Source organism: Carlito syrichta, unplaced genomic scaffold (genome assembly GCF_000164805.1).
Source record: "Carlito syrichta isolate Samal-C Ts95f unplaced genomic scaffold, Tarsius_syrichta-2.0.1 Scaffold313994, whole genome shotgun sequence".
Lineage (NCBI taxonomy): Eukaryota > Metazoa > Chordata > Mammalia > Primates > Tarsiidae > Carlito > Carlito syrichta.
In genome coordinates, this window is record NW_007258090.1 from 829,032 (window position 1) to 901,120 (window position 72,089).

Consider the following 72,089-nt stretch of genomic DNA (forward strand, 5'->3'; position numbering starts at 1 on the left):
AAGATTATTTCTAGTTTGTATTTTAAGAGAAAGATTTATATAGGTGAAGTAATGAACAGTTTATTGGTAACTTTTTTTGGATAGTCTAAAAGAAAAAGAAACGAACATTTTAGGATTCCAAAAATAAATTTGAAAAGCTAGAAAATACAAATTCTGTTGTGTGTTAAAGAATATACTTGCTTGGTTGGGAAAAGTGTTCTGCTGTAAGCAGAGTTAGAGCTTTGAAGAGTAAAGTGAGTATTTGGGTAATTACCCTACAGTGAAAAGAAAATTTTATTTCAGACAAAGTATATATTAAAATGCTTTGACTCAGTAGAATGAATTACAAGAGGTAGAGAGATAGAACTTGACAAGACTATTTGGTAAAATCCAAATGAAGAAAGGAATTTTTAAAACTGAATGTGTCTGAAGCAGGTAGTAGAGACCATTTTAACAATGCTGATTCTTCCAACTAGCAGTGTTTTGTAGTTTTCATTGTAAAAAATCTACACTACTCTCGTTAGGAAGATTCTAAGGTATTTTCTTTGTGTGTGTGTGTTTGGGGGTGCTGTTGTGAATGGTCCTGTGGTTTTTATTTTGTTCTCTGCCTGTTTTCTGTTGGTGCATAAGAAAGCAACTGTCTTTTGCACATTTACTTTGTTCCCTGAGACTTTGCTAAAGTCTTTTATCAGTGCAAGGACGTTTTTGACAGATATTCTTGGGTTTTCAAGGTATAGGATCATATTGTCAGCAAAGAGGGATAACTTAATTTCCTCTAATTTGGATACGCTTGATTTTCTTATCTTATATGATTGTCCTTGCTAGGACTTGCAGCACTATGTTGAACAGGAGGAGGTGAAAGTGGGCAGTCTTTTCTTGTTTCAGGGAAAACGCTTCTAATTTCTGTCCATTTAGCAATATGTTTGCTGTGAGTTTATTATAGATGGTTCTTATTATTTTGAGGTATATTCCATCTATGCCTAGGTGTTCAAGAGTTTTTTCTGCATCTGACTATAATCATGTGATTTTCATTTTTACTTCCATTAATGTATTTAATTACTTTTACGATCTTGCAGGCAATGAACCAGCCCTGCATCCAGGGAATGAAGCCTACTTGCTCATGGTGGATTTTTTTTTAGTTGTGTTGTTAGTTCCAGTTTGCAATGATCTAGTTGAGAACTTTTGCATCTATGTTTTTCAGGGATAGTAGTCTGTAGTTCCATTTCTTTGTTGGATCTTTACCCAGTTTGAGTATCAATGTGATGTTTGCTTCATTAAAATTTTGAGGAGAGTTCTATCTTTCTCGATTGTCTGGAATGCTTTCAATAGCATTGGTGTCAGCTCTTCCTTAAATATTTTGTAGAATTCCACTGGAAAGCCTTCTTGTCTAGTGCTTTTTTTTTGGTAGATAGTTTTCTTAGGATGGAGTCAATTTCCTGGGTTGTTATTGGTCTATTTGGGGTCTCAACTTCTTGTTTCAACCTTGGGAGACTATGTGATGTCAGAATGTTCTCCATTTCATTTAGGTGTTCAGATTTCTTTCCATACAGGTATGCATAGTAATCTCTCATGATCATTTATATTAGAGTCAGTTGTAACTTGATCTTTTGCATTGCTGATTGATTTTATTTGCTTTCTTCTCCCTTTTCTTGGTCAGTCTCACTAGGAGTCCATCAATCTTTTGTCTCATTGATTTTTTTCAATATTTTTGTCTTCTATGCCCGGTATTTTGACTTTTACTTTGGTATCTGTATTCTTCAGCTGAAGTTAGTATCTTGGTTGTCTTGTTTTTCCAGCTCCCTTAGGTGATTTGTTAAGCTGTTAACTTGTGATCTTTCTATTTTCTTGTTGGGTGTTCCCCACTTAGAACTGTTTTCATTGCATCCCACAGGTTTTTTAAAGATATTTCTTCATTTTTATTTGTTTCCAGGAATCCTTTATTGTCTATTTTATTTATGTGTTAACCCAGAAGTTGTTCTGCATCATGCAGCTTAGTGCTCATATCTTTGTGTGTTTGGGGAGAATTTTGTTGGTATTAATATTTGTTTTTATTTCACAATGGTTTGAGAGGGTGCATGACAGTAGTTTGATCTTATGAACTTTGCTTATGCATGATTTATGACTGAGGATGTGATTGATCTTGGAGTACATTCCAAGCAGTGATAAGTAGAATGTATATTCTGTAGTTGTTGGGTGGAATGTTCTCTTGGTATTGCTATAGCCAGATTGCAAGAAAGGAGAATCACCAGCACACCAAGTTCAAATTACGAGTCCTTTATTAGCACATGGTCAAGAGTAGGCTCACACCAAGAAGCTCTTGACACTGAGCAAAATTAGCAAGAAGCTTATAAAGGCAAAAACCCCAAGTGGGCTACATAGCAGGGGGGTGAGGGAACAAGGGACTAAAAACAAAAGGAAACAAAATATAAGAATAAAAAATGGAAATGTGGCAGGGCGAATTTTGCAAAGAACAATCTCTTGGTGCAACATCTGATTTCAGCTAACAAAGCATACAATTACATGGAACTTGTAGCTAGGGAGTTTCAAATGGCCAGCAAGAATGATCAGTGTGAATGACTCAAGGGAACAAAGCTGTGGGCCTGTGGTAACAGGAGCATGGCAACAATCACACATATACATTGAGGGGGTCATTTTAGGTCAGGCAGGCAAGCTAAGATGGAGGATTTTAACAAAATAGAGTTACTTATGTCAAGTAAGCTCTTGCAATTATTTATATATTTCATTAGCTATTTCGGTATCTATTAAGTCCATTTGGTTAAGTGGCAAGTTGAGGTTTCAGATCGCCTTTTTGGTTTTTTGCCTCAATGATCTGTCAAGGATTGTTAATGGGGTATTTAAGTTCCCAGTTATGATAGTGTTAGAGCCAATAACTTTTTAGTTTTTTAGTGGCTGTTTTATAAAAGCTGGTGCTCCTGTGTTGTGTGCATATATATTTAGGATGACTATTTCTTGTTGATGGATTGAACCTTTTATCATCATCATGTAGTGTACCTCTGTATCTTTTAAAATTTTTGGTAGTTTAAAGATTGTTAAGATCACAACTCCCACCTTTTTGTTCTATTTCACTCAAAATTTGTTTTCCATCCTCTAACTTCAAGTCTGTGAGAGACCTTTATATTGAGATGTATTTCCAGGAGGCAGCAAATTGTTGAGTTATGTCTTTTTATTCAGTTTGTCATTCTACATCTTTTCAGTGGTGCATTTAGTCCATTCACATTCAGGCTGATTATTGAGATGTGAGAGTTTATCCCTGTCATGAGTCTCTTATAAAGCTTTGTTGTTGCTGTTACTGATTGTTTGCTTGTTTGTTGATTTTCTTTTGATTTTTGGGTTGATATATGTGTGTGTCTTCAATTTTGCAGTTACTATGCATGCTCTGTTGATTCCCTGTTTTCTTGCATTCTCGGACAGAGTGTGGTCATTCTTTTTTCTTTCTTTATTATTTGGTTTGTACTGTCTTAAGCATCTCTTGAACAGCTGGTGTGGAGGCAGCATAAACTCTTAGAGATTGAATGTCTAGGAAGGATTTCAATTCTCCATCTCTGATGAAGCTTAGCTTAGCAGGGTAGGAAAGTCTTGGATGAAATTATTTATCCTTGAGAACATTAATGACTGGATTCCAGTCTCTTCTAGCATGTAGTGTTTTTGTAGATAAGTTTGCTGCTATTCTTATTGGTCTTCCCTGGTAGGTAGTCTGACCTTTCTCTCTGCCTTTACGTATTCTTTTCTAGCTACTTTGTGTCAGTGAACTGCTACATGTCTAGGAGTTGGTCTTCTCATTTGAGTCATGCAGGGGTTCTATGAATCTATTGTGTTTAGATGGTCATGTCTCTGACGAGATGAGGCAAATTTTATTGGGTAACCTCATAAAATGTTTGTCCTGAGGTGGTATCTGTCTTGCTTTCTACCTCTGGAATGCTGATCAGGCATAAACTTGGCCTCTTAATATAATCACACATCTCTTAGAGGCTTTGTTCTGCTTTGTCAAGCTTCTTATCTATGTTTTTAACCATTGGGGTTAGTCCCATATTTCAGTCTTCAAGCTCTGAGATTCTTTCTTCTACTTGGTTAATTCTGCTTTCCATGCATGTCAGCTCTTTTTATTTATTTATTTAATTTACTGAGTTCTTTATTGCCATGATCTCAGTGATCAATTCTTTCATTTTTTCTTTTTGCCTTTCTTCATTTCTGTTTTTCCTTTATGTTAATACTTTGATAACTAGATTTGTGACTTGAGACCAGTAATTCTGGAGACTCTTCATTGTTTGAGTTCCAAAGTTTGTATTCTAAGCTATTGTCTTCTCAGGAATCTGAGGAGTACATGTGTTTCCACTGATTCTTCTTCATTTGTGATGAGTTCTTCTTTTTTCTTTAATTCCATTGTTCAATGATAGGAGAAATAGCTCACTTCTGTTTACCCAATCCCCTATTCTTCCTTAGGTAGATCCTATAGATTTGTTCAATTATGAAGCTGGGCTGGGGACAGGGGGTTGTATTGTCCTTTTGCAGTTTTGAGATTTGATTAAAGTGTAATGGGTGGAGCTGTGGTTCAGAAGCTACCTGCAGATGACAGTATCCACTGACTGGTGTGCGGACCCCCTGGAACCCACTTCCCACTACATTCATTCTGAGTTACTGCATGTATACTTCTGAAACAAAAATGAGGTAAGAGAAAGGAAAAACCAGTGAAAGGAAGAAGGGAGATCAAAGCAAGATGAAGAGAAAGGAGAAGAAAGAAGACGGGCAAGCAAATGAACAGATAAACAAACAAACAAAAAAACCAAAAAAATTGAAGATACACTGTTCCTCAAATATACCTATATGGAACAAAAAGGGAGAAAAAGAGGCAAATCAAATTAGAAGACACACACAGAAAGATATGTATGGAGAGCACAGGTAAACAAATAAATAGATAGATAAATAAATGGCTGTTTCTGGACTTCAAATTTCTCTTTTTGCTTGTTTTCTTTTTTAATGGCATGTCTCCAGCACCACCACTTTTAGCTCTCCATGGTATGGAATAGGCTTTGGTCTCTAGACCCTTCCCTCTTCTCTCAGCACAGACTGATCAGGATGTTCTCCATGTGGGTCACATGCCCCAAAGACTGCCTGTGGAAGGTAGGACAACCAGGTCTGAACTCACCCCAACTTATCTGCTGCTAGGTCTCCCACTCTGATTACATGCATCTATGTTTGATCCAGTGTGAGTATTATGCATTCATATTATCTTCTCTAGGCAAATTATGGTCAATCCCAGAGGGGTACAGAGATTGTCCCTCAGTTGCAGGACAGGATACTTACAATTAGATGAGCTACAGCAGGTTTCTGTCCAGTTCCAGGACAAAGAAAATGACATTGGCCTGCGTTTTATCCTCTGGCAGGGTTCGCCTCCAGATTTTCTCCCCACACTTTCTCTATGGTCCCCACTGTCAGTGCCTGGCCTATTGCTGCAGGTGGCCGTGTGTAGGCCAATTGCCAGGTGCCTAGAGGCAATTGATCTCTGCTACCTTTTCCAGGGAGATGCCCTGAGAGCGACAGATATTCCTGTGTGCCCGAATTTAAAGCAATGTTAAATTGCAGTTGCTTCTCTAAGGGAGCCCTGGGTGCTTTATCTCTCAGTCACACATTCACTCACTCACTTACACACACATGCACATGGATTCATTCTTATGTACACTCACCCATGCATAGATTCACATACTCCAACCGGTTTCATTGCCATCTTGCAGCCATCTGTGCTAGCAAATTTTTAAAAATCTCTTTCTTTTTAGCTCTCTGGATCTTTCTGTATATATATGTATATTATTGGTGACCTCTGAAAAATACAGGCATATTCAATTAAAATGAGCAGTTTCAACATATCTGTCAAATGCTAAGCCTGTGACTATGACTTCAGGAAAGTCAATGGATTACTTTAAGACTTATTTTTCTCATCTCAAAATAGAAATAATGTTGACACACACCTCACTGTATTGTTGTAAATGGTAAGTACAATCATACACATATAAATATTGGCATATAAAAAGCAGTTGGCAAATTTGAGAATTTCCTATCCTGTTTAGTTCTTGCATAAAAAATTAGCACAGCTCCCTGATGCCTTACAGGGTTTCTCACATTGGCTGTTGGTGCATTTTATGTAATACCATGAAACACTTGAATGTTTAATTTCATCCTCCCAACTAGGGATAATGTTAGTATGTATGCATAAAAAAAGTATATGATCCCACAAAACAAAACAATGATGATAACCAAAAAACTCTCTTAAATATAATGGATTACTTACAGTTTTTCATTAGTATTCATTTGCAACTTGTTCATTCATTTTTCATCTGCTAGCACAGAAAAGTAGTAGCAGGTGCCATGATTAAAAATTTATTATGAGAGGAAAAAGCTAAAAGTGAGAAAATTTTCTCCATTCATTAAATTTGTTTCTGCCAGTTGGAAGAAAGAATGAAATTTACTGCACTTTAGCAGTAGACACCTCTGTGTAGCTCATGCTGAGAGACAACTTAAGAACCATTGCCCCGCTCCATAAAACACCCTTTCATCGAAGAAGCCTTTCCTGATAGACAAGCCTGTTCTTAATATATTTAACTTTCTCTGCATAACACTTATTAGGCCTGTAATAACACAACTATGTTTTCAATTATTATTTTGATGTTTCTCTTCCTCACTAGAATATGAACTCCACACTCTTGTTCAACTTTTGTTCAGAGAGTTTCACGTTGTGGCTGAATATTCTACAAGTATTTCACAATTAAATGAATCCAGTGTAGTCTTCTTTACTTGACTTCCAAATCACTGTCAATTTTATCTAATGACACATGCTTCCCTAGACATGACACTCTTGCTCCATCTCCATGAACTCCCTCAGAAAATTCCCTCTACACACTAATACTTCTCTGATACACCAATTATAACTCCATGCTCACTTGAACTTTCAGTGAGACAACAATAGTCCTCTACTTCTTAATACTGAATCAGTAGATGCCCCTTTCAGATCTTTTACCTTACTTGGTCCTTTCTTCTTGTGGACAAAACTCCTGAACTCCAACACATGGTCAGTTTAGACTTCTTCCTACAAATTATAGTCAGACTTCTCTGACATCCTAAGTCCAGCAGAAAGAGAACTGTGTTTGGAGTTCTAAGTTGAATATTGATTTCACTTTGTGATCTTGGAGAAGTCTCATACGTTCTCTGAATCTCAGTTTCCTTAACAGTTAGTTTGCAATAATAACAGATAACTGTATTAGTCAGAGTTCTCCAGAGATACAGAACCAGCAGGATGTGCAGATGTGTGTGTGTGTGTGTGTGTGTGTGTGTGTGTGTGTGTGTGTATTATATAAACAGAGGCTTATTTTAAGGAATTGACTTGTGATTATGGGGACTTCTAGCTCACAATTCACAAGGTAGACATGCAAGATGAAGACCCAGGGAAGAGCTGATGTTTCAGCTCCAGTCAAAAGGCAGGCTAAAAGCAGAGTTCTGCCTTCCTTAAGGGATATCATCTTTTTCTCTCAAGACCTTCAACTGATTTGATGAGACCCACCCACATGATGGAATGTCATCTGTTTTATTCAAAGTCTACTTATTTAAATATTAATCTCATCTAAAACAAATATCCATAGCAACATCTAGACTGGTGTTTGATCAAATATCTGAGCCCCATACCCTTGCCAAGTTGACATGTGAAACTAACAAACATGATGACTCATTAGATAATAGTAAAAACTAAGTTATATGATCTAAGAAAAAGCATATAGTACATGATCAGTGTTTAATACATGATATACCCTCATTTATTTCTACATACTAGTTAGGCCACTGGCTTTGTTAGCATTGGTTACCGCCAGACAGGAGAGAGGGAGAAAAATTTTAGTGGACTTTGAACAAAATTGAAAAACCTTTGCTTGATCTATTATAACCATATAAACATAAACTTGTACTTTTTTTGGACAAGACTTATTTTCTATAACAAATACTCCCATAAAATCTTCCATTGATATCTTAGTTTGTCCAGTGTTTTTCTATATTTATATCTTATGTACTGCAAATATTATAGGCACTTAGCCATGTAATAGTCTAAAGCCACAACACAACACCATTTCTTTCATATTAGATGGCTAAAGTGAATATGTCAAAAAGTCTACTCTATATTTTCACTAAAAATTGCTATAAGCACATATGTAAGTTGAGTCAGAATTACGAGCACAAATGGTGATCCCATTTTTTTAAATACATGAAAGTTGATAATTTCAATTAAGGAAAGTAGACCTGATATACTTTTTCCAGACCTGAAAATGAATGGTTGCTAAAATCTAGCAACACTGCAGGTGAATTGACTTTTATTTTGCCAATTGTCACTTAGCCATGCTAATACTCCACTGGGTGTAAGTCCATGTCCTATAGTAGATTTTTGTGAAAGAGTAAATGTGTATGTAGTGTAAGCTCTTAGTAGAGCTCTCAGTTATTCACCTTTCCTGGGATTTGGCTATTTAGCTCTTGGAAGAATTTATGGGGGTTTTTTGTAAGTAAAAAAATGTTTTTCAAGTTTCCACTGTAGAATGTTGTAGCCTTATATATGATGGTGTCTATTCATGTACTGAACAATACATCAACTATTGCAAATTCACTGGTGTCGAAGTCACTATTGGTTCACTTAAAGTGCACACACACATACACATCATACAAATCAGCACACTCCTTTCTGACTTAGTTTCCTAAGGTTTTGAAGATGTATTCTTCAAAAACAAGCCCTAGCCCCTCATATTAAGATTACTTGTGAGGTCTCCTATATTTATCTAAAAAGAAAAACAAAGTCAATAACTCCTGAAAATAAATGCTTTGCTTTCTTAACTATTCAGTGAAGATTTCTGAATGATTCTTCTTAAATCTACTAAATACTGTATCTGATGGAAATTCCTACAGTGGGATTCTTCTGGTGGGAAACTTAAGATAGACCCCCAAGGAGTTTATATCTTTCTTGGGAAGACAGCACTTGAAAAAAGCAAAAACTTCTTCCCACTCTGAATAAGAACATAAGGGTTTGCAAATAGGCACTATTATTTACTAATGTGTGATCTCTCTGAAACAACTTGTTAAGGTAAAATGGCTAAATTAATATGTACTTGATAGAAACTTGGTGAAAATCAAATCAATCACATAGATAAAGATTCTCTAAATGAGAAATACCTTTGGACAAATAGGGCTTTATAATTGTGATAATCATTGTGTCTGTTATCTATTGCCATAGTCACCCAGGGGAAAACATAACTACAAAACCATATGGGCTTAAGATAATATGCATTTACTTAGTTCCTAAGTCTGAGGTAAGTCGGGCTATTTTTCTGCTCTCAGCTGGGCTCACTCATGAAACTGCAGTCAACCATACATTCCTCAAGCAGCTCCACTGATAGAGGTTGGTCTTGCTGAGCAATATTCTCAAGTCTCAGTGGGAAGACCAGTCTCTCCTCCATAATGTCTCTCATCCACCAGCTTTTCAAGACATTGAGCAGAAGCATGCAAGATCTCTTGAGGCTAGGTGCAGATGCCGCACAGTGTGGTCTCTACTGCATTGTCTTGGTCAAAGCAATGACAAGCCTAGCTCAGATTTAAGAAGTGAGAAGGAAAAACCACTTTTTGATGGCAAGACTTGCAAAGTCACATTGCATGGGGCATACATACTTTCAGGGGATTGTAGAATTGTGGCTGCTTTTGCAATCAATCTGCTACAATCTTAAGTATGATATGTACATGATAAAATCACAGATTAAAATAAATTCAAACTGGAGAGTAGATATAGAGTATATTTTTTTCATGGTTAAGAGATGAAGAAGTTGAAAGTGAATACTGTAGCAGGAAAGAAGACGATATTTTGGAGAAGATAAATAGTCTCAAATCTGCTATGACTCATAAGAGAACCTAGAGAAATTTAAGGAATGAGAACAAAGATGATTAGTAAAGGGTCAAAACGTTTACGGATTTGTTACTTCAGCTGACATTTGTAAGTCTTTTCATTCCCATGTTGAGCATATGGATGGGTGATGAATATTTAGAAATCTATATTTCTAGGTATAACAGTCTAAAACCCTTAGTAAATTTCAGTATTTCAATTTGATACCTCTTTACTCCATAAGTGCCTGCAGATCTATTTCATAGAACAAAACAAATTCTCCTTATAGTGTTATATTAGTCAATCTATGTCAATAGCAAATAACCCCACTGATCTTAATGTGGAAGTATAATAGAAGTTTGTTAAAACTCACATTAAGTCCAGAGCAGACCAGATGCCACTCCTCTATCTTGCAGCAGTGTCTCCTGGCCTCCACTATGTTGAAGCAGAAGACAGAAGTAAAAAAGGCATGTGATGAAGGGAAATAAAAATAAATGGTGTGTGTATTCAGGAGCAGTGGTGTGAGCCTATATTCCCAACTACTTGGGAGGCTGAGTTGGGGGGAATCTCTTGAGCCCAGGAGTTCAAGTCCAGCCTGGGCAACATAAAGAATCATCATCCCTTTAAAAAAGTGAAATAAAATAAAATTAAGAATGTGGCAGGCCATTTCCTTTCATTTATATTATATTTTCCTTTCTTATTTTTTGTGTCTATGTTCTTGAAAGACATGGGACATAGGGGTAACCCATCTTGGTTGCTCTGCCATGTTAAAAGTGTGTATTGAAGAGAGAGGATTCCTTGGCATAACTCTCCCATCTGTGGAAACACTCCTTCCCAGTGACTGGACTTTGGAGTGCAATGGATAGAAGGGAAACAAGCTGGGGGAAAAAGCAAGCTCCATTTCTACTGATCTCCTTTTCTTCCTCCATCCAGTCCCAGAAAGGGAACCTTTCTATCCCAGGTCTCATGCTAGCAACATGGGAATAAGGATGAAACTATTATCAATCAAGGCATTTCTATATACAAAGAAACATATTTTGGTTTCAGCATCACCTCATTATTTCAAATTCAGCTGCTCCCAATATCTACAGTCAGTCCTGCCTTCGGCAGGTGTGAGTGACCAAGGGACTGAACAATAGGACAGATGAAGCCTAAAACTGCCCCCTCCTCTATGTCTTTCCATCTGACTTGCTGTGATTCTGGCAAATAACACATGGGTGTACAGCAAGCCCTTTTTTCATCCAACCAAAGGAGCTACCACATTTCTGAACTTGAAGTCACACAACAAACATCTACTAAATTCATTAGCATATTTGGTCCTTGAGGTGACACTCTGAAGGATGTTCCAAATCGCCACTGCACAGAAGCGATACCTGAGCCAGTGGATGCACGAGTGTGAGGATGTTTCTGATAGAACATGTACACGAAGTTCTAAATACTTTGAAAACAATGAAGGTAGAAATTGGAATTGATTATTTCCTCCAAACTTCACATATCCTCACACACATTGCACATGGCATAACACGACCTTTAGGCGACGGGAGGCCCCTACTGAGTTCATTGCCATTTGCCTGAATTCAGGTTCTAATTCACCATTCAGTCCAGAAGACAACAATTTGCTATAATGCTACCTCCTCCAGGACATCCTCCCCACTCGATTACTGCCAGTCAGTGACGGAGTCCAAAATTAGCGTGCAAGCCAAGTGACTCATGCCTGCGGTATTCATGACAATAAGAATTGATGTGTGCAAGGCAAGAACAAGATTTATGGATCTCCTTACTCATATGATTTACTGAAAGCCGGCTTTTATTACCTAAGAGCCAGCTACAGACATGTGCTGGGTGCACTCAGATAAATGCCTGGAGTGCAGCTCTGTGGGCGACTGCCAGGAACAAGGAAGAGGAAAAGGGAAAAAAATAGAGAAATGATTTTACAGATGAGACACTTGTCGAAATTGCAGGGGCTACAGTGCTCCAGGAACAGCTGGCGGTGATGAGCTGAAAAAAAGGCACCATTTGCAGGCAGTGGACAGCTGCATGCCCTGCCACGCTAACTACTGAGTGGGCAAGACTGATTTATGGACGGGCCAATAATGGCAAAGAAATAAAGATTGATTTGCTCTAGAGCACATTTGGAGAGTTGTGGGGCAATGGAGAGAAAGGGGGAGGGAGACCATGGATCTTGACAAAAGTCTCATCTGAAGGTGCACACAGGACTGAAGGGAAAATAAGAGAATGATGAATGATCCATTATCGTGCAAATCTCCATCACTTGGGTGTGGATATACTGCCAGAAACCCTGGGATGTTCACACTTCCAACAAGCACAGGTATAGCTGTGTTAATCCTGCCTTCCCACCCTGGTCTCCTCAGTTCTTGTTTGCTGACTTTCTTCTCTGTGCCTAGTCCTGTATCTCCTGGGAGATAGGAAAAAAATGTATAATGTGCCTGGAGAAATAAGAAATGTAAAGCTAACAAGCAGTTAAGTGAACCTAAGGTACAAGGCACCTTGTAACCCCTCCCCCTCAGCAGTTAATACCTACTCACCCTTGAATTCTACTCAATCAGCAAGCACCTTCTTGGATAAACAATGAAAGACCCTTACGTCTCATCCCATCTAATATACTTTCATAACAATGTATCCTTAAAGAAATGATACAATTGCTATTTCACATGGATTGTTGGGCTGTTCGTTTACAATCTGTCCCCAACACACACATACATATGATAAACTCTTGTAGAGCGAGGGATTTGAATCAATAGTTCCTGCACATGGTAGATGCTTACTAAATATCTTTTGAGAGACCTGCTCTATTCATTCATCCACTGAACATCATTTACTAAATAGCTGCCATGTGCTGGGTGCTAAAATAATAACACATTTGATGGTGACATGTGCATCCTAGAGAAATAGACCAAGGGAGATAGAAGTGTAGACTGGCTATTTCAGCTGGAAGAACCAGGGAACCCATGGTGTTGTAGCTGAGACTGTGTAATAAGAAGAGGCAGGCATTCAAATATTGGAAAGGAATGCTTCTGGTAATGGGAAGTGGTAATCAAAACACTGGAAATAGGAGCAATATTTATCTGTTTGAGAGAAGGGAAAGATACAGCACAACAAAGGCTGAGTTCATCCACTCATTCATTTGTTTGTTCATTCATTTCTGCATATACTCATGCACCCATTCACACTTTCAATTAGTAACAGAAACCATGCTAGGTTCTCAGAGCTCAGATGCACACAGAATCAAGCCATTCTCAAGTTGCTGGCAGCTTCATGCAGTGACTCACACAATTCAGAGAGAGCAGAGACACTAGTAGGATTGAGATGTTGTGACTAGGTTTGACTAGAAAAAGGAGCAACCAGATTTGCCAAAGGACATTTCTATAGGAGAGAGTTTTTCAAGGTGAGGTCTGCAGACCCCTTGGCATCCCTGAGACACGTCTGGGATCTAGGCAGTCAAAACTACTCTCACAATACCTAAATATGTTACATGCCCTTTCATAGTACTAACATTTGCACTGATAGTTTCAAAACAATGGTGGCTGAAACTGCTGGCAAATATAAGACTAATGAAGACATTTTCAACAAAATGTACTTGCCATTGAAAAATAGTAGCTGTCAAAACAGAAGCCAATTCTATTTAAGAATGCACTTGATTAATCAGTAAAATTATTAATTATTTTAAGTTTCAACCTTGATTTTATAATTTCTAAATATTCCCTGTGGTGAAACAGAAAGTACTCATGAAGAACTTCTGTTGCATATTGAGATCCAATGGTTTCTACAAGGAAATCATTTGTGTGATTGAATGGCAAGCTGAACAAGCTAGTTTTTCATGGAACATTACATTTACTTGAAAAAACCTTGGACACGGCAATCTTTGATCACTCAGACTTACGTGGCAGACATAGTCCTAGAAAATGAACAGCAGCCTCCTGTCACTCCAAGAAATCTGATTAGTAATTTTGATTGCCAATTACAAAATTCAAGCTTTTAAGAGAAAATTAGAATTTTGGGAAATTAAAATGTGCCACTGTGATCCAGACAGCTTCCCAATAAATTGACTTTTTTTTTTAATGAGATCAATGGTGATATAGTCAATGCAATTTTGTAATGTATAATGCAATGTGTTAGCATTTGAAAGAACTGTGTAATTCAAATGAGTCAATAGTTTTCAAAAGGCCAACACACAATGTTACAAAACTAGGCACAGGGAAGAGGCACATTCAAAGTGCAAAGTGCAAGACAGACTGATGGATTTTAATGTGCAGTAGTATGAACATTTTTATGAAATTAACATTCCAACAATCGCCTGAATATTTTGGGGGGTATTTTTGGTTTTTTTAAGCAGAGAGAGAGATTTATTAGGCTGAAGAGGTAGTGCACCCCAGAGCAGGATAAAGTGTAAGAGTGCCTCTAAAGCCCCGAAAGTATTTTTAAAACACTCTCCCCCTTTCCAGCTACCTATCTGCATGAGGCCAAATCTTCATATGCACTAATCAAAGCAGCATATTGGAGCAGATTGAGTACAAAAGTGAGTATGAGAATCCTTCTCTCTTCTTTGAAGCAAGACATTAGAAACTTATGTTCATAAAAATGTCATATACTAGCATGTCATAAATGTATTGTGGTTATTTTCAAGTAAATTAATAAATATTTTTTTAAATATCTCTTTAAATTTCTTGCATGGCAAATATTGATAAGTATAACCTGTACAAACAAAATATAAAGAATTTCTGAGACCAAAATGTTTGAGAACCACTGCTGTAGGGAACAGTGAGAGGAAATACTGGAAATGAGTATGCTAAGACTATTTGAAATTTCTAATTGTTTGGATTGTAGGTGAATTTGATTATAAAAGTCACTCCCAGTGCTATTAATGTATATTTACAAATTATATTTTTAAAGATATCTAAAAGTTATTGTGATGTATACATAATATTAAAAAAGTTTTACCAGCATATATGCCATTTTTTATTTTACTAAAAAGAATCTTGCATTTGTTGATGACTTGCTACATGCAACACCCTATCCTAAGTGATTTGTATGGAGTAATGTGTTTAATTCTGAAATCAACTCTATAAGGTCCATATTATGATCCTCGTTTTTTTGATGAGTAGTTTAAAGTAAAAAGAGTTAAGTAATTTTTCCCAAGGAAACTCCCAGTAATTGGTAGAAGGCAAATTGAGGAAGTAGATTCCAGAACCTAAGCACACAGTGATAACAGTTACTGTTTGCAAAATGTAATGGACATATTTAGCACCTTCTTTAGTTTATATGCTTTTGAGGAAATACAATTCTTACATGCAGGCTGAAATTTGGGGTTACAGGCAAAGCAGTCAGTCAGCTGATGCTGGAAGGATGATTTACTATCAGTACCGAGACCACCTTGAGTGCTAGTATCCCAGTGTGTATCTGCTCTATAGAAGTTCCCTCTTTTTTTGTTAAAACATTAAATCCATATATTTGTTACATATGACCTATTAAATATATTACTATACATGAACATAATTCTCTAAGTAACATCAGAAATTTCTTTTAATCTCATTATGCTTTAGTCTTCTGACTAATGAACAGCTAAAGTATTTAACAGTCATAGAGTCATGCATCTGCAGAAGGGAAAAGAGATGAGCTTGCCAGGTCCTCAGATCTGGTGTCTACCTTTTAGAATCACTCTAGTGTTTGAACTGGGCCAATTACCCCTGCTCCTCCTGCCCTCTCCATCCCAGCACCTCCCATATGGCTTTGATTTGGAGGCACTCAATTTATCAAAACAGTTTGTTATGTTAAAAAAAAAACTATTTGATGTCAAAGAAGCCATATGACCCTTTTTATGTGTACTTTTCCTGGAATAAGAAATCAATTTTCTCATTTTAAACAAAGTTGAGACCTAAAGAGACTTGAATCAGTGCAACTTTTATAAGCCCATGAGAAAAAATGCAGTTGGCAAAACACATTCCCCCCTTCACAGCCTTGCGAGTTGTTGGGAGTGGAGGGGGTTGCCTCCTAAGAGCTCTCCTCAATAGTGGGCCTTATTTCTCAGCCTGCTTTGAGCTCCCTTGAGAACCTGATTTAACAGACTGAGCTCCACATCCTAAGGGTTTGCCTCAGCAAAGTCCTAATTAAAAACCCGAGAATATGAATTCTGACAAGTATACCTGGTGATTCTGATGCAAGTCTTTAGACCATGATATAACAACAATGATGACCCCCAACCCCGTTTAGTAGTCTTTTTTCTGATAATAATGTTCACTTAATGGTCCAACCATTCCTCTCCTCCCACCTCACTCTTTAAATGTGAATTTGGCACAGGAAACTATGCTCTGCAGACCCACGTTCTTACTGAATACCCAATACATGACAGTGCCTCCTCAGGATAGAGCTTCAACGGGGGTTCCTTCTAAACTTCAGACTTGGTTTCTGGAGTGCTTGGTTCCCACATGGGATCTTTTTTGCGTGAATTTTGTGAGTTTTTCTTCCCGTAAGGTTTGTTGCAGACATGTGGTGTAAGAAATGACTTCAGTTCCATCACTGAGCTGTAACTGCTGAGAGGTAGGTGACTCTGGTAATCTTCATCCCTTCTTGTCAAACAGGCAAGAAGCCTATGCATTAATGGCATGCTTCAGGTCATCCAAATGGGTTCTGCAATGTAAGCATACACCGATCATGGAGAACCAGTAAGAAGAAAAAGGCCATGGGGAGAGGTCACCAATGTCTCTTTTTCGAATGAACATTCTATTGGCGGCCTGAGACACAAATCTACTGCAGCCACTAAGTGAAAGGAAAACCTATGTACACTGAAGGCTGAGCAAGAGAATGGTGGAGAAAGACAACCAAGCCCCTGGGGTTGATCCATCCACTGGAGTTATCTCACCTCTCAACCTCCAGTTACTTGAGACAGCAATTTTACTTTCTGTTTCAGCAAACTAACTTCCCCCGCAGGGTTAATTTTGCTGTTGGTGTTGTAAGCATCTAACTGAAACAAATAACAATAGATAAACAAAACTTAGTTTCTCTTTTGTGAGGTCCTCTTCCTGGAGATGGCAATGCAAAAACGCTTATAAGCACCTATGATGGCCTGGACTCTATGATTAGCACTGTCTCTATGTAATAAAATAATCTTTCTGAAGTGTGAGCTTTATTCTTCCTTTTAAATCCTTCATTCCTGCTGTGGGATTCCTCCCCAAAATTCGTATGTTGAAAACTCTAAGACCTAATGTGATGGCTTTAGAAGGTGGGGCTATAGGTGGTGATTAGGTCATGAGGGTGGAGCCTCATGAAGTAGTGACCTTATAAGAAGAGAGAGGAGAGGCCATGCATCCTCTCTTTCTGTCTTATGTCATATGAGTATACAACAATAAGGCCATCATCTGCCAACCAGGAAGGAAGTCTTCATTAATAACCTGGACACTTTGGCACCCTGATTTTGGGCTTTGAGCCTCCCACATTGGAAGAAATTAATGGCTATTTTTTAAGCTACCCAGTCTATGATATTCCGTTAAAGCAGCCTAAATAGATTAAGACAATACCCTTAACATTTTTAAATGTACACTTGACTTATTCATAAATCTTGGTTCACAGAACAATATCACTGCCTCACAAAAATCTTTCCTTTTTTTTCTTTTTCATTAGTATTTATTTTTAACTTTATCATCATTCCCACTTTCACCCCACCATGTGCACCACAGACTCCTAGTCTTGAGTTCTGTATGTCTTCCAGTTCAAATGGCCACTGCGTCACATTGAGGGATTCCTGTTTCCAACATCTGCTCGCAGAGAGCATTGGCTGAATTTTGCCAACCTACCAGGAATAAAAAAATTCTTTCAATTTGTACAATTTGGATTTTCATGGTTGTAAGTGACCTCAAGTAGATCTTGGGGTACTTTTCAGCTGTTTGTTGTCCTTCTCTGCACATTCTTATTCATACATTTTGTTGGATTTTTAGGACTTGGTTTAGTGACTTGAAAAAGTTCCTTTGACACTTGAGAAGTAGTTTTCTGTTTGTTTAGGTAATATAAATATGTTCTTTCCCAGTTAACTTTGCTTAATTTTATTGAACAAAATCATTATTTTTAATGTTGTCACAGCTACACATTCCCCTCAAACTTTATTTCAACTATGGTATAAGAAATTCTTTTTTACCCTGCAATCAGAAAAATAGTCTACTTGATTTTCTATTTGTTTTATAATTTTACCTTTAATTTAAGCACTTAATCTATTTGAAGTTTATTTAATAAAAAATGTGAAGGAGAAATCCAACTCTATTTTTCTTCATATGGCAAATTAATGTTTTAATACCAATTTACTAAATAATGATTGCTTTGCCAGTTAAGAGTGACACCACATATACAACAATCCAGTTCTGGGTATATTGTATTCTGTTGATCTCTTATTGCACAAAACACACTGTTGTTTATTCATCCCCTTGTTTATTTGTCTTGAACTGGAGCTTTTATATGTCTTAATAATTAATAGGATGATTCCCCTATCTTTCTTTTCTTTTTCAAACTACTTGTTTCATTTACATTTTAGAATCAGCTCATCAAATTTCTTTATATCATCCTGGGATTTTGAAAGAAACTGCATTGAATTTAGATATTAATTTGGGAATTATTTTTTAATGGTATATAATCTTATACTTGAAATAACATTTCTGTGCTCCTTTTCATCTTTTAAAAATATATATGCATATATATTTTAATATTATTTTGTTAATTATTTATAAATCCTTAGATTTGTATATTTGTTATTGTGTATATATATATATATACAAATATATATATTTGTATATGAGTTAGTATTTGATATTATATTTCCTGGTCAATTATTGCCAGTAAAGAGGTGTGCATTTAGATTGTTGTATACTCATTGTATATCAGGCAAAATTGCTAAGCACACTTATACTTTCTAACAATATTTGCATTCATTGTGTTAAGTTTCCTATACAAATAATTTTGTAATCTGTAAACAGTAATTTGTTTTTTATCTTCCTATTTTTTTATTCTCATTAATTTTTTGTCTTATTATTTGGCTAAATTTTCCACTATAGCAGTCCTCTCTTGCCTGTGGTTTTGCTTTCCACAGTTTCAATTAGCTGTGGCACAGTACAATAAAATATTTGAGAGACGGTGTGACAGAAAAAGATCACATTCTTATAGCATTTATTACAGTATATTGTTATAATTTTTTGTTTAATTTATTATTAGTTGTTGTCAATCTATTAGTATGCTTAATTTATAAATTTATATACTTTAACATGTGTGTGTATATGTGTGTGTGTGTGTGTGTGTGTGTGTGTGTGTGTAAAAGAACACACAGTAAGTATAGAGTTTGAGAATATTTGCAGTCTGCCTTCCATTAGAGGTCTTGAAATGCATTCCCCACAGATAAGGGGAGACCAGTAAACTTTTTTGAACAGCAACAAACATTCTTGATTTGTTTCTAAAAGAAACGTCAGAAATCCCACCCTAAATATGAAGTTGCTTGAAAATTTGCAGCAGAAACTGATTTGCTAGATTTCACATCTCAGCTTCCAATGGAACTCTGGGTAAAGTGGCTCATGTGATCAGGGCTAGACCAGTAAAGAGACCTGGGTCTGTGGAGAACATTTCAAGTGGAAGCAAAGAAATTTAGTCTCTGCAAAATCCCCTCAAGAAACCACAATCCCTTCCTACTTCCCCAATCTACATCAAGTCTTAGTAGCAGGGATGGGACAGGGAAGTTTGTGTCACTAATAGTAAGGTAGATGTGTGTTCCTAACCTTAGTAAAACCAGGGTTGAGCAAGAACCTAGCGTTATTTACTCCCAGCAGTGTGAGAGCAGAATAAATGTCCACATGGTGTGTTTAGTTTGACCAGATGATCCTGAGAACTTAAAAAAACAGCAAAATAAGCTTGTTGTTGAACTACAAATGCACCAATACCCAAGGTCCCCCCAGTCTATAAAGGTGTAAGGAGTAAAAAATGTTTGTTTGTTTGTTTTTTAATGGAACTAGCATGAATATGATGAAGAGGGGTTGATACACTTAAAGACATTCTTGTGGTGGAAAAGAAAAAAACACAACAGAACGCAGTTACTTACAAACAGTGCTCAGATAAAAATAAGGATATTTCAACTAGATTCTAATATAGAAGATAGTAGACAAAGGAACAAAAATTCTCATACCCTCATCTTGAGAAACTTCTCAACACCCTTGGAAATTAGATGCAACGCTAATAAGATTAAATTTTCAATACTTTGCTGAAAGTAAGCGTATAATGAAAATTAAACTACAGAAAAATAAATTTACATTCCCTCACACTTGATTTTGTAGACCAAGGTTGTCAATTTGCATTTGTATTCATTCTTCAAAGCAGCCTCTAAGAGAGGTTCAGCTATAATCATCATCATTTTGCAGAGAGAAAACCAAAGTTTAGAGAGATTAGGTGATTTTTTTAAGATTACACAGGTAAGTGTGGCAGAGCAAAGGTGTGAATGCAGGCTGTCTAACTCTAAAGGCCACCCCAATTTAGCCAATACTCTGAAACTTCTCCTCTACCAGGTATTCAAGTCATCACTTCCCTATGAATTTGCTCCCCAAACATTTAGTTATGTGCTATTCTTCACTTCTTTCTGAGTCCTGTGTTCATCCTCAAGTTTCCATAAACCTTTATTGGGGACTATTGCAACAACTTTGTAATATATATGTAGAGTGTGCGGGTATGTATATTCTGTTAAGTGTGTGTGTGTGTGTGTGTGTGTGTGTGTGTGTGTGTTCTTGAACTGTAATTGAAACTTGGTCAGTAGAATGCTAGATAGAATTTAAGTTATTCTTTGCTTAGTTTTTAAATTGCTAAATAATATGGTTCAACTTTCAGACTCCTTCAAGAATTAACCAAGAGCATGGCAAATTCAAATATTCCCTGTGGGAGTTAGAAAACAAGTATTAAAAACTCTGATACACATGCCCCAGGACTGCCTAATGAGCAGGTGAGGTAGATTCACCCACTGTGAATATTGGTAAGATACTTTTTCATCATCTTGGTTGTATCCAAAAAAAGAACAAATACTCCTCTGGGTTTGGGTGAAATAGATAAGGGCCTTATAAAATCACATACCCCAAATCCAAAGAAATCCTGATAGAACCACACTCTCCTGGAGAAATACAGCTTATAACAAAAAATGTTGCTTATACTACACATGTGAATGGTGAGTATGTGAAAAAGATAAAACAAACAGAAACTAAATTTTAATTCTGCTCCATTAAAATTCAATTTTTCTCATATTAGTTTTCACTTTTCTTTTTTTTTTTCCTGCCCTCCTTTATCTTGTCTTAACCTTAGCTGCATAATAAAATTATCTGGGGAGTTTTTAAAAATACCAGCCAGGCTCGATGACTCATCCTGTAATCCCGCGCCTTCGGGAGGCTGAGGTGAGTGGATCACCTCAGCCCGCAGGTTCGAGACCCGCCTGGGCAGCGAGACCTCATCTCTACAATAAATTAAAAAATCAGCCAGGCGTGGTAGCGCATGCCTGTAATTCCGGCTACTCGGAAGGCTGAGGCGGAAGGATCACCGGAGCCCAGCAGGTCGAGGCTGCGGTGGTTGGGAGCGTCCACTGCACCACTGCACTCTAGTCTGGACTGAGTGAGACTCCAACACAAAAAAAAAAATGCAGGGCCGTACTACAAATCAAACACACCCTGACCTCTGGTGTGGACGCTGGGCAACATTTCTGAAGGCTCCTCATGGTTCTAATGCACACTTGAGATGGCGAACCCTTGAGACAGCTCAAGATTCAAGAAGAAGAGGCTGGGTGAGACAATGACAGGCGCCTCCATGAGGAAAGCATGGTGAGGAAAGTGCAATGGTTGGGAAGAAAATCTCCACTTGCATTAATTTTATTTGCTGACACCTCAACCTGTTCAGAAAACTGAAAGCAACCAAGTCTACAGACTCCTATCCATAGATCTATAAAGTAGACTGCACTTAGTAGAATTATGTTATTTTCTTTTTGTTTTTATATCCGTTTATGACATTTTATGTATTTCTGACATTCTAAGAATTAGAAATATTTTAAGGAATTTGTGACTTTTAGAATAATTGGTTGTTAAAGACTCTGCCTGTAATCCCAGCACTTTGGGAGGCCAAGGCGAGTGGTTTGCCTGAGCCTGCAGGTTTGAGACCAGCCCGAACAGTTTGGCGAGACCTCTTCTCTATAATAAATCAGAAAAAATTAATCAGGCATGATAGCATGTGCCTGTAGTTCCGACTACTTGAAAGACTGAGGCAGAAGGATCCCCAGAGCCCCGCAGTTCGACGCTGGGGTGGTCGGGAGTATGCCACTGCACTCCAGCCTGGACGGTGGAGTGAGACTCCAACTCCAAAAAAAAAAATCATACTTTTTCTAAAATAATTTTTATTAGTATAAAGAAGGAAACCCCCAAATTTTTTCCTCAGCATAAAACAAGGAGGCCTCTAAACATAAGCAATTTTATTTTTTTTGAAAAATAACTACTAATAGTTTTCATTAATTGTACTTGCAGTAGAAAAATAAGATACATTTTTATTTGTTTTAGTGATTTTATAATTTTATACTAATTTATCTTATCCCCAGGTTCATATCTTGAGTCGTAATGTGTCTAGAAATAAAAAACTAAACACTGAAATATTACTAACTATATTAATGTTTAATATCAACAAATGTATTAGTATCATTTTCATATGTAGATATATGTGCAAAATATTATATAGAGCATTATATTTTATGTAAGTTATCAATATTATATTATACTGGGTTTCAATCCATTTTTCCATCTTTATTCATGAGTAAACAATTTTGTGAAACACCTTTCCATGGAACTGGAACAGATTTGCTCTATCTTCCTTCGAAGGAACACTATAGAGAAGTAAGCTAATATATAGCATATCAGCCTTATATGTGCTAGTCATTTTAAATAAAATATCTAATTTAGTATTCATTATAGCCCTATAAAGTGTTGTTATTCCCATTCATAGATGATAACAGTGAAGCTCAGAAGAAACAAATGCCTTCTCCTAAGGCCACATCTAGGAAGGACTTGAGACAGGACCAAAACCACATTGGAGGGTGCTGCCAGAGATAGGTTCTCATAATTACAGCAATTGGTCACTGGAATGACAGAACGTGGTGAGGTCTTGTCCCAGAGGAAATATTTCAACTGAGGTTTAACATGTGTGCTTATTCTTGGGAAATATCTTCCTTCCTTTTCTGACTGATAAACATTCTCTCATCCTTCAAAATCCAGCTCAAAATCACCTCCTCTGAGAATGTATTCTGGCCCCCTTTGTCTTGTATTAAACAGCATTCTGTCCTCATCTTCTTTACACTCTGTATTGTATTACATTTCAGTTGTCAACACTTTTGGTGCTCCTATTTGACAGCACTCTATTTTTCTATTCCTATTATGGTGTTCTGCACACAGTAAGAACTTGTATTAGTCAGGGTTCTCCAGAAAAACAGAGCCAATGGAAGATATGGATATATACATATATATGGTATTAACATACAAATAATATTTAATTATAAATATTAAGATTCATTATAAAGAGTTGACTTATGGGATTATGAAGGTTGGCAAGTCCCAGGTTTCTAAGGTGAGTCAGCAAGATGGAGGCCCAGGAGAGTGGATGGTGTAGCTCAGGTCTGAAGACAGGCAGCCTCAATATCCCGAAAGAGCCAATGTTTCAATTTGTAACTGAAGCCAGAAAAAAGCTAATATCCCCCACTTAAAGGCAATCAGGAAGGAAGAATCTGGATATAGTCAGCAGTTTTGTTCTATTCAAGCCTTCAAATGATTGGATGAAACCATCCACATTAAGGATGGCCATCTGCTGTAGTCAGTCTACTGATTTAAATGTTACTCTCATCCAAAAACACTCTGCCAGGAACACCCAGATTAATGTTTGACTAAATATCTGAGCACCCTGTGACCCAGTCAAGTTGACATATAAAATTAGCCATCACAGGACCTAACTAACATTAATAAAAACACATATTCAAGAATCAGTTTATTATTCACAGTTTTCCAGAGACAGTAGAGAGGAAGAGAGTGAGTGTATGTGTGTATCAATAAATATGTGTATGTGTATATATACACGTGTGTGTGTGTGTGTGTGTGTGTGTGTGTGTGTGTGTGTGTGTGTGGAGAGAGAGAGAGAGAGAGAGAGATTTACTTTAAGTGACTGGTTCACGTGTTTGTGGGGCTAACTAGTCTGAAACTTATAGGACAGATTCACAGATTGAAAATTATCTCAAGATCTGATGTTGCAGTCTTGAGTCCAAAGGCAGTCTAGAGGCAGAATTTTCTTTTCCTTGGAGGATTTCAGTCTTTTTTCTTAAAGCCTGCAGCTGATTGGGTGAGGCCTACCCATATTATGTAAGGTAATCTTCTTTACTCAGAGTCTACTAATTTAACTGTTAATAAGACCTAAAAAATATCTTCAAAGCAATAATTAGACTGGTGTTCGAGCAAACAACTGAGATTATAGTCCAGGCAACATGATTTACAAAATCAGCTGTCATGATCAGTAAAACATGTTGACCTAAATTGGTAACATGCAGATTCTGTAGTTTCAAAGTTTTAAGTAATATAAAATCCAGAGCTGCCTCATGTAACTATATACATAATAAACAAAAAACAACCTTTCAATAAAAGGATATATTTTTATACCAAAAAGTCTGCAAAAAGACAGATTACCAGAATAAAAGATATTTGAAATATGAATTTCAAAAACACACAAGTGTTTTGAGCCAGTGCCAGCTTATAGGCCACAATTTAGTAAATTTCCATTCTGAGATTCTATGATTCTTTGCATAGGGACTCATCAAAATGTATATTTTCCCATTATCCTTCTCTCTATCATTGTACTCTTTTTTCTCTTCTCCCCACCCTTTCTCCTATCTATGACTTTGGTGGCTTCTACAATTCTTTCACCAAAACCATATCTCTTGCTTTTGTCTACAAACAACAGTGAAACCAACTCAAATGGGCTTGTCGTATACGAAATTGCATTCTATGAAATCTAGATGGAAATGGATCTATATTAACTTGATCCAGTAACTGTCTCAAGATTCTCTTTACTGAGTCCATCAAAGTGTACCTGCCTTCTCCTTGGACTTGTAGCAAGATGGGTGAAGAAAACACCAGGAGAAGTTAAGAAAAGGTCACTTCCAGGACATCTTAACAATATAAGGAGAATCTCCCCAGAAGCAAACAGAAAAATTCTAATTGGTGCCATTGACCCAAATTGAATCTCATGTTGTTTCTCTTACTAATGAAGGAAGTAGAATTATTCTTAAATCAATAATGTACACTTTTGGAACTGAGGAAGTTTCTCATCTTTACTTGGGATGTATGAGATATTGGAAAAATGAATGACTACTAAAGACAAATCAAGATTTTGTTTGAAAGGGAGAAGAAGGAAGTATAACTGTTGCATATCAGTCGCCAACAATCTCTACTAGGTCCCAATAGCTATCCAACAACATTTACACAGGCAGCACTTTCCATGCATTCCCCTTCGAAAAAAGGCTCTTACGTATACAAATAAAAAGTTCTAGATTACTTCCAAAAAGAAGACAACACAGAGTCTTATCTAGTTATTACACCTAGTTCCAAGTTTAGGGCATTCCTGTGATCTTTCTTCTTCAACATGTTCAAATGCCTGGAGTGCCCTGATTATTAATAAATTATGTCTCACTGAGATATTCTACAAGTGTAGTAAAAAAAGAACACAAGAACTATAAAAACAAACCCAAACCTCCTACTTGGAAAAGAGATGAGTGAGAATTGGCCCACTGTACCTACTAGTCCAACTATCATATGCAATTGGGTGATTCTGGCAAGGACTTCTCACTGTGATAACAATCTGCCTTGTTGGTTGAACCTGGTAAGAGAGCTTTCTGTCATCTTCCAGGTAAAATCTTTCCTTCCCATTGCTTTTGTGGCATATGTCTGATGGCAATAGAAGGTGTTCCTTTTGGGAACTTTATCCAATGTTGTAGTTCTGCAGGCCTGAAAGTTGTCTCAGAGTTCAACCATCATATGCTCTTCATAACTTACAACTGGTTTCAAAGCAGCAAATTTCTTTTCGAGATCTGGTAGCCTTCAAGAATATGTCTTTTTGTCAAGTCCATGACGTAGTACATGACCTAAGAAAGAGTCACATCAAATGTTTGAGGTTGAACATTTGAAGCTGAGCATTTAACAACAATACTTTGTGCACTGCCCTTCTCTTGAGTGCTTTGAGTAATATTTGCTCTCTCTCTTTTTTTTTTTTAGGCTTTCGCCTCTAGTCATTTTGAAAACTGTCAGTTCCAGGAGTGGAAAAATATGCTCCTTGCTCTCAGTCAATATCTCAGGTGCATCTTGACAAGGAGGATCAGCTTTTTAAAAAATGGAGAACCCTAAATTGGCAAGGAATGGGGGAGAGAATTGGGATAACAGGGGAGGTGACAGAAATGCCTATTGATACTAACTTAACCTTGTGATGCTTACTATTATTTTTTAAATGTTTCAATACTTCTAAATGCCAGCTTTAAAATTTTGAGTTGTCATTTGCAACCAAAGATGGTCATATTTTGGAAAATCATAGGGTTTTATTTCCTCCTCTCTAAGGTTATTGCTTTACACAGGATTTTATTGGTGACTGCATGAGGTAGTCAACATACATTAAAATCCAGATTTTTTTCCCCACAAAAGCCATTACATAAAAATGACTCAAGTTTCCATGGTCATTACAGAGTATTGCTTTGATATAAGAAATATTGCCAAAAGCCCATTTCAGAGAAATAGATTCCTCACTTCCTCTACCTCTTTCACTTAGAATCTTTCTGCATTTCAGGGCCTGTTATCTGCAGCTACTCATTTTCAGGTATCAAATTTAGTAGGTTGCAAAAAACAGAAAAAAGAATATGGATACTTCTTTTATCAAACTCCTGGTGAGAGAGCAATGCTCTAGAAAATATATTATGAAAACACTACTTAAGAAAAAAGGAGCATATAGCACATTCTTAGACGTGATTTGAGGTTATAGCAGAGAACTCTGCATATTCTTAATGAAGACAGTTATGTACCCATACCATTCATTAACACAAAGATTTCCTCTTATAACCACTACAGTAGGCAAATGATAAAAATAAAGGAAATGATTGTTTTCTTTTTTAATGGTCATTTTTTGTTTGTTCTTTTTTTAAATTTGAGATTCAAGATAATATATGCATGTTTGTTACATGGACACTGTGTAGTGGGAGGGAAGGGGTTGGGTCTCATGTGGCCCATTCCCTAGATAGTGAACATTGTGCCCCACAGGTAGTTTCTAAACCCTAGTCCTCCTCCCCACCTCTCCCTTATTGGTGTCCCCAGTGTCTGTTATTTTCATCTTTGTGGCCACTTAGCTTCCATATATGAGTGAGAACATAAGGTGTTTGGTTTTCTATTTCTGAGTCAGTTCACTTAGGATGATGATCTCAAGTTCCATCTATTTTGCTGTAAAAGACATGATTTCATTCTCTTTTATGGCTGCATAGTATTCCATGGTGTATATATACCACTTTTTCTTTATCCAGTCAACTGTTGGTGGGCACTTAGGTTGGTTCCATGATTTTGCTATTGTGAATAATGCTGCAATGAACTCATGAGTACAGGTGTCTTTTTTTGTACATTTTTTTCTTTTCCTTTGGATAGATCTCTACTAGTAGGATTGCTAGGTCAAATGGTAATTCACGTTTTAGTTATTTGAAAAAATCTCCATACTGTCTTCTATAGAGATTGAACTAGTTTACAATCCCACCAACAGTAGATGAGTATTCTCTTTTCTCTTCAGATCCACCCACATCTGTTGCTGTTTGACTTTCTGATAATAGCCATTCTGACTGGTGTGAGGTGATATCTCACTGAGGTTTTAACTTGCATTTCTTTGATGATTAGTAATGTTGAACACTTTTTCATATGTTCATTGACTCCCTATTGCCTTCTTTTGAGAGGCGGCTATTTATGTATTTTGTCCACTTTTCAATGGGGTTATTTATTTTTTGTGTGTTGAATTGTTTGAGTTCCTGAGTATCATGTTCTCACTCATATAGTCGACCTTGAACATCCAACATAATACTATAAGAAAATGACTGACAGTGGTGGGAAACTATGCGGGGGGAGGGAGATGGGATTAACGGTAGTAAATATCTGTCTGGGGACGGGGAAACACCTCTTATCAACAAGGGTGCCTGAACGAAGCATATTTGTATACCTAACCCTTAACTGTACCCCACAATATCATAATAAAAAATATTGATTTAAAAAAAAAAGAGTTCCTTGTCGATTCTGGATATTACCCCTTTTTCTGAGGCATAATTTGCAAATATTTTGTCTCACTTAGTAGGTTTTCTGTTCACTCTGTTGATTATTTCTATTGCTGTGCAAGAAGTTTTTAGTTTAATTAAGTCCCATTTGTCTATTTTTTCTTGCAATTGCTTTTTGGTCTTTGTCATAAATTCTTTGCCTAGGCCAATGTCCAGAAGAATGCTTCCTAAGTGGTTTTCTTCTAGGATTTTCACATTTTTTGGTCTTACATTTATGTCTTTGGTCTATCTTGAATTAATTTTTGTACATGGTGAGATATAGGGGTTCAGTTTCATTCTTCTGCATATAGCTAGGAAAAAATGGTTATTTTGAGAAATGGTTGTTTTCTATCATAAATATCTATAGTTAGTAGGTACAAAAATTAAAAATTAAAAGGGCACAAACACTAAGAAGTAGTCACATATTTACTTTTAAAACCCTGTGTAAATTAATCTCTTTCTGTGATGATTTAGTGACTAATTGAGCACTTTAACGTTCATTTAAAAATTAGATGTGCTGCATTAAAAATATCCCAAAGTAACCCTTTCTAATCTTATCAACTGTTATAAGTCTTCCAGCACAGCATGGATACACTTTTAGATAATTTTAAATCCATAAATATTCCCAAAATATGGAAACCTGAGACTGCTCTTGGTAGAATTCATGAATTTCCCCTGGAAATTTATCTCACAGATTCAGTTTTGAGACTTTTTACCCCTTTGATTTGATTTTTTTCTTGAGCTCTATCATGAGTTCTGAGTGAATATATTTATCTCAGTTTGTCTAAAAAGGCACTCTTGGATCTGGAGTTTGAACTTGGTGACAGATTGAAAATTGAAACTGGCTTTTAAAAGTGACATTTTGGTTAAAAGTCATTTCCACTAAGAAAAACAGCTTTTAGAAAGTGTATATTAAATAACATTCTAGAAGTAGGCCCTAACTGGCTGTCACTAAATCTTGCCCTGGCAATGTATCTGAAATTCTGTGACCTGGTTGAGAGCAAAGTGTCTTCTTATAGTACAGAGGAAAGGTTTTGCTCCAAAATTTCTTTCCCTGGGATGACAGAAAAGCAAATCACATAACCAAAGTCGAAATTTCAATTTGAAATATAGACTCTTCCTGTGAAGATTTTCTCTGTTGACCATAATCTTTCAGCATAAGATGTGAAAATAGACTCCACATAGTGTCACAAGGATAAGCCCACCAAAGATGGATCACCAACTGATTAATTTCAATAAACTCAAGTCTGAAAAGAAGCAGTTGTACTACAGGAAAAAACTATTTTTCAGAACCAATGCCCTTAAAAACTCGGCCTTACCTTTGTAGAATATCCTTAGGTAGGTGAAACATTCTCACAACTTTATTTTAAGATACATATCTTTAGTTTTGATAACTTTGAAATTACCTCACATGTAATTTATAGACATTTAGTAAATTAGAATGAGCAAGTCATTTGATAAAACACCTCTTTGATGCAGACTCCTGGAAAGACTTCGACACACATGAGAAACTATACCCGGATGTCTATTAAGTCAGAATACATGTTTAATTTATTAGGCAGATATGGGGAAGGAGATGTCAAATCAGAAACGAGAAAAAAAAAAGGTGAACAGAATTGGTAAAAAGAGAGAATTTAGTAAGAGATGAAGAAAATGGAGATGGAAAGGAGAAGTCAAAAGAATAAAAACCAAAAAGTTTTGATTAGACTGTAGATTTCTGAATAGCATCAGCTAGTGCCTGGTGCTTTGAGAAGTTAATTATCTGACTAAATACTGTTCACAGCCTTTGAATGGCTCTCCATTTCTCTAACTTTTAGAGACTTTTTGTGACTAGAATAACCAGAGCAGCTCACAGGAAGAAAATTGTTTTCTGCACTGTACCATCAGCAGCCAGAAACGTGTGCACCTAGGGATCTGGCTCACAGGTCAGAAGTTCAACACCTCTAGCCTTGCTCTGCTTTGGGAAAGGTCCTCGTGGTAGGTGTGAAGGCAACATTCCGCAATATACAACCTCGAGGACCACCAAGAACCACATATATTGAAAAGAGTTTGAAAAGTGACTGCCTATCTGAAAAAGAGGTATGGCTTTTCTCTAGTTCATGCATTTGTTTTTAATGTTTAACAAGCTGACAGGAGCGATTACTCAAAGACTCATGGCCGACTTACTGGTTACTCCAACACAAACAAATCGTCACCAGACTGTCAGGATCTCGACAGTGTTCACTCTACTAAAAACGCTTAATGCATTTCCTGCAACTGCAGTGACACATGTGAAGTGAGTTACCCTTTCAAATCCTTTACTCCTCCTCCAAAACAACCCCAAGTATTCGCTGTGCTTTTATTAAAAAGTGGAAGGCAAGATTTTCCTCAAAGGTGGTGTGTGGGAAACAAACGAGCAAACAAAATCAGGGTGAGTTCAGAATGCCTCATAACCAGGTCACCATCTGCTTTCATCCTTAATCAGATAATTGATCTCCCCTGAACCATTTATGCTCCCAGCTAAGTTTTCTACAGAGATGCCCATGCCCTTAAGCATCAGGCATTTAGAAAAAGTAAATCCAATTGCTGTCCAAGTTAGGAAACATTCTGGAACACATCACTGGATCAAACTGTGGCTCCTCCTGGGAGGAACACATTTTTTGGAGTGTTGACTGAAATATAAGGCTGGTGCAAGACTTCGATTACTTATCAGAGACCTTTCATTAAAATTCTGAGTGTGTCTTCTTGCAGGATTTGATGCTGAGACAAAAGAGAAAATTAGATTGTTGTGGTTTTTCTATTCATGAACGTCTCTGAAGGGACGTGTGTACCTTGTCATTTCTGACCAGAATGTGAGAGCTTGCCTTGCTCTGCTCTCTCAGACTACTGCCTTCCCATGTCACAAGGCCCCCCTGAGACTCCAACTAGAGTCACCAAGCCCCTGTGCGTGGGACACAGCGTTCTGCCTTCACAGCTGTTGCCATATGCTCGAATTGCCAGACAGTTTAGGACAGATTAGAGAAAGTCACTTTTGACTAGCTTATTAGGAGAGGCAGTCATCATTAGCATACTAAACTACGTAGGCCTAAACCTGTTCAGTCCCCAGCGAGACTCCAAGACTAGTTCTCTCTCCTCTAATTAATGAATAGTATTAGTAATTAAGAGAGCTTCACATGACAGAACTGCTGTACCTCTCCAAGACAATTTTGGCGTTGTTCAAAGGTAATAAAGAGTAAACATGAAGCTGAGATAAACTCAGCTAGACAAGAATCAAATGCCCTACAAATCACCACGATTTTTCATTTCTACAATTCTGAAAATTCAGCCCACTAAAGGGACCAAATAGCCTGTTGTCTGCAAGGGTTGATTAATAATTCTGCACTTTTGACTCAGCTGAATGTTTTCTTTGCATTTGTCCAAGTATCTAAAGAAGATAAGAATTAAATGACAGCCTAAAAGGTATTAAATAAACATATACACAAACATACTGTGTCATATCTGCCTTCTATTCCTTCAGATTGGCAAATGTCACACTGATGTAGGCAACAGGAGATGTGGTTCGCATCTAAAAAAAAAAATCCTGAAGTCATTTTTGTCTGTTAAATTATTTTGTTAAATTAGTGCCTGTGACTTCAGTGAAGGAGACAAAAAATGTAAAATGTTAACCAGGCTACCAGTCAGGTGGGCGTGCTTTGTCTTTGATTTGTCATTCAATTAAGGGTCAGGAGATTAAATTTCATCTCTCACAGTTAAGGTCAGACACCTCCCCCTTGTGGTTCAATGTAACTGGCTCAATTCTGTTACAACCTGTGTTCAGGTGTCCACCAGCTTTCACAGGTAGGCCATGGACAGAGAGTTTTATGACATCTGTGTCATTACCACCAATCTTTCCCTGTCCTTAAGTGAGAACAAGCCACGACAAACATAAGACCTTGATGCTGGTAAAAAGTAATTCAGATTGGAAAAAAATATAAAGACTTACCTTAGGAAACCAGCAAATTAGGAAACAATGTAATTGCAACAAACATTAAAGATGAAGATAGTCAAAATACTTAAAGACACATTTAAAATAAAAATCTCAAACTATTAATAAATGAAATACATTAATAGACAAGTCACAAAAGCAAAAATATATATGACAGGTAGCACATAAAGCATATTCAATAACACCCCTGATAAAACAATGAGACTTAAAATAGTATTTAATTTTTACATTAGCAAAGATTTTTAATACACACAATGATGAATGGGATGTGATAGAAAAAAATGAACATCTTCTTTGGCATTTGACATTTGGCACAAACTTTCTGAAGGCAACTTGATTCAATGATTCCATGTCTCCAAGTCGACTCCCAATCAAATACTCAAAAATTTAATCAAGGATTTTTAAACAAAAATATTCTCCTCAACATTATGAAGAATCACAAAGACTTTCATACCAATATCGGAGACAAAATTAAATAAATTATGAAGTGGCATACATTAGAATATTGTGCAGCATTAAAATGCATTGTACAAAGTATTTTAAATGACATGAGTGAGGACATTTTGTAAGTTTTAGAAAAACAAAGTAGAATACAAGGTTTTACATATGAAAAAAATCCTACTATTTAGAAGTACATCAGCAAAATATGGGAAGAAAACATACAAATATGGTAATGATGGTCACTTCATTGTCTTTTTCTTTGTACTTTGTACTAATTTTCTTCAATGAAAAGTTACAGAAAAAGAAGAAGACAAGTTCTCTTGCTCCTTTAAAGATCTGTGGTAGATATAATTTTTACAATTAAAAAAGTCTGAAGGTGGATCCTTCACTAGAGTGATTTGTTTGTTTGTTTTTCAGATTTGGCATTATATAAACTTTATGAGACCAGGTCTCTTAGCTTCCATATCTCCAGAAACTCGAGTCTTTCTTTACCATCTTTTCCTCCTTCAACCCATCATACAAACCACCCATTCTCTTCAGACTCTAAGGAGAAAAATAAACTTAATTCATATCTGAATAAGAAGAAAAAAGCTCTGAAAATTACCATTCTCGGTGATCTTGTCTTCACAATGTTTTCCACAACTATTTAACTGAATTCTAAGAACTGCTTCTATCATAGACAAAATTGAAGGGAGAAATGCCAGCGCTGTGATTAGGAAGGAATTATCAAGGAAAATGAAATATACGCATCGCCCCAATATTATTCCTTCTTGATCTTAGATATGGTAATATTATTCTATAAGTATGAATGCTAGCTGAGCAGTGTACACTACAGTTAGAATGATAGTTCCTTCCATGTAGACTTCTGTTTGCCATGCAATTCAATTCTCATCTTTCTGTCGGCTTAATGTCTACGTAATTCTCATTATGTCCTCCCAAATCTCTCTATAAAATATAAAGCTCTTCTCAATACACTCAAACCATATAGATGCTCTTTGACCTTAACTCCTCCTACTACCATGTGGACTTGGTTCCTACTCAGGTCCTTTCACAGGTATGGATCTGGGATCTCCCTTTCTCATTAGTCTAGCACTCTTCATCGTTCTATCATGTAGATCCTTTCATCCTTGGAACATGTGTAACCCTTTTTCTTACTCTGCGTGCTTAACGGTGTGCAGCTTATGCTGTAGTGGTAAATTGTTGCCACATGGCATGCATGAAAATATCTGTATTCTGTCCTCATATCTGACTGATGTTTTCTCTGAGTATCCCATATGAATGGAAGATAAATTTTTCAGAGAATTGTGACAGTATACTAATGCCTCTTCTGCTAGTATCCAAAGGCTTTGTAAGTCAAAATTTTATTTCCTCTCAGGTAACTTTTAAAGTCATTGTTTTAAGTGTCTGAGATGTCATGATATTATATGGCTTGGTATAATCTTTTTCTTTCATTGTGCTGGACACTGGGTGAGCTCTTTCCATTTCAAAGTTCTTATCTTTGTTACTGAGAAATGTTCTTCAAAGATTTCATTACAGATCTCTCATTTTTCTTTGATTTGTCTGTGAACACTATTGTTTGGATGGTACATCTTATAGACTGAGCCCCTAATTTTCTTAACTTTCTATTATCTAACTCTTGGTTTTATCCTCAATTTTCTGGGAAATTTCCTCAAATTTGCCTTTCATTTTTGCTACTGAATTACTAAATTTTTATTTCAATGAACTGTTCTTGATTCTTCCCTTAATGTCTCAGCTTTATTTGAACAGAGTTAGCAGTCATCTTGAGAGTATTAAAACCAAGTCACTCTTCCCCAAAAGTCCTTTTATTGTTGATCTAGGAGTAACTCAGGCTTTGACTCATCTTCTCTGTGTTATTTCCCGCAAGTTCCTGTCTCAAACAAGGAGGAAAGTTTGACAACTACCTATTACGTAAACCCCTTTTCTGAGGTATCTGCCTGCTGACTTACACGTTCAACTGGCCCTTGTTCCCAAAGCCCAAATGAGTCCAGGGAGGATGGAGCTCATCTCTTGTTGCTGGACCTCACATTTGGATTGAAAGAGTCACTCACATATATAATTTATTTAATGAGAGTCATGCCAAATGCCTTGCGTAAGCATATCTTATTTAAACTCTTTGGGAAAAGGGAATTAGATTCAGTATGGGCTGCAAAATTAGGAATTAGGGATTAGGAGTGATTTCTAGAAATAGAAAACTTGCTTGTTTGTCCCTGCCCTGTAGTAGTAGGGATTGAGGTGAAGGGAGCTTTAACAGTAAAGAGAATAAAACAATCCTCCCCCCAAATATAAAGTCTCTTAGTATCAGGGAACATTCGGCAGATTCATGGTCCAATCAGGAAGGAACATCAAAATATGCCCTCTCCCCACTGAATTTCAAGTCACTGCTTCTCAGACACTGTGGTTCTAGGCAGATAACCTGACCTGATGATCATAGAAAATAGATTAAACATAACTCCTCAAGCCATTTAGCTTTATTTTTCAGACTATTTGGCCTCTCCTTTTCTATCTTCTTCTTGATTTAGATGATTGTCAGGATTCCTCAAAGTGTAGATAATAGCAGTAATAATAAAGTCTAGCAATTTGAGCACTTACAGTATACCAGGTACTCTGAGGTACTGTACTTATAGAATTTCAGTTAATTCAGGAAATAATCTATTTGAGATAGGTAATATTATATCTATTTTATAAATTACAACCTGAAGCTCTGAGAGCTCAAATAACTTATTCATAGTCACATACACCCTTTTGTTTTTTATGTATTTCACATTCCCTTTGTTTCCACTTACAAATTCTCAGCTCTGTCTGTAATTGTAAGATAGCAAAATAGAAGACTAATGGGAAACAATGCACCCCAAATAGCTAAGAAATCTTAAGAAAACAGGAAGAACACATTTTTCAAAAATACCATTTTTAATTTCTACACTTCAGACTCTATTTCACTGGGTCTGAACCTTGTTTAATGTGGTTCTTGCTGGAGTAAAAAGCAGAGAATTGGCATTGCAGATTAGTCAAGATGATAGCTCCCTATAGACATGAAAGCCTCCTTTATTGGAAGAAATAAAAGGAAAACGACCCAAAATCACAACCCTAGAATTATAACCTTATTCAAAGCTATAAAGCAGTACCAGTTATCTGTTAAATTCACGCATACTTAAAAATTCCATAATGACCGTGTTGTGAATGCTAACTTCAAAAAATGATCAGACTTGTGTATAATGAACATTTTTTTCCTATAAAGGGGAAGCTAAATGGCACTTTTTTGTAGTAGATTGGAGATTTATTTCTATCAGAATTTTCCAGAATCTTCTGGATTTAATACAATGTATCCTACTGTCAGAAGTATAATTTTAGATGAAAATATATACATATATGGTTACTGTGGCTTTAAAAATCAAAGACCTTTTTTTATCTGTGAGCACAAAACATTGCTATGAAAAAAATGGACCACTATTATCACCTTCATTTTGATGTAAAAGAGACAGACAGAAAGAAGATAAATAGCACATTTAGGTCACTTGCCAGGAGCAAAAGAAGGGAATGAACCCAGACTTTTTCACTGACCTCTCAATGTTTTCTTCACCAGAGTACACCTTGTACACAAATGGAACATTGCTATAATAAAGTAAGATATTGATTTGGAGTTGTGGAATTGATATTATTGCCTTATCCTCACACTGAACATAAAAATGATCAAAACCATACTTAGGGCTGCTTCTTTGACTCTGTCCTTCCTTCTACTTCTTAGCCTTCGGGGAAGCATAAGCAGACACCAGCGTCAAAAGAACTAAAGAAAGCATGGATAGATGTCATCACTGAACAAGTTTTAAAACATCTAAACCATGAAGATATTTAAATTCAATTTTTCATGTAATAAAATAATTTGATTATAAGTGTGCACATCATAGAATTAAAATGTGATATGAAATGTTATTGCTTTTATTTCTGTGTTAAAACATTAATATGGGAAAGGCAAATCCACAGAAACCTAGAGAAGAAAAAGGTCAGAACTCTCCTGGCTTAAAGTGGGAAGAAACAGAGACTAATAAATGTGTTCCCTGAGGTCCCAGTACCACTCATTTAAAGAGGAGGGCAACCCATAGCAGAAGGAAGCTGGGCACATTTTCTTTTTATTCTGATTACCTAGCAATCTGCAATTAGTATGAAGAATGTGGATATATTCAGTATCCAAATGTAGTCAAGAATCTAAAAGTTAAAAATGAATACGTTTGTCATTTGAAAATTTTAATAGCTGATAAATTATGTAGTTGTCTTTCATGTTACATTTGGGAAAATGAGCATTAGAAGGCAGGTAGTTAACCCTGCCTGTTTAAATATCTTAGACCTATCATTCTCTTTCTTATAATGTGATTATATGTTTCACAGAATTTTTTTTCAATTACGCAACCACAAATGTGTGAAATCTATACTTGGAACTTAACCATTGACAAGAACCTGAAAAGGCTATTGAGTTGAGAATCTGCTAAACTAAAATCACCTTACAATTTGGACGAGTATAAGATAATGAATGGGACTCCATGAAACAAAAGACAGTATTTGAAATCAGGACTGTGTAAGGAAAATGGAGAACTATCATGGACAACATAAATTCTAAGTCTCTTCCATTTTTACACTATATGCCCTTACCTACATTAAAATTCAAAACAGAAGCTGTTTTCATGTAAAGGATACTTCTGAGCTAAGTATGACGTGTCAGAATTACTGGTAATTGGAATCACAGGCTTTCTGTGCACAAGACAGAAGAATATAAAAACATGCAAATTTCCTCTCTAATTCTTCAGCTCTGATAACATCCCTGCCAGAGAAAATATATAGTTGTACCAGGACTGCTTTTCCTAGAGAGTGTGTGATTAAATATTCACATGGTATTTGTCCAAGCCTGCTGGTGTTTTCCACCATATCAAAAGCATATATGTTGTCTCCTCTTTCACTCTCTCGGTCTCTCTCTCTCTCTATCTATATATATATGTATATATATATATGTATACATATATAATGTATACATATATATATACATATATATATATATATATATATATATATACACATATATATATATATATCTCCCCACTCTGTCTCTCTCTTCTTCTTTCTTAAGCAGATGATGCTTTATATGTTCAAGCAAGAGTCTGATACTCAAGGGCATTCTCAGCATTACTTTCCAGGGAGCATAAGACCCAAAATAGTCTCTTGAGTAGTTTTCTATCTGACAGGGAGAAAGGGAGAGGGAAAGGGGAAAGTGTGTATGTGGAGGGGGGAGAGCACCTTTAGGGGAACCAGAAACACCATCTAATGCCACTGTCTGTAAAGCACAGCAACACTTAGCCAACAGCTCCAGGCCAATTTCGGGTAAAGGTTCAAGCTCCTGCCTCCCACTGTTCCACGGGCAGCTGCTGAAACAGTCCTACATCGCCAGGCTCCTTCAATGGGAAGATTGTTTATTTCAGTCCATTGTTTTGTGTGGACACTTATTAACCCGGCTGAATTTAGAGCAGGGAATTGCGCTCAATGTCTATTGATTAGCAGTCAGCAGTGCAGTAATCCTCCTGCTCTGATCAATGCAGGCAGCAGAGCAGGCCTCCTCACCCAACAGTGCCTTTTTTCCTGGCCATTGATATGCATGTCGGAATGTGAGAGAAGCTGCAGGGAAGGTGAGCTGCCCTGTTAAGTGTTCCTAGTTATGGGAAATTCCCAGTGAGGGCCCACTGCTTTCTTGGTTAACCTTCTGCCAATTCTGAACAATGTTCAGCAACTTTTAACAAATAAGAACCATTGTAAGAGACAAAAGTAAAGTACACCCGTCATCATTTCTGAATTACAAATCACAATAGCCCTATGGCCAGGTAGAAATTGATACCACCAACTGCCAAGATCTTAAATCTTTCCAGTATCCATGATATAATAAAGCAGTTGACAATTTGGTTTATTTGTTGAACTGAATTTCATACTTTACTATTTTAAATATTAGGGTAGTCACCTTTGTCTTGATTGTGCTATGTATGTATTTTTCCTGAACAAAAACAGCTGATATGTAACCATTTCCTTTATTTTATTTACAGTGATCTATTTTTTCTTTTAATCATTCCTAAAACAATTACATTTATTGGTATATTTAAGGAACCCATCTGGGAACTCATGTTTCTTAAAGAAATATTAAACAAGAATTTTCCAAATAAAGTCAAGTTAGTCCTTGCAAAATTGTGGTGCTTAAATGTGTTAAAATACAACCAAATATAGAAGTGTAATATCTCTGTGTAATTGCTGAGGATCCGTTACTGATGCAATCTAGTTTCTTGGAGGCAAAGATTAGCATTTTTACTCATTTGCATTGTCCACCAGTCACTTTCCTATATAAAAAGGTCTGTCAATCCTGTAATCCCAGCACTGTGGGAGGCCAAGGTGAGGGAATTGCCAGAGCCCACGGGTTTGAGAACAGCCTGGGCAACTTGGCGAGACCTCATCTCTACAATAAATCAAAATATTAGCAGAGTGTTGTAGGTAGCACGCGCCTGTAGTTCTGGCTATTTGGAGGACTGAGAAGGAAGGGTTGGCCGTGAGCGTGCCACTGCACCATCTCCTCTCCATACATAGGTGTGCTTATACTAGAAGCTTTAAAATGGGGGAAAAAATGAGTGTTGCTGACTCCCACATTCAGAACCGGGCAATGCTCTTTCAGAGGACCCTGCAGTTGCAACTGCTGTGGGAAAAAATGGCCTGAGGCATCCTTTCCCCTACTGCACTCAGGAGTCCCTCCCTCCCCCATAACTAACTCCACCACCAAGCACATTCTGCCTCTTAGGACCTATGGGCTTCTGAAATAACACGGTCTATGCATTTCTTTCAAAATCTTAGCTACATAATGTGAACTCAACTGTGCTAATAATACACATAAACACACACCACATAAACACACAGGCACTGACCACACACACATACATACAAGCTACACACACATACAGCACGTAATAGTAATATGCGCACGACACACACATAAAGAATCACTTGCTAGGGCAGAATATCTTTAAAATATTTTTATAGGCCAGGTGTGGTGCTTCAAGCCTGTCATTCCAGCACTTTGGGAAGCCAAGGCAAGAGAATTGCTCAGGGGTTCAAGATCAGCCTGGGCAACATGGTAAGCCCTTGTCTCTACAATAAATAAAAAAATAAGCCAGGTGTGGTAGTGTGCGCCTGCAGTTTCAGCTACTTAGAAGGCTGAGGCGGAAGAATCGCCTAAGTCCAGCAGGTCGAGGCTGCGGTGGCTGTGAGCATGCCACTGCACTTCAGCCTGGGTGACAGAGTGAGACACCAACTCAAAGGGAAAAAAAAAATATATATATATATATAAAAAATATATATAATATATTATATATATTTTATAACATAAAATTGTCAAAACACATCAAAATAATATAAACTTTGTTTTTAAATATTGTTTCACATAAATGTCAACTTTTACTGTGTGTATGTGTATTCTTTTAATGGTATAATCAGATACAGTTATAATTAAAAGAAAAGTTCCACTCACAAAGGTGCTGGGCAGACTTTCTACAAGGGTTTAGGAATCTCAGTTCTTTCCAGTCAATTAGGAGAATATATACACTTCAAAATGAAAATGAAATCTTAAAAAATTAGATTAGTTTATTTCCATTAAAAAGCAAATATTTTTATTTAACAAAAGTAAACTATTTGTTCTACATTTATGTGTATGTACACCATATATATGCATTAATTTGCATAAGAGCAGGTGTTGTTAAGAAAATGCTTGAAATTTTTACACATTAATGTCATAGCTTTTTAAGTGTAGGTCACGTGTCTTTCAGGGGGTGAAGGGGTACAGGGGTGGGGAAGCAAAATTTGGTGCAAACTTACTATACTTCTGATATTGAATCAGTTCCAAATACAATTTGTCAGTTCTAGGTTGATTCTGACCAGAACCAGAGCCCTCACTGTTTCTTAAACAACCAGAAATCAACCTGCTTTTTCTGGGGTCCAAATAGAAATATTATACCTTCAGATAAGATCTTACAGCTGCTGGTATCGGAACAAAAGCCATTCCACAACTAGGCTTTGAACTTCCTGACTTTTTTCCTTCACTTCCGTTCTCCTTTCCTCCCTCTCTTCCCTCCAGCCACCTCCTTCTCTCCCTTCCTTCCCTCCTTCTTTCCTCCCTCTATCCTTCCCTGCCTCCCTCTCTCTTTTGCTCTCTCCCTCCATCCCTGACTTCCTTTCTTACTCCCTTCACTGCTAATAAGTTTAGATTGAATAAATTATGTCATTAATTTATTCATTCATCTCACAAGTATATAAATTATCACTCACTTGGAGCAAAATACCATGCTGTGTCACAGGAATACAAAGATAATGCAGCAATGGTCCTTGCTTTCAATAAATGCATAGGATCAAGGCAGATGTGGACAAACAATGGGAGACAACCTCTGCTCCAGAAACAGATTGTTTTCTAACATCTTCTTCCTGTGTACACTAAAGTTATGTTTTAGTAATACTAGGTAATCATCACTATTTTCCGGATTTGTTTTAAAACAATTAAAAATAAAGAAAAAAATAATTTTAAATACAGCATTCAAGTTTAATGACGTATACACCTGATCAAAAAACTAGCTTGCAGCCGGGTTCGGTGGCTCAGCCTGTAATCCCGCGCCTTTGGGAGGCTGAAGTGAGTGAATTGCCTGAACCTGTGGGTTCGAGACTCGCCTGGCAGCGAGACCTCATCTCTACAATAAATCAAAAAATCAGCCGGGCGTGGTAGCGCGCGCCTGTAATTCCAGCTACTCTGAAGGCTGAGGGGGAAGGATCGCCGGAGCCCAGCAGGTCGAGGCTGCGGTGGCCGGGAGCGGCCACTGCACTCCAGTCTGGGCGGCAGAGTGAGACTCCAACTCAAAAAAAAAAAAAAACAACAAACTAGCTTGCAAAAAAAAACTATGCCTTGAATTTTGTAATATTTCACTATTTTAAGCTTTAAATGCAAATTGAATTCTTTGGTCATCTGGAATGGCAGCATGAAAACAACTCAAGTTTTGTTTCTTTATCTTTAAAACCATTGAGTGGTCACTATTTTGATATTCATTTAAATATAAAATACGATCCACAGGAGTTGGTGATACAAGCTGTTTATAAATAAATACTAATAATTATAATTTATGAGAATTTACTCTTAAGAAAAAGCTGTGTAACTGAGTCCCTTTGTGACTATATAACCAGGAGTCTCCAAATTAACTTCTATGTAGAATACAGTTTTTATAAAAGGTTACGTTACAAAAATGTACCAATTTAAAGTTCGCATGTATTATTAAAACTTAACAATAACCAGACCAATTGTTTAGAACTTAGACCAGTAAAATACTATTTTTCTGAAAGGAATATGTTATCACCAACGTTGTCTAGAATTGCCCATATGTGACAATAATGAAAAGAAGCCTGATGGTCAGTTTCATTCCTGTTTTAAATGTTCTGTAGACAGTGCTGGTATTGTCCCACACTTGCTCTCACTGCCCAAACAAGGCAGGTCACCCCAAACAAGAAAGCATAGAATCACAAAATATTATTGAATGCTAGGCAGGCTCACTGACCCCTTAAAGTTAGTTCCATCATTAAAATGTGAGGATTGGGGATCAGGACAAAAGATAAGTTTTTGTGGATATGTCCCCAAGGGCTCCTAGAGGCTGTGATATCATCTTCTTCCTAACCATGCCTTTCATCCTGTTGGCTTGTCTGTCTGGGATCTGAGCTCACCCATGGAGACATGGACAGTTTTCTATGCATAGGGACCCTGTGGATGGGCTCAAGGATGTCACAGAGAATTGCCATGTGTCATCTTCTTAGAAGTGAAGTCATGGAATGTCCCACATTAATCTCATTGTTATAAGTTTTATGAAAACTCTTGAAGGAGCTTTATTTTGTTCCATGTACCTTGGGATGCTTCCGAAAAACACAGTGATGATGATGATGATGATGATGATATTATGCCACTGCTGGAAAACATCAAATTTAAACTCATTTGAACAAATGGCCTGGTGGAGTAATCATATAATGATTGCAATGTTGCTGCATACTGTTCTAGGTGTTTTATCTATTTTAACAATTAATATTCCCAATAGCTCTATAAAGTAAGCACTATATGTATCCTCATTTACAGATGAAAAACTCAGAGAAGCCACATAACTTGTGCAAGATTGCACAGCAATTAATGACTAAGCCAAAATCCAAATCAAGGTGTCTGGCTCAATGTCTAAGTTTCTAACCAGCCCATTCTGCCATTTCTCTAAAGTTTTCTGTGATTACAGCCAGATATGGCCTTTAAATACCATGTGAAGAAACCTAAGTGTAATGTACTTTATCTTCACAAAATAAAAATTGTGTTGCTGTTAAATTACTTTGTTTGTTTGTGTGTTTATTAGTTATTTATTTTTAGTGCCTGGGATAAAAGTCTCTTAGTTGTGTAAATGAGTTCTTCCAATGTGATTTTGATCTATAAGAAGGGAATAATATTTTTGAGTACATAATGGGTGTCATGTTCTGAGCCAAAAAAATAATATACAAATCACTGCATTTAATCACCACAAAAATGTAAGGCAATTGTGTTGAATGTCCCCTCCAAAATGAATGGAGATTGATGGATGCAAAAATTTAGCAAAAATCAATGAAAATATTCTGAAAAAATCAATTGTCAAAATAAGATGTACAAACAGGTATAGTATATTTTATTATTTGCAAGTTGTAAATTTTAAAATATACACACATATGTGTATTAAGGGGGGTTTGGTTTTATTTGTTTGTTTGTTTTTCCTGGAGAGTTAGCCATTAAACACATATCAGAAAACCACTGGGTGAGAGAAATCATGGTGTGATAAAAGAACCAAAAGATAGAAATTGTGAAAAAAATAAAGACACAGAAAGGCAGAAAATGAGAAGAGATGACATTAACTGAAAGAAGATACTGCAGAAAAGGTTTATCCTAAGAACTTTGGAAAGAGGAAATGTCTTTTAGCAATTATATGTAATGAGTAAACTTTTGCACTTAAAATATTTCTGAATAGAATTAAATAAAAATTGAAGGAAAGCAAGAGAATATAAGGAAAGATAAGTTTTGGAGAATTTCGGTGTCCAAATAGTATATTATATTAGCAAGAAGTAGATGGTGGCAGAAAAATATACTCGTATTAGCCAGGGTATGTAATGCTCAGATGTTATAACAAACAATTCTGACATATTTATTGAATAATTAAAATAAAGGTTTAGTGCTCACTCACATCAGTGCAATTAAAGGTTGCAATTTTCATGTGATATAGGGAAAAGTCCTCCTTCCATGTATGACTCCACTGGCCCATAACATTTCATTGTTTGCCTCATAATTTGGATTGAAAAAAAGGAGGAGAGAATAGAGGATAAAGTATAATGACTGGTCATGGATAACAATTCATTGCCCCAAATTAATCACATAGTGCCACAGAGATACAGAGACTGGCAATGTAGCTTTCCTCCATGCCAAGTTAAATGGTTCTCTGTTCAATTTCACTTTGGAAAAATCTTATTTTCTGACACTCCAGAGACACACATTTGTTGATTAAATGTACAGTGTCTGATCAATCCTTTAACTTCTTTATTCTAGCAAATTCTAAAGAAATAAAAAAGACTTATCTAGGGAAAGTTTACAGTAAACAACAAAAACTTAGGTTTGAATTTATCTATTTCAATATTTCATATTCCCAATAACTCTATAGAGTAGGCACTATTTGTATTCTCATTTACAGGTGAAATAACTGATGTTTAGCGAGGTCAAGTAACTTGTGGATTGATTGAGGTTTGCTCTTTACTTTCTCTGTGACCTGGAATAAACTTTTTGTTTGTTTGTTTCTGGGCCTCAGTTTTGAAAATATAAAATGGGAAGAAATACTTTGGGAAGATCTAATGAAAGCAAATAAGTATAGGTAAGGTATACACTGAAATGTGTTAGCATTCATACAGAGACCTGAAATTTTAAGAGAGCATCTTAAAGGGAAGCCCAAGTGTACTGATGAGAATGTGGCACGCATTTCTAATAATGTAAATATACCATGAGTTTTGATTGGAAAATATGTCTTGGGCTAGCTCAGCATCGTCTGTGTAATCTACCAGCTGTGTGCCTCTAGGCCCAATAGTTAGTTGCATGATGCATATTACTAAGAGGATTCTTGTAATTTCACTGAAATCAGAAAATATATTAATATATACTTCCTAAACAGCATTTGTAGATTCCTGGGTTATAGATAGAATAAGACTGTCTATATAAGCAAATAAACAAGGGCTTTGTTTTCAAATTTCTTCTAAGCAACATAAAATTTAGTTGATAACCTGTCTTTATCCAATTAAAAACAACAGCAAACAAGCATTGTTTTCAAAGAATCAACAATGACCATACCACTGGAGACATACAATTGTGTGCTTATGATATATGTTTTACAGAAAAGATAGCTAAATTTTGAACTTTTATGACCCTTCCATACCTAAAGAAATAGATGCACTTGCTATTCTCTTCCATATATCTTCTACAAATCCACCTTTCTCATCTACCTGGACTGTGTATTCCCATCACTTCTCTAGGGCTGTGTTTCTGGTCTTGCCAAGCTCCCAAATATCCTATACAAAGGTTTTTCAATACAAAACCTTGATCCTATTGCTACTTCCTTTTTCAATAGTTTTTACCTATCCTCAGTCACCTACAGGATACTAAAGTCCTATTTATGGCATCTGCCATGTTCTTAATGTTCGTGTCCCATAAAAGTCATATGTTGAGGTTTTACCCACTAAGAGTGGAGGTTTTAGGAGATGATTATGTTATAAGGGTGGAGCCCTCAAGAATGGGATTAGTGTTCTTATAAAATAAGTCCTATGCATCTGCTTTGCCCCTTCTGCCATGTGAGAACAAAGGGGGAAAGTGCTGTCTTTAAACCAGAAAACACTCTCACCAGACATAAAAGTTGCCTTGATCTTGGACTTCACAGTATCCAGAAATGTGAGAAATAAATTTCTATTGTTTACAAGCCACTTGCTCTACAACATTTTGTAATAGTAGCCCAAATGTACTGAGAAAGTAAAAGAGGGACCTCTTCTGAGTTGTAGACCTTCTTGTTGGGTTCTTACTTGGTATGAAGATGACAAAATAACTCTCTGCAGTTCCTTTTATAAGAGCACTAACTCCATTCATGAGAGTTCCATTCCCTATGACCTAATCATCCCCCAAAGGCCCCACCTCCAAATACCAACACACTGGGAATAGGAATTCGATGTAGGAATTTTGGGGGGAAATATGAACATTCAAACCACAGCAGCATCCAAGACCTGTCAGAAAGTAGACCCTATGTATATCTCTAGATTCATTTCCTCTTTTATGCTTGATTATCCAAATATGTGTAACTATTAGTGGTTTGCTTGTTGGTCCAGATATGCTCATTATTCTGGGCCACTGCATGCATCTTTCTGCCAACTGGAAATGTTTATTTATATGCTTGATAAGTGACAAACCCATTTTTTTTTCAAGATTCAATTCAAGTTTCTGAAGACCTGACAGTTTTTTCCAGGACAATAGTACTCAAACAATTCCCTTTTATCTACAGCACTCACAGAAATTTTCCTTAGAGCAACCACATTTCTGTATCTGATGCTATTGAACTGCTAATCACACAAAGAGCAGGAACTGTATTTTCATCCATAGATTTACAACTCCTACTACATACTTGCCTCATAGAAGGTGCTTCATGAATGATTCATATTAAGAGGAAGACTTTTAAAACTGAAGGATTCCTCATTGGTATATGGGCCACACATTGATAAGCACAACTGCTGTGTAACTCACCAGATCTGAAATTCACCTGTAGCCCAGGTGTCAGTTGTTCTGCTATCTTCTGGTGCCTACATTAGAGCCTGAAACTCATTTTCATACTGCATTCACCTAGGCATAGAACTTGATTTCATTGACTTTTCTGAAAAGAATCAATATACTGAATTTAGCAAACAGTGTAGACTTTATATAGAAGATTCTATAGGGTGATAACAGGAAAGGTTTACATTGAAAACCTTTCCCCAAAAATGTCTGGCATTTCCTTTTTCTATTTAATCAAGCCTCTTATACTTCTGTAGCTTAATCAAGCCTCTTATGCTTTTGTTTTGCTTCTGCCATTTACACATGGTCCAAGGAATCCTCTCTCCCATTTTAGACCTGGTCCTAGATCAATTGTGATCAATTGTTCTGATTTGCATGGAACTAGCGTTTCCAAGATATGAGACTTTCAGTGCTAAAACCAGGGGGAAGGACTAGGCAAAGTGGGATGATTTGTCACTCCACAAAGTTCTCTGAAAAGCAGGAGTCAAGATAGGAATAAAATGGCAATAATTTTATAGGGGAAACACCTGTGCAAAAAAAAAAAAAAATGAAATGCAAGAGGGAAAAGGCTGAGAGAGTCAGACAGTGATGTAAGACTGACCCCGATAAAAGGAAAGGTGGAAGTGGACTGGATGGGAGTAGTCTAGACTACTGAGGGGTCCAGGACAATTCTGCAAGGTTGTGGGGAGACCTCCAGCCAGAATCAATCAGAGCAGGGGCCTCTGTCCCCCAGGAGTCACCCAGGAAGAGCCCCGCCTTAGCAACCTTGGCATGCTCAGTCATTGGTTGGGAGTAGCTGTGGGAAATGTGGTTTCAAGGGTGGATTTCCAACTGGGCCTCTGATCCATGAAATTCACTGGAGTTGGAGGGCTTCTGGGTACATTATCATGGCTGCCACACCCTTTCACGTGAAATTTGTATCTGTCCCAAATTTCACCCAACACAAAACCCCACGACTCCACTGCTCTCCCTCCTGGTTGAAATAATTTATCCTTTCCAAAATCAGGTTCATGAAAACATTTTGTAACAAAGACCTGCACTCTGGGTTTCAATTTCCACTAAGAATATCAGGATTGAATCTCTTCCTTCTGATTACATTATTATTAGACTTTTATTCTTTGGGCTCTTACCCAACTTCTGAAAGCAATTGTCATCCTCATAAATGTACAACGTTAAACAATACACATTGCAAGTTTAGTGATTTGAAAGAATTTCTTTGTTCTGACTAAAAAATCCACGTCTGAGAATTATCAGGAAGTCTTCAGTTTTGCCATTTGAAGAATGCCCATGCTACTTGTCCAGGTATGATAGAGAGGCCCCAAGTTTATTTTTTCTCTTCTCTTTCCTCCAGCTTCTCTTCCTCCTTCTTTTTCCCTTCCCCCTCCCTTCCTCCCTCCATTCTTTCTTTATTTCCTTTCTCCCTCCCTTTCTATTTCATTTTTTTCTGTCTTTCCTGCCTCCCTCCCTTTCTTTCTTCTTTCTTTTCTTTCTTCCTTCCCTCCATCCTTTTTTCCTTCCCTCCTTCCTTCCTTACTTTCAACAATTATTTTTGTATCACATACATTCATTTTTTAGACCTATAACAACTAGTCATCCTACTAGGTGGTAATAATTATTACCATTTCTAGAGGAAAAAACAATTCTCAAAAAGTGAAATGCAGCTAATAGTGATTTAAAACTTATTTCCTAAGGAAAAGAACACACTCCTTCACATCTGGAAATTTAATATTAAAGGGACAGGGGACTCCTGAGTTTATAGTTATCTTAGGAATGGTTTTGGATAGAATAAAGGAAAAAAAAAGTAGGAAGATATTATAGGTTTTATATCACAAATTCTTGCTCTTTCTACTATGATCTGCCTCTTAGATCCTGACTTACCATAAAATGAAGCAAGACAAGAACTGGGAAACTGATATAACATCTTTCTTAGAGCTTCCTCTATTTAAAGACTGTACTCTGAGCTTCCTCTATTTAAAGAGATAAGTTCAAGTTCAAGGATAAGAGCGCTCCTCCAGGCAGAATAATAACTAGAGCTCCACCCTAAATTTCTACCCAAGAGCATACTGTCCACTGTAACTAGAGAAAAGAATTGGAGAAGGAAAAAAAGGCACTTTTCTAATAAATTCTTCAGTAGACATGGCTTCAGGGTCCTTTCCAGCTTCTAGAATAGCATCACTGTGGTTCTGTGAAAGTATGTCTCATGTAATCAAAGATCTAAAAACTGTTTCCTCTTGTAAGCATAAAGACAAGAGACTATGACTGGATAATATAAAGTAGTGAAGCTCAGGAAAATCCAATTGTTACAAAATGGCAAAAATTTATTTATTTTAAAATAGGAGACCATAAGCAGCCACCAGACACAGTGAAGAAACATTGCCCCAATATTTGGGGACTTCCTTCAAATCCCCACTGGGGTAGCCAAGAGTGCAAACAAGTGGAAAGCTTGCTATCTTATCCTTTGCACACTCTCAAATGCTCAACAGAGACAGAGAACCTGGTTAATCACCACAGACTCACCTACCACCTAGGTTGGATGATCACTTTCTTGGAGCAACACATGCCAAAGCAGAGAGTCAACAACCACTCATCACAGCTGGCTCCCTCTCAAAAACACCACTATCTGTCTGGAGGTCAATAGCACAGTCAGTTCACCAACTTTGATATAATATCTCAATATTGAGGATGGTCTGATACCAGATCCCAGCTAACACCACTATCCAAGCCACTCTGGCCATTCAAGAAGACTTGAGCCCATGCAGGTAACCAGGACAGGACCGTCGCATCTGCCAATTGAGAAACTCTTCACACCAAGGCTAAATATAACTAAGGGAACCCTACTGTGCCTACATCAGCCCCCTGCCTACTTCAGATAAGAAGAAATAGCTTATCTGAATGAGAAAGAACCAGGAAAATAATTCTGTCAGTATGAAAAAACACTTATTCAAAACCCCCAGAAGCCCACACTAACTCTTTGGTAATGAACCCTAACCAAAATGAAATATTTTAATTACAGACATAGAATTCAAGAGATAAATTATAAAATGGCTCAATAAGATTCAGGAGAAGCTAACATAAAGAAATTTAAAGCTACTCAGGATGAGTGAAAAATTGTCCAAAGAGATGGACATCTTTAAAAAAAAAAAACTGAAATTCCAAAAATGGAAGACTCATTTAGGGAAGTACAAAATGTAGTGGAAACTTTTAACAGTAGACTATAATGTATAGAAAAAAAGGGTCTCAGAACCTGAAGACAAGGCTTTCAAACCCAGTTGGACAAAAATTTTAAAAAAGAAAACTTAATCAAGAGGATGGAACAAAGTATCCAAGATATGTGGGATTATGTAAAGTGTCCTAATCTAAGAATCATAGGTATTCTTAAGGCAGAACAGAAAACAACAAGCTTGGAAAATCCATTAGAGGGAATACTGGGGAAAAACTACCCTGGGCGTTTCAGTGATCTAAGTATCCAGATGGAGGAAGCCAAAAGAACCCCCAGAAGATTAATTGCAAAAAGGTCATCCCAAGGCATATATCCATCTGCTTATGCAAAACCATTAAGGAAAGAATTTTAAGAGTTATGAAATAAAAGCATCAAATAACTTACAAAGTTAAATCTAACAGACTAATGATAGACATATCAGAAGAAACTCTACATGTTAGAAGGGATTGAGGCTCCATCTTCAATCTTCTCAGATAGAATAACAGTCAGCCAAGGATTTTGTATCCCACAAAACTAAGTTTTATAAATGAGAGAAATGAAGTCTTTCTTAGACATGCAAATGCTGAATGGATTTGTTACAACAAAATCTGTTCTATAAGAAGTACTTAAAGGAGTTCTAAATACTGAAAAAAAGATCAAAATACACTAGTAGAAAAATGTTGGAAATCATTCAATTTACAGGGCATATGGAACAACAACACAATAGAGATAAATAAATAAATAACTAGGTAACAACCAGCATGATGAGTGGAACAGTACCTTACATATCATTGTTAACCCTGAATGTAAATGCTCTTAATGCCCCCACTTAAAAGTTATAGTCAGGCAGAATGGATTAAAAGACAAAAATCCAAATATCTGCTGCCTTCAAGAGACCTGTTTAACTCACAAAGACTCTTATAAATTCAAGGTAAATGGGAGGAAGAAATTATTTCATGGAAAATGGCAACCCAAAACAAGCAGGAGTAGATTTTCTCATATAAGGTAAAACAGAGTTTAAATTAACAGTATAAAAAGACAATGATGGCTATTATATAATGATAAAGAAAAGGACAAGATAGAACTCCAAAAAGATTAGTGGTGAGTCTGGGACTGATGCAACCCTCCTTCTCTCCAGCAATTCTCTGAATGTCAGACCCACACAGTTGGGGCATGACTGAAAGGGGCAAATCCAGGTGGAGACTGGACATCAGTCACAATAGAAGAATTCCATTCCAGGATTGGCCTGGCTGGGGTACCCCCATGAGTAGTGAGTACATACCTGGGGAGGAGACAATCCTACATTTCTCCACTGAAGGGGATTTTCCTGACCATAGGAGAGTGGGAGGGGAGGACTGCAGCCCCACTCACCCCCACTGCCCCTCCTTCTTCTCTGCTCTGGACACTGGGAAAAGAGTGAAAGAGGTGGAAGCTCTGCAAGAGAAAGTAGAGCAAATGACAGGAACAATTACAGAGTATGTCACAAAAGGGTAGGGTTTGTTTTTTATTTTCTTTTTTTTTTTACATTTTTAAAACTGTTTTGTCTGCTTGTTAGTTGATCTATTTTCGTAATACATTTCCTTTGTGCATTAATCTGTATGTGACAATTTGATCTCCATCTCACCCTCCCTTTTTTTCTTTTTCTTTCTTCTTTTCTCTTTTGTTTTCTGTTTGTGTGTATGTCAACGATTGAATGTTAATCTTTTGGGGGTTTTTTTGTTGTTGGTTTGTTTTTTTCTCTTTTGTTCTTCTCTTTTTTAATTTTTATTTTTAATGTAAGATGTGTGTCAATATATGTGTGAGGGTTCAATCTGAATTCCTTTGGGGTTTTTTTCCCCCCATTCTTTCTTTTTTTCTTCTCCATTCATTTTGTGCTAGGGGTGTGTGTGTGTGTGTGTGTGTGTATTAAGCTTTCCTTTTTTTTTGTTCTTCCGGTTTGTTTGGGGGTGTGTGTGTATGCCTCTGTGTGTGTGTTCAATTGTATTTTGCTTTTATTTCTGCATTCATTGTTCTGTGTTTTCTTTTTCATTTTTAATAAATTCTTGGACATCTTATTTTATTCTATTTTCCTCTGTACTCCTCATTGCTATCACTATGTCATGAACTCAGGAGGTACACAGATGCACCCACTGCATCATCATATTGAGTGGTGGTGGGGTGTGGGTGTCAGGAAGCACATACCACAATCAGTAAACATTGTAATTTGCAAGAAGTTTCTGATCCTAGTTCCTTATCCCCAACTCACAAAACTACAAGAGATAGCAGAGATTCCCACTCACAATCCAGTTTCAAAATAGAACAAATCCATAGCCTGGATTAGGGAAGAATAGAGGACTGAGCAAACATCAGAAGAGAAAGCCTCTCCCACTGACACTGAATAATGGAACTAAAGACAAAAGCAAGAGATCTGTCACAAATGAGGAGAAACCAAAGGAAGACCACAGGTAATTTCAAGTGTAACAAAGAGAAAACATCTGAAAAATCATACTTTGGAGCTCAAACAATGAAAGTCATCAATGACTGGCCCCAGAAAACTCAGGAGTTAGGGAATGGATGGAAAGAGTGAATAAGACTCAAGAAAGACAAGATGTAAAGCTGAAAGAGCTTGTAACAGAGATTTTGGCCATAAAAAATTTCATCCAGGAAATAAGTAACAAGATGAAAAGTATGAAAAGCAGAACTAATCTAGCGAAAAAAGAATCTCAGAATTTGAAGACCAGAATATTGAATTAACCTGATCTGTAACAAACATAGAAAGAAAACTAAGAAAGAAAGAACAAAGCCTAAAAGAGATGTGCGATTATATCAAGAGACCCAACCTATGCCTGACTGGTATCCCAGAAGAAGAAAGGGAAATGGAGAACACCTTGGAACAAGTATTCCAGGAGGTAATCCAAGAAAACTTTTCCCATCTCATCATATATGTGACCAGCCAAACACAAGAGATAAAGAGTACCCCCAGAAGAAATCAAATGAGAAGACCAACCCTGAGACTACATAGTAATTCACCTACATAAAGTAGACACAAAAGAAAAAATCCTAAAGGTAGGAAGAGAAAGGTCAGACTACTTGCCAGGGAAAACCAATCAGAATAGCAGCAGACCAATTGGCAGAAACACTATAAGCAAGAAGGAACTGGAGTCCAATATATTATAAAGTCCTCAGAGATAAACAATTTCAACCAAGAATTTCCTACCCAGCCAAGTTAAGCTTCATCAGTGATGGAAGAACTAAAATCCTTCCCAGACAACCAATCCCTAAGAGATTATGCAGCTTCCAGACCAGCTCTACAGGAGACACTTAAAAAGGTATTATACACAGAAGAAAGAAAATAAAAGAATGAACACACACTTCCCAAGAGAACAGCAAAGCACAGAATCAATAGAGAATACAACACAACAACAAACTTGAAAACGCACACATACATCAAGTCCGAAGCCAAAAAAAAAAAAACCAAACAAACACAGAGAAAACTTTGTAAGAACCTCATGACAGGATAAACAATCACATTTCAATAAATAGCCTGAATGTGAATGGACTAAATACACTGAAAAGACACAGAATGGCAAACTGGATAAAAAACCATGACCCAGTTATTTGCTGCATCCAGAAAACTCATCTCACCAAAAGGGACACACACATTCAAAGTTAAGGAATGGAAAACAAGTTTCTAGGCAAATGGATCACAAAATAAGGTAGGAGTCACAATCTTAATATCAGACAAAACAACCTTTAAAGTATCAAAAATTTTAAAAGACACAAAAGGACACTACATGATGATAAAAGATTTGATCAATCAACACAAAATATCCATCCTAAACATATATGCACCCAATACAGGAGCACAAACATTTATAAAGAAACTACTAAGTAAAATTTTTTAAATAGTGACTCAAACACTATTATAGCAGGAGACTTGAATACCCCACAAATAGTCCTAGATAGATCATCTAGGCAAAAAATCAGCAAGGAGATCCAGAACCTAAACATGACAATCGACCAAATGGAATTAATAGATACCTATAGATTATTTCACCCAACAACCACTGAATATACATTCTACTCATCACCACATGGAATGCACTCCAAGATTGATCACATCCTTGGCCTTAAATAAATTCCATAAGGTTGAAATATGGCCACGCACCTTCTCAGACCACAGTGGAATAAAAATAAATATCAACATCAACAGCATTTCCCTAAAGCTCACAAAGACATGAACACTAAACAGCAAGAGGCTGAACAACTATTGGGTCAACACTGAAATCAAAGCAGAAATTAAAAGATTCCTGGAAACAAATGAAAATGAAGAAACATCTTACCAAAACCTCTGGGATGCCATGATATCAGTTCTAAGAGGGAATTAATATCTCTACAAGCACACTTTGAGAAATGGAAAGATCACAAATTGACAGCGTAACAAATCACCTTGAGGAGCTAGAAAGAAAGATCACCAAAACCCCAACTTTAGCAAAAGAATCCAAATCCCCAAAATAAGAGCCCAAATACAAAACAAAAAACTAGTTCCTTTAAAGAATTAACAAGACTGATGGACCCCCTAGCCAGAATGACAAAAAAAAACAGAGAGAAAAAGCCTAAATAAACACAATCAGAAATACAAAAAATCAAATTACAACTGACCCAAAAGAAATGCAAAAGATTATCAGAGATTACTGTGTACACATATATGGAAACAAAATTGATAACCTAAATGAGATGGAGGAATTTCTGACATCACACAACCTCCCCAGGTTGAAACAAGAAGACTTTGAGATGCCAAATAGACCAATACCAGGAAATTGATTCGGTCATAAGAAAACTACCTATTTAAAAAAGCCCTGGACAGGATGGCTTTCCAACAAAATTCTGCAAAACATACAAGGAGGAACTGATACCAAACCCAATGAAAGTATTCCAGGCAATTGAGAAAGATGGAGTTCTCTCCAAATCATTTCACAAAGCTGAATCACACAGATACCCAACCCAGGTAAAGATCCAACAAAAAAAGAGAAATACAGGCCAATATCCCTCAGGAACACAGATGTAAAAATCCTCAACAAGATTGTAGCAAGTTGTATCCAAAAAAAAAATCTCAAAACTCATCCACCATGACCAAGTAGGCATCATCCCAAGAATGCAGGGCTCATTCGATATTTGCAATACCATAAATGTAATTAAATACATCAACAGATGTAAAAACAAGAACCACATGATTATAGCATTAGATGCAGAAAAACCTTTTGATAAAATACAGCATCTCTTCTTGATAAAAACCCTCAGACACCTAGGTATAGAAGAAACATACCTCAAAATAGTAAGCAACAAGCCGGGCTCGGTGGCTCAGCCTGTAATCCTGCGCCTTTGGGAGGCTGAGGTGAGTGGATTGCCTGAGCCCGTGGGTTCAAGACCCGCCTGGGCAGTGAGACCTCATCTCTACAATAAATCAAAAAATCAGCTGGGCGTGGTAGCGCATGCCTGTAATTCCGGCTACTTGGAAGGCTGAGGAGGAAGGATCGCTGGATCCCAGCAGGTAGAGGCTGTGGTGGCCGGGAGCAGCCACTGCACTCCAGTCTGGGAGACAGAGTGAGACTCCAACTCAAAAAAAAAAAAAATAGTAAGCACCATCTATGATAAACCCACAACAAACATATTGTTAAATGGACAGAAACTGGAAACATTGCACCTGAAAAGTGGAGCAAGACAAGGCTGCCCACTCTTACAACTCTTGTTCAACATTGTCTTGGAAGTCCTAGCTAGGGCAATTAGACAAGAGAATGAAATCAGGTGTATCCAAATAAGAAAAGAGGAAGTCAAGTTATCCCTCTTTGCTGATGATTTGATCCTATACCTCAAAAATCCAAAAGAATTTTTCAAAAACCTGCTTGTATGGATACAGGACTTTGGCAAAGCCGTGGGGTACAATATAAATATGCAAAACACAGTTGCATTCTTATACACCAACAACAAGCAGGCAGAGAACCAAATAAAAAACACAATTCCATTCACAATAGCCATAAAAGAAATGAAATACCTCAGCATCTTCCTAACCAGAGATGTGAAAGACCTTTACACTGAGAACGACAAAACACTCCTCAAAGAAATACAAGAAGACACAAACAAATGGAAAAATATTCCATGCTCATGGATTGGAAGAATCAACATTGTTAAGATGTCCATCCTACCCAAGGCAATCTACAGATTTAACGCAATACCCAAAATCACCAGCAGCATTCATCTCAGACTTGGAAACAACAATATAGGAATCCAGTGGAAACATAAATGACCATGAATCACCAAAACAATCCTCAGGGGGGAAAAAAACCCACAAAGCAGGAGGTATCAAACTCCCAGACTTTAAACTTTATTATAAAGTTACAATAATCAAAACATCAAAACAGTTTGGTATTGGTACAAGAACAGGCACATAGACCAATGGAATAGTATAGTTTTCCAGAAGCAAAACCCCAATTTCTCAACCAACTCACCTTCAACAAAGCCTCCACCATCAACCACTGGGGAGAAGAGAACCTATTCAGTAAATGGTGCTGGGAAAACTGGCTGACCACATGCAGAAGATTAAAAGAAGACCCATACCTATCCCCACACACAAAAATCAACTCTAAATTGATCAAAGACCTAAACGTAAAACCTCAAAGTATAAGAACCATAGAAAGTGCAGGAGACAACCTTACGGAAATTGGAACTGGCAGCCAATTCCTGATCAAAACCGCAAGTGACCATGTCATACAAGACAAGATAGACAAATGGAACCTCGTCAAGCTTCTGCAAAGCCAAAGAAATTATCAAGAGAACAGGGAGACAGTTCACAGACTGGGAAAAAATATTTGCCAACTCTATGTCTGACAAAGGCCTAACACTTAGGATCTATAAGGAACTCAAAAGTGCTGAAGAGAAGAAAACAAACAGCCCCATTACAAAGTAGGCAAAAGATATGAATAAGACAATTCTCAAAAGAAGACATACGAGCAGCCAACAATTACATGAATAAATGCTCAGTCTCACTAGTCATTCAAGAAATGCAAATTAAAACTACACTGAGATACCACCTAACTTCAGTCAGGATGGCCATCATCAATAACCCAAAAAGCAACAGATGCTGGAGAGGATGTGGCAAAAAGGGAACATTTCTACACTGTTGGTGGGAGTGTAAACTAGTACAGCCTCTGTGGAAAATAGTGTGACGATTCCTAAAAGATCTAAAAATTGACCTTCCGTATGACCCCGTAATCCCCGTAATGGGAATATACCTGGAACAATTCAAATCACTCTACAAAAAAAAATACCTGCCCATCAAAAGAGGATAGAAAAAATGTGACACATATACATGATGGAATATTATGCAGCCATAAAGAAGAACAAAATCATGAACTTCAGAGCAACTTGGATGGACTTAGAGTCTATAATACTGAGTGATCTTTCACAGAAACAAAAAGTGAGTATTACATGTTCTCACTCATAACGAACCTTGAACAACTATCATAACGCTATAAGAAAAGGAGTGGCAGTAGCAGGAAACTGTGAGGGTGCGGGGGCAGGGAGATGGGAATGCAGTAACGGGAATCTGCCTGGGGAAGGGGAGCACACCCCATTAACAAGGATGCCTGCATAATGAATATTTGTATACATAACCCTGAATTGTACCCCACATCTTTAAAATAAAATAAAATTTAAAAAGAAACAAAGCAGGAGGTGTCAGACTCCCAGACTTAAAACTTTACTGTAAGCCTACAGTAATCAAAACAGCCTGGTATTGGTACAAGAAAAGACACAAAGATCAGTGGAATAGGATAGAGATTCTGGAAGCAGTTCCTCAACCAATTCATCTTTGACAAAGCCTCCAACAACAACCACTAGGGAGAGGAGAACCTATTCAGTAAACGGTGTTGAGAAAACTGACTGATCACATGCAGAAGATTGAAACAGGACCCCTACCTATCACCATACACAAAAATTAGCTCTAAATGAATCAACAACCTAAATGTAAAACCTCAAACTATAAGAATCTTAGAAAACGCAGGAGACACCCTTATAGAAATAAGCGTTTGTATCCCTAACCTTATAGAAATTAACGTTTGTATCCCTAACCCTGAATTGTAATTTAAAAAAAGAAAGAAAAGGAAAACCAGAAACGAAAGAAAAAAAGAAGGAAGGGAGGGAGGAAGGGAGGGAGGAAGGGAGGGAGGAAGGGAGGGAAGGAGGAAAAAGAAAGAAAGAAAGAAAGGGGAGAGAGAGAGAGAGAGAGAGAGAGAGAGAGAGAAAGAGAGAAAGAAAGAAAGAAAGAAAGAAAGAAAGAAAGAAAGAAAGAAAGAAAGAAAGAAAGGGAGGAAACTCACTTCCAATTCCCCTAACATTACCTTATGTGCAGTACACTTGTGATGTTGTTCAGCATGAGTTACATGCAACAACTCAGTGGAGTGGAGACCGAGTCCCCGGCACACTCAGGAGGAAACAAAAGTTGCCTTAAGTATGACAAAAATTCTTCGCCCTGAAAAAATTAGTTTTATGTGGGTAGTATCATCCTCTGTGCTCCATAAGTTTGTTATCCATAAAGAAAAAATATCGGTAGCTGACTTTGAGAGCATGCAGCATCATTTCCTGACTTCTGTAATTCTGAAGTTTCTACATCTTTTGCCATTAGAGAAACATCACATCCTTTAACTATATCTGTTGGCCTTTTTCCATCAAACATATTACCATCGAAATGTGAAAAACATGCAGTTGATACTGTGAGGAACTGTTAGCAAAATATTTCTAAAGAGCTGTAGGTGAGTCCTTTTGATGAAATTATAGCAGGCAGATGTTTTGGTTCATTGTCTTTGGTTTGTTTCACCTCTAAGTCAATCTTGTCAATAATTGGCATTTTCACTTTTAAACCCAGATCATTCAATTCTTCTGTTAACAACTCTAAACTCTTTTAAGTTTCTTAACATTTTTGTAGATATGATCTATATCTCCTTTTCTGGAAAGTGTTATGTCCAGTTGTTAGTGATTCATAAAGATATGTTGAGAAGGCAAAAAGCAAATTGAAAGTAAGTGAGGCAGCAGTCCAGGCTGAGTACTATCCCATCTATAACAAAATCCAACAAAGGAGAAACAGTGATGCCAGCCAACTGTATCTGGTTCATCCTATGTGTGACCCTGACATACTGAATACAGGTCTGGTATAGTGAAAAGAGTACTAGACTTACAGTCGTGAAATCTGACTGGGAGCCCTTTGAAATGCACAAAGTTAATCTCAATATTTTCATCTATAGAATGGAAATAATACCATCTTTGCAGGGTTGTCATGGGAGACCAAATAAAATTTTTATAAAATGTTAAGTTTTATATACATACATTTATAATGACAGTTTATTATTATTATTATTATTATTATTATTGACTAAAGAACATGTGCAAAGACCCCCAATATCTATGATCTGATGTTTCTTTCCTACTTCAAACCACCCTTTCTCTCCCTAGTCTTTGCTCCCAAAACATGACAGTCACAGAATTCTTATCAACAACATTTGGAGCAATGTGTCTTTTCCCTGATGTGTACAAAGGAAAAGGACTTAAGCTCAGCTTTCCCCATCTTTATGAATGTCTTTCTGGAGATCCTAGATTTTATCAGACAGCTTCCCTAAGAAAAGTCTGGAAGTGTGATGAAGAAACTTAATGTGCCTGAGATCTCCACTTTATGATAAAAAAAAAAACTTAGAGAAAGTCTGAATAAAAAAAAACAACAGAACTGAACAAATACTGAGGTCTACCAAAAAAAAAAAAAACACTGTAGGAATAGGCAAAATGAAGAAAACCAATATTTTGAGTTTTAAAAAATGCCATAGGCTTATCAATTGAAATAAAAGATCTCAATATTATTAGCCATTTTCCTATTTTTTCTGTTTCTTTTCCCTCCTCTCTTGCATTCATGTCTTTCTTTCTGTCTTTATTTTCTCCCTTCCTTCCTCCTTTCCTTCCTTCTTTCTTTTTCTTTTTTCTCTTTCCTTATCTAAAACTAATCAATATTCGTTTCCAAATTATTAGGTCTGTCATTTGGTTAATATGTGAAACAAAAATAGTGATAAAGTAAAATAAACTCTTCAATGGAAGAGTTCAGCAGACAGATCTACCTATGGTATTGTGAAATGAGCTTTGAACTTGATACAAGCAGATCTGGTGCTCTACTCAGGTCTCTTGCCAATGTCATTGTACCAAAGACAGGCTCAGACAAAATAGCTTAGGGAAAATAAATTTCATGGTAAAGACATTGGGATCACACAAGAATTGTACAGTACCTGCAATACAGCAGGACTGAATGAAAAATGAAGCCAGAGGCTTGCTCTGGAATGAAAGCTGATCTTGGGCATAAATTGGAATCCTTCAGGGGTCAAGCAGATAATATAATTGACGTTCAAGGTATGAGCTGGTAGAGAATAATGAGAACGTGATGAACTGTAGAATGCCAGCATTACCTAGATATATTAAAATTAAATGGTACAAGCAAAAGCTAACCAAAGAAGCAAACATGGAGCAGATTTCGGGTCTCCATGAATGACTGCATAATCATATACTCTAAACAATGGGGATGCCACAAAGAAATGTTGCCATATAAATGATAAACCCTGGCCTGTTACAGTGCATGGGCTATGCAACAGTGTACAGTGGGTCTGGGTAGAGTCCCTTCTAAACTTGCAGGGACAACACATATAATAATCATTTCTGGCCAGGCTTGATGGCTCAGCGTGTAATCCCAGAACTTTGGGAAGTCAAGGGGAATGGATTGCCTAAGCCTGCAGGTTCGAGACCAACCTGGGCAATTTGATGAGACCTCATCTCTAAAATAAATAAATAAATAAGTTAATTAAAAATTAGCCAGGCATGGTAGCGTGCTCCTGTGGTTCTGGCTTCTTGGAAGACTGAGGCAGAAGGATCACCGGAGACCAGAGGGTTGATGCTAGGATGGCTGTGAGCATATCACTGCACTCCAGCCTGGGTGACAGAGTGAGACTCCAACTCAAAAAATAAAAAATAAAAAGTAAATACTTTCTCATGACCATTGCCTAACTCAATTGAGATTTTATTCTGGATGTGTTTGGACATAGCAGTCATAACTTTGGATCTTGCTTTCCTCTATGTTAAACTACTGCAAGCAGCAGGGGTGGGGGATAACTTTTTATTAACAGCATTCCGAGCACTGTTGTTCTATGACAATGTGAGTGTACAAAGTCCCTTTGAACATGGAAATTCCAGAAAAACATTACACTGTTAATGCAGCTCATACAAAAGGACTCAAAGAGCAGAAAAATAGAAAGGTTACAATATTAATCATTGTAATCTTTACAACAAACAATAATGTGTTGTTGTAAATAATAATTCTCTTTATCCTGTAACTGATTGATGAAGCACTAAGTAACTTTTGTGTATCTAACATGTATAAAATACTATGCTGGCCAATCTAGTAATACATAAAGGTATGATACAGTTCCAGTGGCAAAGAAACTTATCATTAAGTTGGCAAGATAAAACAAGTACATGAAAAGTTAAGAAACAACAGGAATATTGTTTTATAAAATTATAATTTTTCAATAATATGAATAAGATTAATTGCACAATAAACATTTTAGGCAACAGGTGGAGACCATTTCATTTACATATGAATTGATCCATGTGGCTGTCTCTTTCAACATTTCTACCTGCAATATAACTCCAAGATACAATTTTTCAAGTTTTCTTGCTACTCCTACCATTCTAAAGGTATGTCATATATCCAAAAAATACAACTATGTGAACATGCATCTGTCACACTGCACACAAATATATATAAAATTCTAATACTGTAAATGGCATTTCACAAATTAATTCAAAAAGTCTGTAACTGTTTTCAATCAAGAGAAAATATACTTCTACATTGAGAAGACTTTATAAAATTGCCATCAGAAAGTAGATCCATGCTAGTTTAATATTAGTATTCAAATTAAAAATGTAGTCAGCACAAGGCTGAATTCTATGTCAATTTGTAATAATCATCTTTGAAACCATATTTTAAAAAGTAAGTTTATTATATATAGAGAGATATAAATTATGTACTATATTATGTCCATGATGACTAATTTTATTGAATTTGACAGGTATAATCAGCAATTTTACTTTAAATTTTTAATAAAGAAAAATAATGTAAAGAATGTGTAGTCCAAATGTGATCAATCTTTAAGCTTCATGACAATTTCATGAAATTGTGAAGATAGCATATCTGAAAATTGTGTCAACCAGATTACAGGTTTCTCATTGTGGAATGTGGTATTGTGAATATTTAGAAATCACCAAACTTGATATCAGACAAACATTACTGAAATGAGAAAAAAGAAAACTTACGTCTACAGCTAGTATTTAGTACTTCCTATGTGCTAGACATAACATTATTCTAAGTACTAGGAATATAATAGGAACAAATTATTTTCTCAGGAAGCATGGATCTGAATAACAAAAGACAGATAATAAATACATACACAATATGTCAGACATACTAAGGGCTATGAAGCAAAACATAGTCGGACAAGGGAAATGTAGAGTGGAGTAGTAGAGCTGCTATTTTCAGAGTGCTTCTTATTGACATTTTTCATAAAGTAAATTTTGAGAAGAGACATAAAAAATGGAGGGAATAAGTCTTTGAGATATCAGGGAAGCATTACTTGTGCAACTGCAAGGAAAGCAGCATAGTTGGGTTTATGGGAGCAGAGCTGGAGAACTGCATTAAAAGAACAGAGATGGGGATAGGATGGGAGAGAAAGAATGGTCAGACAGGGCTTGAAGGCATGTGCTATAAGTGAGAGGAGAAGCCATTAGAGTGTATCTGAACATAAAATGGTCAAAAGATGACTATTTTCCCTGTGGAATCATATTGTATACGAAGGAAAGAGAGGAAGCTGGGGTTCAGTGAGAAATTGTTCTAATATTCAAGAAAGGAGATGATGGCAGTTTGGATGAAGGTTTTCTGGAAAAGGGGGTGAGAAGATGTCAAAGCCTTGATATATTCTGAAGGCGAATATATTCACAGGCTTTGCTGATAACTTGCTCATAAAATACAAAGGAGAGGAGTCGAGTGTAGCCCCAAGTTTTAGGTCCTGAGTACCTGGACGAATAGAGTTGGCATTTGCTGAGATGAGACAGACCGGGATATGAGACTTGAGTGTAGGTTGGGAGATCCAACATCTGAATATGTTAAGTTTCATAAACCTGAGAAGTAGCCTAGGAAAGATGCCAAGTAGACATAGTCTAGAATGTAAAAAGTGAAATAAGTCAGTTGCTATAGCTGTGTGCATTTCAACATAATTGAAACTATTTACAATCATGAGATTAGATCTTTAAACACACTATATTAAATTTCTTTAAATTCTGAATGTTATTTTCCACAATTTTATATTAAAATGTGTGGTCCCTTATATAGCATTGATGATATCAGCTGTAAACAGGCATCTATATATCTATAACTTATAAAGCAATATTTTAAAATTATTTCCAATACTTTTGTAAAATTTGCATTGTGTTAGCCTTAACAAAAATTGATTTAAACACACAAAAACATTCAACAATGAAAAGAAAATGTTTCTATTCATCTGTGTTTCCTTCTAGTTATCCTTCTACAGACATTTTTTTCAGAATTGGAATCATGCTTTTGATAAAATTTATTTTGCAGAGATTGTTCATATTTATATTCTAAGCATTACCCATAATTATAAGACTGCTTCATGTTTACCAGATTTTGACTTTATGCAACATGGAAAGTATATTTCATAATCTGATTAACACTACTTGTGCATTACATTTCACATTACTTTTTTTTTAAAAAAAGTGTTGCTGATTCCATCTGGGGGCCATTGCAGAGCATACTATGCAGATGTCAGCAGTTTGGCTCCTTCATAATTGATTTTATGTGTCAACTTGACTAGATCACAGGGTGCCCAGATATTAGGCTAAACATTATTTCTAGGCATCTTATGAGGGTGATTCTAAATAAGATTAACATTTGAACTGGTAGACTCAGTAAAGTGGATTGCCATCTGCAATATAGCTGGGCTTCATCCATTCCATGGAAGAACGAAAGGCAAAGGCAGAAACAATTTGTATTTTCTTCTGGATTACTGCTGAGCTGGGACATTGGTCTTCTTTTGAGCTTGAACTATTTTCAGACTTTCATACTCAGACCAAAATTATACAGGCAGCTTTCTTATGTTTCTAGTTTGCAGACAATAGATCGTGGGGCTTCTCAGCCCTCATAATTGCATGAGCCAATTGCTTGTAATAAATTTTTCTCTCTCTTGCTGTATATATATCTTCTATTGGTTCTGCTTCCCTGGAGAACCTTGACTAATACAGGCTCTCAATGAGTAGAGATACAGAGATAAAACAAATGTGTATAAGAGTACAAGCTTCTTAACAAACAAAGAAACACTGGGTCAGAGGATGTAATTGTAATTGCCAGACTTGACCTAGCTGTCCACTAGTTCTGGGAAAACTGGCAAATAGCTGAACCTTCTCCCTTCCTTCATTAAAAAAGGAAGGAGTGGACTACATACTTTGAAAAATATACATGAGAATGTCAAAGTGCAAAGAAATAAAAAGAAAAGATAAAGAAAAGAAAACAGTTCTTAGGGCAATTTACCTCCTTATTCTTGGTGGAATTTAGTTGTAAAATTCTTCATTATTTGAGGGACTAGTAAAGAAACAACTTCAGAGAAAACAATTTACAAATTAAATTCTACAATCTCTAAAATAGTGTTTTCTTCTAAAATAGTGGATTATAATTTTAGGACTTTGAGTATTAAGCACAGTAATTAAGAACATAAACTTCTTATCAAAAAGACTACCTTCAGATCGTTTGTCTACAACCAGGTATTATGCTCTGTAACTGCCACCCAGGGCCTGCAGAAGGATAAGCGCATGGCTCAATGATGTTTACAAAGAAACCATGGGCAAAGTCAGTTCTGTTTCTCTGTGTAATCGGCCTCTTTTTCAACCCCAATAGACAAATGTCTTTACAGTTATAATGGTTTACCAAATGTCAACAGGTCTGAAAAAATTAAATGTTTGCAAACCTGAATCTTCTCGCATATATATTTTCTCATTATTCTAACAGTCTTCAAATGTTTCCAACTACAGGGATATTTCCTTTAAAAAAAGAGTTCTGTTGAATTTCCTTTGCACAGAGGATGAAAATGAGGAAAAGTCTAGAGGGTCAGAAAGGAGTTCTTTCCCCAGGAATCCCTTCTCTGACTGTTTCACTGAGTTGTTCTGACCATGATAAAACATCTGAAGAAGCTGAAGAAGGTTCAACTCTTCTCTCAGGGATGATGCATTGTAGCAAAAAATGGCACTCTCCACAACATTGCTGTAGTAATTGATATAGAAAATTATGCTCAGCAATGTTCTTTACCAATATTCTGACTTTCCATAGTTCTCAGTTCAAACTTAGCAGCACATCAGTATTCTTTCTCTTTAAAAATGTCTTCTCTTTGAATTTTCTTTTTTTAAGTGGGAAGTAATTTCAGAATTTCTTTTTTTGGGTCATTTCAAACTCACTCATAGCCGTGCTGATTTAGAGACACAGAAAGACTAACTTCATGTACCTTAGAGTTAAATAAGTAATAAAACTTTATATTCCAATGTGTTCCAAACACAGCAGGCTTTTAAAATTAAAACAATCTATATGACATAACTTCTTACAAGAAAAATCACATAGATAACTACAGAAAAGGCTAACATCCAATTTTTCATTAAATTGAAGTCTATTTTCTTTGAGTGTCCCTACTGCAACTTTTTTATCCTTTTGATTTTCAAGTCTTGTGTTCTTTTAATTGATTAGCTGACCCACATCTATCTGTAAGTAGGTAGAGCAGAGATCTTAAATAAATTCAAATTCAATCCCAAACCTTCCCCCACCTTCTTCTTTCAGCAATTAATTCTTATATTCTCCACAGCTCCGCTTTAACCAAATCTCTGTATCAGAAAATTTATCAATATCATTTCAAGAGGGTTCAACTTTAAGGAAATATTTTAGAGACAGAGAGTGAATGAGGAAGAGTTCAAAATAAATGTACAATAAGTAATAATTACAGAATACACACACACACACACACACACACACATTTCAAAACCTGTACTTGCAAAATTTCATTTTGGAAAGAAAAGCCTATCAAAGCATATCATTTTAATTATACTTCTATTACCGGGGGACTATGAAAGTGTATATTAAATTAATGAAATAGATTGCCTTGGTTCCACAGTGGTTATTAGCAGGAAGAGCTCCCAGTTTTCATATTATGTACATCACTAACTTTAATTGCATTAGGCTGAGCTGGGAGAGCTATTTTTAGGAAATATTTCATCCACAATACAATTTCTGTTGGCTGTCTGCCTACTACAGATCCAGGACTGAGAATTCTCTCATAAATGTTAACTTATTATTTTTGTCAGTCATGCTTTTACACATACTACCTAATGAAAACCACTCAAAATGACTCTGGCTCTCAACCACTGGTTAAGGTTTCTAGCAGGATGTCAGGGAAATGAGACAGGCAGGGCTTCTTCCACAGACACTTGGTGACAAGCACCTGGACACGCAGTGCCTGGTGTGTACACACATGTCCAGACACCGCCACTCAGATGGACAGTGATCTTTCTGGGATTTCTGCAGACTGAGGATATCACTGCCCACACAATCCAGAATATGAAGATTTTGTAAAATGAAAATTTAAAAACACAGTGTAGATGAGATCTCAGCTATTTGTGCCTCTAGCTCACACAGCTTCCCAAGTCTGAACTCAAATTGCAGCTAGACTCTGTGAAGGTAAGGACAGGACATTCTGTTGATGTCATAATATTTCTGGAGCCAAGGTCTCTACTAGAACCTAAGAATTATAAAATGGGGACATGATTTAGGAATGATGAAATCCAAGGCTTACACTTGAAACATAAGTCCACTGTCAACAATTGACACCACCTTTGAAGAGGAAAATGTGTCTGAGTATCTTGAAATGTCAGAAATCCATAGCTTCAAACCAGCAAATTGTCTACTAGAAACATATCTATATAAGTGTATAAAGATATATGCCGTACTGTTTATAATTAAGAAAAAAATAGGAACAACTTGACTACTTATAACTAAAGAATATTTAAATTAATGCATTATTTTAATATAAATTAATGTATTATGGCATATTCATACTGTATAATATCATGTGGAGCTTTTAAAAAATATGAGATAAATTATATATGCCATTATAAAACCTGCAATTTATATTAATTAAAGAAAATGATTCACAATATAGTAGATAGAATATGACATTATTTATGTAAAATAAACTATTTAAAACAATTTATCAATTAGATAATGCATAGACATGTAAAGATTTCAAGTATGTGAAATTTACATCTATATATCTACAAATGTTTTGCATATATATGAAATAGATTTTGTATATATTATATGTATGTACATATGTACACACATTCATGCATATATAACTTTCAGGAAAGTTTATTAGTAAACTTTTAACAGGGCTGGGAAATGATGGAAGAGAGGTTGATGGGTATGAGAGTCATAACTTTTAAATCATATATTTTCTTCTTTTTCATTTTATTCATAGTAACCATATATTACTGTACAACTAAAAAAGTATACATTTTCAAAGGAAACTAGAGTAAGTTGCTTGCATATTCAAAGCCATTCCACTGATCTATTATAGAGTCAAAAGAAGACAAGGAGTTTCTTTAGGGTCACAGGTTTTAGAACTGAGAGGGACACTAGGAGTTTATAACAAAGACAAGCCTTTATCTACTACTAACTGTATGCAAGGCACTACTTGAAATGACTTATGCATATTAATTATTTAATACTCAAAGCACCCCCCATTAGATACCTGTTATTATTCCTGTGGTAAAATGCTTGCAATATAAGCACTATAATCTCCTCCCTGTTTGCATGCCTTGCACTTGTTCCCTTGGATGCCTCTGAGTTTGGCTTTGGTCAATACAACAATAGCAAAGGTCATATATAAGCAGAAGCTTGAAAAGTGCTTGGCGATCAGGGTCTGCCTATTCTCACTGCTGGGATACTTCTACCATCGTGTGAATGAACTGAGACCCGCGGCGAGGAGAGAACATGTGAGAGAATTTGAATGATCCTTGCCAAGCCATCCTCCAGTTGAGGCCTTAGGAACAAGGAGGCTCCCCCAGATCATCAGGTTTGCTGCAGAACCTAACTGCCTACAGACACAACCCCTACTTCACGGAGTAGGAAACTGAGGCCAGATAATTTGGAAGTGGCAGAGCCAGGAATCAAATTCAAGCAGTTTGTTCCAAAGTCTAGGTTTTCAGTCGCCAACCTATTTATTCAATTAGCACTTATGATGAGATGGGGAAGATACACTCATGAAGTGGATTTGTCTCAAAGGAGAGGCGGCAGCAGCTTAGAATGGTAGAGGCCATTTCAAAGGGTCAGAGGTGGAAGCATTCACATGCTCAGGTGTATATCTTCTGCGGATGTGGGGTAAAAAGGCAAGAACTAGTCACCCTAGAGGGTTTATCCAGAATAAGGGCTGGCAAACACAGGCCAACGGCCAAGTGTGATCTACCACTTACTTTTGTAAATAACATTTTATTGTAACACAGCCTGCCCATTGGTTTCTACATTGTCTGTGGCTGACTTCACACTACAATGGCAGAGTTGAGCCATCGAAACATGTGACCCATAAAGTAAAAATATTTAATATCATTAAGATCTCTTTAGAAAAAAATTTGCCAATCTAATCTTTGAGATAGGAGAGAAGAAAATTAGAAAGTCCAGAGAAAATTGGATACCTCGATGCCACAGTTATTTAATGGCCTTGACTGGAGCCTGGGGAATTTAGATGTGATATGACATGTCATAAGGAGTTGTTCTAGGACCAACATGAAAGAGGGAAGAGGAGCCCAAGAAAAAGGCACCTGGAAAATAAGACTGAAGTGAAGATAAACTGATCTGTAGACCAGCAAGGGGATGTTTCAAAAATCCTATCATGAGGTGAGGCAGCCAAATCTAGGCGGGGAGTGACAGAAATACCAGGAAGGGAGGATGCAGATGGCAACTTTGGAGTGAGGCAAAATGGCCCAGATGGAAATGATTCCGGGTTCTGTAAATGACTCATACTTTATCAGGTAATTACTGGGATGCAATATTAAAGTCTCCACCTTCTTGCCTCTCTATAGAGGAGACTGTCTGCTATTTTCTTAAGGGCTTACTCCTACCACCACAACCATCTTGTGCTCTCCCAGGCTTTGAAAAAACCTTCATTCACCATGGTCTGACAGCAGGGAAGCTGGGCAGAGTGTCTAAGTCAATTTCCAGTTCCATTATATGTGAAGTTGTATTTTCTCTGGCTTTACTGTATTTAATCACGTTGAGATTCTTTCTTTAAAATTAGGAAATTGAGTCTCAAAATTTGTCTTATGGAATATTAAAAAAAAGTGGAAAATAAGAAATTAAATCCAGATGAATCCTGTTCCAGAAATTTTTGCTCAGAATTCAGTGTCTGATTTAATTTAGTTTCTGACTTAACTTTATATCTAATACATAGATACAACAATATATATCAAAATAAATTCAATATGATACAATATCCAAACTTACAAATCCTTACATTAATTAGGTTCTTTCTGTTTGCAGAGAAAACAAGGTCTGTGAAAGCACTTTGAAGCCAAGAAAAGTAGAAAGAAGTGTGAGCAGTTGGGCCATTAGTGCCTCAAAGAGAACAGAGGCACTATTCTACCTGGAATAAGGACTCTGAGTCTGCTGTTTCCTACTTTATGTCTCTTTCTTTCTGAGTTTTGTTTGTTTGTTTTATCTTTTCACTTCATACTTTCTCTCACATTAAATACCAAAGAAAAGTTATATCACTGGTTATATCATCACTGATACTCATGTGCATCCAGGTCCAGCAGTCAAGGTGTTGGCTAGTGAAGAGAGTGAGGATGATGCTATACTAATCCCCACCTCCCAAGAGCATAGGAGGAGAGAAGGACTTAAGGATCTCTCCCACCTGTGTGTGAAAGTCCACTGCCTAGGACCTGTGGCCAGGACTGGATGGGACAAATCCTTCGGCAGCAAAGTCCTCAGGCCCTCCCTCCACCCCAAGACTGTTTTCACTCCCTCTTACCTCTTTTTGACTCACCCCTATGTCTTCTTATTTTCCCTTGACTTCCTGATATATCAGCCTTCCCAGCCTCGTAGGAATGCAGGAGTGATATATGAGTAATGGGAGAATGGAAAGCCTCTCAACATGGTTCTATCATTTTAACGATAAACAAACTGAATCGGCAAGATAGATGGCAGAATTGAGTCCTGAGAGCAGAAATTTTGATTCTCAGGCCACACCCCTCTATTTAATGCATTATTATGATGTTTAACAGCTTAAATGCCATTCTGGATTTTCTGGACAGAGAGTCTCTCTCCTTTCTTCCCTTTCTTTTGCCTTCCATTTTTCTCTTTCTCCTTTTTTCCCTCCATTTCTTCACTTCTTTCTCCTGTTTTAACATTAGATCTGGAAGGCTCCTTAAACACCACCCCTGCTAGGTCTCAGGTTTCATTAACCGGTAATAGGTTTTAGAGTCTGTCCTTCCAGAGTGCTCCAAAGCAGGGGTCTCCAATCCCCAGGCCACAGACCAGTATCAGGAGGTGAGCAGAGGGTGAGCAAAACTCGTCTTCTGTCAGATCAGGAGTGGCATTAAATTGTCAGGAGTGTGAACCCTATTATGAAGTATGCATAGGAGGGATCTAGATTATACACTACTTATGAGAGTCTAATGCCTGATGACACACCCCTGTCCCCCACCCCTATCCATGGAAAAATTGTCTTCTAGGAACCTGATCCCTGATGCTAAGAAGGTTGGGAACCACTGCAAAGTACAAATATGGAATTGGCAGTGGAATCACAGACCTTGGACAAGGTGGAGGAGGTGGACTTTCTGGATCAGAAATGTCACCTTGTATTTCTTTATACCCCGTTCATGCTCAAGGGCACCTATCAGAAGTCAAAGACAGGGGTCCAGCGGCAAGATGGCGACGGGGCAACCCGGTGTCTGAAGCCCTCTGCAAGGGAGATCTGCAGTGGGTCTCTGACTCTCGCCCCGGGGGACTGGGGACCCCAGCATCGCAACCTGCTCTTCAGACAGAGCTCAGCTGTTGCCACCACTGGGACATCGCAACGACTGGACAGTTACTGCAGTGCAAACAGTCCCGCCGCCGCCGCCGCCACCGCCACCACTGCCACAGCCCCTCCCCCCACCGCCGTTGCCGCTGCCACTGCCACCGCGGCCTCTGTGATGGGTAGCACATGACACCACCCGGGCCCGAGGAGGTCCACAACAAATCCCTTCAGTGAAGATCTGCTGGGATGGCTGCCACTTCTCCTGTGTCCCAGACTGCCCTGTCCGCCCGGCGTGGGGTTCCTGTTGCCTGCTCCGAGGCAGGCAGCCATCTTGTTCCTGTCCGGCCCCACCCCCTCTGGGGCGAGCAGCTGAGATAGCACCACCTGCTGGTGATTCAAGGTAACAACACCGAAACGGGAGAAACAAGCTTGATAAAGACATAGACCAAACTGCTGAACGGAGGTTAATCTGAACTGTCCTTCACAACAGATCAGGGGCAACTGACCCTAACTGCAAACTAATTTACCAGCTTGAAAAGAAAACTAGAAATCAGACCTGAAAGGACATTGGACTTAAACGAAATGTCTCAGAGTGTGCTTCATTGATTCTATTAGTTTAATGACTTAATTCTATTCCTACTGTATTGTTCCCTTTTTTCTTTTTTCCTTTTCCTTTTCTTCTCTTTTCTTCTCTCTGTAAACCATATCTTTGTATAGAGGAACAGCACACTAACAAGGTGGTTGGTTAGCTTGTATGTTAGCATCACTATATGTTCTATTTTTATTTATTTATTTTTTATTTTCTTGTATGAGAGTTGGTTCATCTGTAGCTGTGGTCTATTGTTTTTATCTGTTTCAGTATAGGCCTCTTTCTCTATTTGTTGGCACACTCGTTTGTTTCCCCCCTTACTTCTCTATCTCTCCACTCCCCTCTTCAACCCACTATCTGCTCCATTCTCTCCCCTCTACTAACCACATTTTATTTCAGGGAGTAAACCTACAGCCCCACTGCATGGACAGATTCCAGGGCAGTGGGAAGTGGGTTCCACATTATCAACACGCCCATAAGTGAATACCAAGACCTGCAGACAGATTTTGAATCACAGCTCTCCCCTTAAGTACATTTCAAAACTGCAAAAAG